The sequence below is a fragment of the Felis catus genome, chromosome C1 (assembly GCF_018350175.1).
Source record: "Felis catus isolate Fca126 chromosome C1, F.catus_Fca126_mat1.0, whole genome shotgun sequence".
NCBI classification, from domain to species: domain Eukaryota; kingdom Metazoa; phylum Chordata; class Mammalia; order Carnivora; family Felidae; genus Felis; species Felis catus.
Genome location: NC_058375.1, coordinates 193,963,631 through 194,035,719, shown reverse-complemented (window position 1 = coordinate 194,035,719; position 72,089 = coordinate 193,963,631). Strand labels below are relative to the sequence as shown.

The window sequence follows — 72,089 nt, the reverse complement described above, 5'->3', positions numbered from 1 at the left end:
AATGTGTTAATTAGAAGGTGGATCTGATGCTTATAAAGACAACATTTTTTTTTGAGCCAAGAGTAGGGAACAAAGTAGTTCATTATACTGGACAATACAGATTTGGGTAAACAGGAAGATATGGATAAAAAATAATAAAGAGCTTTCTGTGTGATTCAAGAGCTGATTCTAAAGGCAAGTCATAAATGATGTAATATGGTAACAAAGACACATATTGGAATAACGATATAGCTTTCTAAGGTGACTCTTTTAAAAGCATACATATCCAAATTTATGCATGCTATTATTTGCTATTGTTTTATAGAAGCAATAAAGCAACAAACACTCAGGACTTAGGATATTTATATATATACATAAACATATATACCTATACATAAAATGCACATATTTACATATATGTATTACTAAGATGCTATTTTAGTGGCTTTTACCAAAACAAAAGGATTATGAGGTTAAAATAAATAATATAAAGTGCTTACCAAAGGAGGTTTTATTTTTTAATTTTTAAATATTTTTATTTAAGTATAGTTGACAAACAACGTTATATTAGTTTCAGGTATACAACTTAGGGATTTGACAAGTTTATACATTATTCACCACAAGTAGACCCATCTGTCCCATTACATCACTATTAAAATATCATTGACTATATATTTCTTATATTCTGCTTCTTATTCCCCTGACTTACACATTCTGTAGCTGGAAACCAATATCTCCCTCTCCCTTTCACCCATTTTGCCCAAGGCCCCAAACACCCCTCCCCTTATGGTATCATCAGTTTGTTCTCTGTAAAATTGTTCTAGTTTTCCTTTTTATTTTTTTTTTTATTACTTTTAGGAGTGGAATCATATGGTATTTGTCTTTGTGACTTATTTCACTTAGCATAATACCCTCTAGGTCCATCCATGTTGTCTCAAATAGCATCATGTCATTTTTTATTGCTGCATAATATTCCATTGTGTATATATACCAATTTTCTTTTTTTTCAATATATGAAATTTATTGTCAAATTGGTTTCCATACAACACCAAGTGCTCATCCCAAAAGGTGCCTTCCTCAAGACCCATCACCCACCCTCCCCTCTCTCCCACCCCTCCATCAACCCTCAGTTTGTTCTTAGTTTTTAAGAGTCTCTTATGCTTTGGCTCTCTCCCACTCTAACCTCTTTTTTTTTTCCTTCCCCTCCCCCATAGGTTTCTGTTAAGTTTCTCAGGATCCACATAAGAGTGAAACCATATGGTATCTTTCTCTGCCTGACTTATTTCACTTAGCATAACACTCTCCACTTCCATCCACGTTGCTACAAAGGGCCATATTTCATTCTTTCTCATTGCCACGTAGTATTCTATTGTGTATATAAACCACAATTTCTTTATCCATTCATCAGTTGATGGACATTTAGGCTCTTTCCATCATTTGGCTATTGTTGAAAGTGCTGCTCTAAACATTGGGGTACAAGTGCCCCTGTGCATCAGCACTCCTGTATCCCTTGGGTCAATTCCTAGCAGTGCTATTGCTGGGTCATAGGGTAGATCTATTTTTAATTTTTTGAGGTACCTCCACACTGTTTTCCAGAGCGGCTGCACCAGTTTGCATTCCCACAGTTTGGGTTTGGGTTCCCGTTTCTCCACATCCTCTCCAGCATCTATAGTCTCCTGATTTGTTCATTTTAGCCACTCTGACTGGCGTGAGGTGATATCTGAATGTGGTTTTGATTTGTATTTCCCTGATGAGGAGCGATGTTGAGCATCTTTTCATGTGCCTGTTGGCCATCTGGATGTCTTCTTTAGAGAAGTGTCTATTCATGTTTTCTGCCGATTTCTTCACTGGATTGTTTTTGGGGTGTGGAGTTTGGTGAGCTCTTTATAGATTTTGGATACTAGCCCTTTGTCTGATATGTCATTTGTAAATATCTTTTCCCATTCCATTGCTTGCCTTTTAGTTTTGTTGGTTGTTTCCTTTGCAGTGCAGAAGATTTTTATCTTCATAAGGTCCCAGTAGTTCATTTTTGCTTTTAATTCCCTTGCCTTTGGGGATGTGTCAAGTAAGAAATTGCTACGGCTGAGGTCAGACAGGTCTTTTCCTGCTTTCTCCTCTAGGATTTTGATGGTTTCCTCTCTCACATTCAGGTCCTTTATCCATTTTGAGTTTATTTTTGTGAATGGTGTGAGAGAGTGGTCTAGTTTCAATCTTCTGCATGTTGCTGTCCAGTTCTCCCAGCACCATTTGTTAAAGAGACTGTCTTTTTTCCATTGGATATTCTTTCCTGCTTTGTCAAAGATTAGTTGGCCATACGTTTGTGGGTCTAGTTCTGGGGTTTCTATTCTATTTCATTGGTCTATGTGTCTGTTTTTGTGCCAATACCATGCTGTCTTGATGATTACAGCTTTGCAGTAGAGGCTAAAGTCTGGGATTGTGATGCCTCCTGCTTTGGTCTTCTTCTTCAAAATTACTTTGGCTATTCGGGGCCTTTTGTGGTTCCACATGAATTTTAGGATTGCTTGTTCTATCTTTGAGAAGAATGCTGGCACAATTTTGATTGGGATTGAATTGAATGTGTAGATAGCTTTGGGTAGTATTGACATTTTAACAATATTTATTCTTCCAACCCATGAAAACGGAATGTTTTTCCATTTCTTTATATCTTCTTCAATTTCCTTCATAAGCGTTCTATAGTTGTCAGCATACAGATCTTTTACATCTTTGGTTACATTTATTCCTAGGTATTTTATGCTTCTTGGTGCAATTGTGAATGGCATCAGTTTCTTTATTTGTCTTTCTGTTGCTTCATTATTAGTGTATAAGAATGAAACTGATTTTGTATCCTACAACTTTGCTAAATTCATGTATCAGTTCTAGCAGACTTTTGGTGGAGTCTATCGGATTTTCCATGTATAATATCATTATCATCTGCAAAAAGTGAAATCTTGACTTCATCATTGCCAATTTTGATGCCTTTGATTTCCTTTTGTTGTCTGATTGCTGATGCTAGAACTTCCAACACTATGTTAAACAACAGCAGTGAGAGTGGACATCCCTGTGTGTTCCTGATCTCAGGGAAAAAGCTCTCAGTTTTTCCCCATTGAGGATGATGTTACCTGTGGGTTTTTCATAAGTGGCTTTTATGATCCTTAGGTATGTTCCTTCTATCCCGACTTTCTGGAGGGTTTTGATTAAGAAATGTTGCTGAATTTTGTCAAATGCTTTTTCTGCATCGATTGACAGGATCATATGGTTCTTATCTTTTCTTTTATTAATGTGATGTATCACATTGATTGATTTGCAAATATTGAACCAGCCCTGCATCCCAGGAATGAATCCCACTTGATTATGGTGAATAATTCTTTTTATATGCTGTTGAATTCGATTTGCTACTATCTTATTGAGAATTTTTGCATCCATATTCATCAGGGATATTGGCCTGTAGTTCTCTTTTTTTACTGGGTCTCTGTCTGGTTTAGGAATCAAAGTAATACTGGCTTCATAGAATGAGTCTGGAAGTTTTCCTTCCCTTTCTATTTTTTGGAATAGCTTGAGAAGGATAGGCATTATTTCTGCTTTAAACGTCTGGTAGAACTCCCCTGGGAAGCCATCTGTTCCTGGACTCTTATTTGTTGGGAGATTTTTGATTACTGATCCAATTTATTTGCTGGTTATGGGTCTGTTCAAGCTTTCTATTTCCTCCTGATTGAGGTTTGAAGTGTGTGGGTGTTTAGGAATTTGTCCATTTCTTCCAGGTTGTCCAGTTTGTTGGCATATAATTTGTCATAGTATTCCCTGATAATTGCTTGTATCTCTGAGGGATTGGTTGTAATAATTCCATTTTCATTCATGATTATATCTATTTGGGTCATCTCCCTTTTCTTTTTGAGAAGCCTGGCTAGAGGTTTATCAATTTTTGTTTATTTTTTCAAAACACCAACTCTTGGTTTCGTTGATCTGCTCTACAGTTTTTTTAGACTCTATATTGTTTATTTCTGCTCTGATCTTTATTATTTCTCTTCTTCTGCTGGGTTTAGGCTGTCTTTGCTGTTCTGCTTCTATTTCCTTTAGGTGTGCTGTTAGATTTTGTATTTGGGATTTTTCTTGTTTCTTGAGATAGGCCTGGATTGCAATGTATTTTCCTCTCAGGAGTGCCTTCACTGCATCCCAAAGCGTTTCAATTGTTGTATTTTCGTTTTCGTTTGTTTCCATATATTTTTTAATTTCTTCTCTAATTGCCTGGTTGACCCATTCATTCTGTAGTAGGGTGTTCTTTAACCTCCATGCTTTTGGAGGTTTTCCAGACTTTTTCCTGTGGTTGATTTCAAGCTTCATAGCATTGTGGTCTGAAGGTATGCATGTTATGATTTCAATTCTTGTATACTTATGAAGGGCTGTTTTGTGACCCAGTATGTGATCTGTCTTGGAGAATGTTCCATGTGCACTTGAGAAGAAAGTATATTCTGTTGCTTTGGGATGCAGAGTTCTAAATACATCTGTCAAGTCCATCTGATCCAATGTATCATTCAGGGCCCTTGTTTCTATAAGGTTGCTTATGTTTGTGATTAATTGTTTTATATATTTGGGGGCTCCTGTATTCGGCGCATAGACATTTATAATTGTTAGCTCTTCCTGATGGATAGATCCTGTGATTATTATATAATGCCCTTCTTCATCTCTTGTTACAGCCTTTAATTTAAAGTCTAGTTTGTCTGATATAAGGATGGCTACTCCAGCTTTCTTTTGACTTCCAGTGGTATGACAAATAGTTCTCCATCCCCTCACTCTCAATCCGAAGGTGTCCTCAGGTCTAAAATGAGTCTCTTGTAGACAGCAAATAGATGGGTCTTGTTTTTTTATCCATTCTGATACCCTGTATCTTTTGGTTGGTGCATTTAGTCCATTTACATTCAGTATTATAGAAAGATATGGGTTTAAAGTCATTGTGATGTATGTAGGTTTCATGCTTGTAGCGATGTGTCTGGTACTTTGTCTCACAGGGTCCCCGTTAGGATATCTTGTAGGGCTGGTTTAGTGGTGACAAATTCCTTCAGTTTTTGTTTGTTTGGGATGACCTTTATCTCTCCTTCTATTCTAAATGACAGACTTGCTGGATAAAGGATTCTCGGCTGCATATTTTTTCTGTTCCTCACATTGAAGAGTTCCTGCCATTCCTTTCTGGCCTGCCAAGTTTCAGTAAAGAGATCAGTCATGAGTCTTATAGGTCTCCCTCTATATGTTAGAGCGTTTTTATCCCTAGCTGCTTTCAGAATTTTCTCTTTATCCTTGTATTTTGCCAGCTTCACTATGATATGTCGTGCAGAAGATCGATTCAAGTTACGTCTGAAGGGAGTTCTCTGTGCCTCTTGGATTTCAATGCATTTTTCCTTCCCCAGATCAGGGAAGTTCTCAGCTATTATTTCTTCAAGTACACCTTCAGCACCTTTCCCTCTCTCTTCCTCCTCTGGAATACCAATTATACATAGATTATTTCTCTTTGGTGCATCACTTAGTTCTCTAATTTTCCCCTCATACTCCTGTATTTTTTTAATCTCTCTTTTTCTCAGCTTCTTCTTTTCCATAATTTTATCTTCTAGTTCACCTATTCTCTCCTCTGCCTCTTCAGTCCAAGCAGTGGTCGTCTCTATTTTATTTTGCAGCTCATTAATAGCATATTTTAGCTCCTCGTGACTGTTCCTTATTCCCTTGATCTCTGTAGCAATAGATTCTCTGCTGTCCTTTATACTGTTTTCAAGCCCGGCGATTAATTTTATGACTATTATTCTCAATTCACTTTCTGTTATATTGTTTAAGTCGTTTTTTGATCAGTTCGTTAGCTGTCGTTATTTCCTGGAGGTTTTTTTGAGAGGAATTCTTCCATTTCGTCATTTTGGATAGTCCCTGGAGTGGTGCGGAACTGCAGGGCACCTCCCCTGTGCTGCCTTGAATAACTTGCATTGGTGGGCGGGGCCCCAGTCAGACCTGATATCTGCCCCCAGCCCACCACTGGGGCCACAGTCAGACTGGTGTGTGACTTCTCTTTCCCTCTTCTAGGGGCAGGATTCACTGTGGCCCATCTGGGCTACTTGCACACTGCCAGGCTTGTGGTGCTTGGGATCTGGTGTATTAGCTGGGGTGGATCGGCAAGGTGCACAGGGGCAGGAGGGGCAGGCTCAGCTCGCTTTCCCTTCAGAGATACCCTTCAGAAGGGGCCCTGTGGCACTGGGAGGGAGTCAGACCTGCCGGAGGGATGGATCCACAGAAGCACAGCGTTGGGTGTTTGCGCGGTGCAAGCAAGTTCCCTGGCAGGAACTGGTTCCCTTTGGGATTTTGGCTGGGGGATGGGCAAGGGAGATGGCGGTGGTGAGCGCCTTTGTTCCCTGCCAAGCTGCCACAGAAGCACAGCGTTGGGTGTTTGCGCGGTGCAAGCAAGTTCCCTGGCAGGAACTGGTTCCCTTTGGGATTTTGGCTGGGGGATGGGTGAGGGAGATGGCGGTGGTGAGCGCCTTTGTTCCCTGCCAAGCTGTGCTCTGTCGTCCGGCCCTCAACAACTCTCCCTTCCGTTGTCCTCCAGCCCTCCCATTCTCCGAGCACAGCTGTTAGCTTATAACCTTACAGATGTTAAGTCCCGCTTGCTGTCCAAACACACTCTGTCCAGCCCTTCTGCTTTTACAAGCCAGACTCGGGGTCTCTGCTTGGGTGGCAGGCTGCCCTTTCTGCCCCGGCTCCCTCACACCAGTCCGTGTAGCGCGCACTGTCTCTCTGCCCTTCCTACCCTCTTCCGTGGGCCTCTCATCTGTGCTTGGCTCCAGAGACTCCATTCTGCCAGTCTTCTGGTGATTTTCTGGGTTATTTAGGCAGGTGTGGGTGGAATCTAAGTGAACTGCAGGATGCAGTGAGCCCAGCGTCCTCCTACACCGCCATCTTCCCTAGGTCCCCCACATTTTCTTTATCCATCCATCTATTGATGGTTACTAGGTTACTTCTATGTCTTGGCTATTATAAATAATGATTCAATAAACATAGAGTTGCATTTATCTTTTTGAGTTAGTGTTTTCATTTTCTCTGGGTAAATACCCAATAATGGAATTATTGGATAATATGATATTTCTATTTTAAATTTTTTGGGGAAACTTTATACCATTTTCCACAGTGGCCACACCAACTTATTTTCCCACCAAGAGCACTTGAGGGTTTATTTTTCTCACATCCTCACAAGCACTTTTGTTTCTAGTCTTCTTCTTTTTTTTAATTTTTAATGTTTATTTTTAAGAGAGAGCACAGAGTGCAAGCAGAGGAGGGCAGGGAGAGAGCAGACACAGAATCTGAAGCAGGCTCCAAGCTCTGAGCTGTCAGCATGGAGCCCAATGTGGGGCTCAAATTCACAAACCATGAGATCACGACCTGAGCTGAAGTTGGATGCTTAACCAACTGAGCCACCCAGGCGCCCTTTGTTTCTAGTCTTCTTGACTTTAGACATTCTAACAGGTGTGAGGTGATTTGTCGTTGTGGTTTTGATTTCCATTTCCCTGATGACTAGTGGAGTTGAGCATCTTTTCATGTATCTGTTAGCCATCTATGTTTTTTTTTGGAAAAACTGTCTATTGAGGTCTTCTGCCCATTTTTAAATTGGAGCATTTGTATTTTTTCATGTTGAGTTGTATAAGTTCTTTATGTATTTTGGATTTTAACCCCTTATTGGATAAATCATTTGTACATTTCTTCTCCTATTCAGTAGGTTGTGTTTTTGTTTTGTTGATGGTTTACTTCACTGATCAAAAGTTTTTGTTTTTGTTTTTGTTTTCTTTTGATGTAGTCCCAATAGTTCATTTTTGCTTTTGTTTCCCTTGCCTCTGGAGACATACCTAGAAAAATGTCACTATGGCTGATGCCAGAGAAATCACAGCCTGTGCTCCCTTCTGGGATTCTTATGATCTCCGGTCTCATGTTTAGGTCTTTAATGCATTTTGAGTTTATTTTTATGTACAGTGTTAGAACGTAGTCCAGTGTCTTTCTTTTACATGTAGCCATCCAGTTTTCCCAACACCATTTTTTGAAAAGATTATCTTTTCCCTATTGTATATTCTTGCCTTCTTTGTCATAGATCAATTGACCATATAAATGTTGTTTTATTTCTAGGATATCTATTCTGTTCTATTGATCTATGTGTCTCTTTTTGTGCCAGTACCATAGTGTTGTTTTTTTTTTTTTACTATAGCATTGTAGTATATCTTGAAATCTGGATTATGATACCTCCAGCGTTAGTTTTCTTTCTCAGAATTGCTTTGGCTATTCAGGGTCTTCTGTGGTTCCATTCAAATTTTCGTTTTATGTGTTTTAGGTTTGTGGAAAATGCTGTTGATATTTTGTCAGGGATTGCATTGAATAAGTAGATTCCTTTGAGTAATATGGACATTTTGGCAACACTAATTCTTCTAATCCATGAGCATGGAATATCTTTCAATTTGTTGTGTCATCTTCATTTTCTTTCATCTATGTTTTATAGTCTTTGGAGTTCAAGTCTTTCACCTCTTTGGTTAAGTTTATTTGTAGGTATTTTTAAAATTTTTGATGCAGTTTTAAATGTTTTTTTTTTAATTTCTCTTTCTGCAATTTTGTTGTTAGTGTACAGAAATGCTACCTACTGATTTATGATTATTACTTCTGTATTCTGCCACTTTGTTGCATTTGTTTTTTACTTCTAATAGTTTTTGGTGGAGTCTTTAGGATTTTTTATGTATAGTATTATGTTATCTATAAATAGTAAGAGTTAAACTTCTTTATTACCAATATTGGTGCCTCTTATTTCTTTTTCTTGCCTGATTGCTGTGGCTAGGATTTCCAGTAGTAGGTTGAATTAAAGTGGTGAGACTGGACATCCTTGTCTTGTTCCTGATGTTAGAAGGAAAGCTCTCGGTTGTTCATCCTTGAGGAGGATTTTAGCTGTGTTATTTCATAAATGGCCTTTATTATGTTGAGGTATGTTCCCTCTCAGGTTACCTGAGTTACTCAGGTTACTGTAGTAATTGATTTGTGAATATTGAACCATCTTTGCATCCTGGAGCAAACCTGGTGATTGATCTTTTTAATATATTGTTGTATGAGGTTTGCTAATATTTTGTTGAGAATTTTTGCATCTATGTTCATCAGAGATATTGGCCTGAAGTTTTCTGTTTTGTGGTGTCTTTGTCTGGTTTTGTTATCAGGGTAATGCTGACCTTGTACAATGCATTTGGATGCTTTCCTTCCTCTTCTATTTTTTGAGAATACATATTAACTCTTCTTTAAATATCTGATAGAATTCACCTGTGAATCCATCTGGTCCTGGACTTTTATTTTTTGGCAGTTTTTGATTACAATTCAATTCACTTACCTGTAATCAGTCTGTTAATATTTTCTATTCCTTTCTGGTTCAGTTTTGGAATATTATATGTATCCAGGAATGTATCCATTTCTTCTAGGTTGTCCAGTTTGTTGGCATGTAATTTTTCAGAGCATTCATTTATAATCTTTCGTATTTCTCTGGTATCAGCTGTAACTTCTCCTCTCCCATTCATGGTTTTGTTTATTTGGGTCTTTTCTCTTTTTTTTTCTTGATGTCTGGCTAAGAATTTGCCCATTTTGTTTATCTTTTCAAAGAACTAAATTGGTTTCATTGGTATTTTCTATTTTTTGTTTTAGTCTCTACATCATTTATTTCTGCTCTGAATCCTATTATTTCCTTTCTTCTACTCACCTTGGGTTTTGTTTGTTCTTATTTAGGTGTAAGGATAGTTTGTTAATTTGAATTTTTTCTTATTTCTTGACATAGTCCCATATTTCTACATAATTTTCTCTTAGAACTGCTTTGACTATGTTTCAGAGATGTGGGGTTGTTGTGTTTTCATTTTCATTTCTCTCCATGTATTTTTTAATTTCTTTGATTGTTTCATTGTTCAGTGTCATGTTGTCTAGCCTGCCACGTTTATGTTTTTTCCAGTTTTTTTCTTGTGATTTATTTCTAGTTTTATACTGTTGTGGTTGGAAAAAAATCATGATACGATTTCAAGCTTCTTAAATGTATTGAGGTTTGTTTTATGACATAATATGTGATCTATTCTGGAGAATGTACCAAGTGTCCTTGAAAAGAATGGGTATTCTGTTGGTTTTGGATGGAATGTTTTGTATATATCTGCTATGTCCATCTGGTCCAATGTCTCATTCAAAAGCATTGTTTCTTTATTGATTTTCTGTCTGGGTGATCTATCCATTGATGTAAGTGGAGTGTTAACATTCCCTATTATTATTGTACTACCATCAATTTCTCTCTTTATATGCATTAATATCTGTTTTATGTATTAAAGTGCTCCAGTTTTGGGTGGATATTTACAATTGTTATATCCTCTTGTTGGTTTCATCCCTTTATCATTATGTAATGTCATTCTTTGTCTCTTATTACAGTTTTGGTTTTAAAGTTTATTTCATCTCATTAAGTATTGCTACCGCAGCTTTTTTCCCCTTCTTTTTGCATAGTGAATGTGTTTCCATCCCTTCCTTTTCAGTCTGTATGCCTCTTTAGGTCTAAGATGAGTCTTTTGTAGGCAGCATATAAATAGGTTTTGTTCTTTTATCCATTCTGCCACTCTATATCATTTGACTGGAGCATTTAGGCCATTTACATTTAAAGTAATTACTGATAGGGACATACTTATTGCCATTTTAAAATTTGTTTTCTGGTCATTTTCTTATTCTGCTTTGTTCCTTTCTTTTTCTCCTGCTTATTTTCTTTGTGATCAAGGAATATCTAAAGTGTTTTTGTTTGGCTTTCTTTCTGATTATTTTTTGTACATCTGTCATAGGTTTTGGATTTGTGGTAACCATTATGCTTATATATAATATCCTCAGTAAACAGTAGTTGATATTAATTTGATGGTCATTTAGGTTAATACACATTCTAAATTTTAAAAAGAAAAACAGAAAAAGAATAAATCTTTCTTTTTTTCTCCTTCTCTTCCCTTTTTACTCCTTTCTCAACATTTTATGTATACGTTATCATATTTTACATCTTTTCATTCATACTTTTCTTATGTCTAATTATGATCATTTTTTTTTCACTTAAAAAGAGTCCCTTTAACATTTCTTGTAAGACTGGCTTAGTGGTGATAAACTTCTTTATATTTTGTTTGTCTGGGAAACTATCTCTCCTTCAAATCTGAATGATAATTTTGCTGAGTAGAGTACTCTTGGTTGTAGCTTTTTTTTTCTTTTAGCATTTTGAATGTATCATGCCACTCCCTTCAGCTTGCAAAACTTCTGCTAAAAAATCAGCTTATAGCTTTATTGATTTTCCCTTGTAGGTAAATTTTAGTTTCCTTCTTTCTGCTTTTAAGATTCTGGTTTTATCTTTAATCTTTGACATGTTAATTATTATGTGCTGTGGTGTGGATCTCCTTGGGTTCATCTTGTTTGGAACTCTGTCTGCTTCTTGGACATGGATGTTTATTTCCTTCCTTAGATTAGCAAAGTTTTCAGTCATTATTTCTTCAGGTAAGTTTTCTACACCTTTCTCTTTTATTCTCTGGGACTTTTGTAATGCAAATATTTGTTTGCTTGATGTTATCCAAAGGATCTCTTAATCTATCCTCATATTTTAAAAATTTTTCTCTTTTTGCTGTTCAGCTTGTGTACATTCCATTACTCTTTCAGATCATTGATACTTTCTGCATCCTCTAATCTGTTATTTCTTCTAGTGCGTTTTTTTTTAATTTCAGTTATTGTATTCTTCTTGTATGGTATTGTGTTCTAATTGGTTCTTCTTAATATTTTCTATCTTTTTTGAAGGTCTCACTGAGTCTTCCACTTTTTTCTGAAGCTCAGTATCTTTGCAATCATATTTTAAATTCTTTACCAGGCCTCTTACTTATCTGTTTCACTTCTTTTTCTGAAATTTTTTTCTCTTTCTTTTGGAGCATATTCTCTGTCTCCTCCTTTTGTTTAGCTTTCTGTATTTGGTTCTATGAACTAGGCAAAATGGCAACTTATCCTACACTTGAAGGAGTGGTCTTGTGTATGATGTCCCCCATGCAGATTTTGTGTGCTTGGTGACTGTTGTTGGCTGGCTAGAGCTGTGGTTGTATATGCTAGTTTCTCTCTTAAACCGTGGCTTTTTACAGAAAGAATAAAAATAATATTAAAGAAAAAAGAAAGTAGTAAATATAAAAGGAAAAGAAAAAACTAAAAAAGAAAAATATAAGAAAGAAAAAGAGAATAAGAAAGAAAAGAACAAAACCCCAATCAATCAATAACAAAGCAAGACAAGATTAATTTTTTAAGTAGAAAATAAAACTATATTAGAAAGTAAAAATTTTTTAGAAAACCAACACAAAACTGAGGCTTGTTTTCTGTGTCTCAGCACAACAAGGCAGCTTATGTGGGCTTCAGGGCCTTGGACTTGCTGAGGTCACAAGGTCCCTGTGACGACTGGACCCACCAGTTTGGCATCTGGATCAACCCCTTACAGCATGGGGACCCTTTAATTATGGAGTCCAGCCCCACCCTTTCAGGTTCCAGACTCAGCTCTGGTCTGGGCTTTCAAGCAGGTGTGGAAGAGAACATTCCCACAGTTCCTAGGCTCTCTTAAACCACTGCATCCTAGTAATAGTAGGGCTGGTGTGGGCTTGCCTATCCTGGACTCACTGAGGTCACAAGCTGTCTGTGATGATCTGACCTGCCAGTTATGGCGTGGGGATCCACGAATTATGGCATCCAGACCCACCTCCAATCTGGGCTTTTAAAGTGGAGGGGGAAAAAGTGTTCCCACAGTTCCTCGGCCCTTTTAAATTTCTGCTTCTTTTTCTGTGTCCCAGTGCATCTAGGGCTTGTATGGGCTTATGGACCCTGGGTTTGCTGAAATCACAAGCCCACAGAGACAATCAGCCCACAGTGTCTGGACTCTGCTCCAGTACAGGCTTCCAAGGTGAGTTGGGATCATAAACCTTGTTGCTCTCCAGTCCCTCTGACCTGGAGAGCTTTCCTAGAGCTCATGCACCACTTGGCAGAATTTCTAGCATTGTCTCTTTTATATGCTAGTTGCTCTTTTAAGGCATGACACCTTTTCTGTGCCCTAGGACAGAAAGATCTGTTCCCAGTCCTTCAGTACTATCCCTCCCATGCCATTTGCAACATTGGGGGTGAGGTTTCCCTTTATTACCATGTCTCCTCTCTATTACTGTTCTCTTCCCATTCTATCTTTGGTGGTTCAGTAGCTGTCCAATCAGTCCTCAGCTCTTCAGGAGGAATCGTTCTATTAATAGGTATAATTTGGTGTGTTCCCGGAGAAGGGGCGTTCAGAGTCTTCCTACGTCACTCTCTTGAATCAGAACTCTATTTCTTTATAGTCATAAATTGTACATGTCATTTGTGCCATTATAGATTTGGGGGTTGTAAGATTAGATTTATTTTGATAAGAATGATAAAAATGGAAGATACATTTATATAAACTACCTACCTTACTAAGTGGCCAGGTGAATGCAAAAATAAAAGGAAGTAAGTTCGTAAGAGACTTTCAAAAATAACCACCTAATTAGGGAAAAAACTCGAGTTTAAAACCATCAACAAATCTAGAGCATTTGCACAAACAGGATAATGATTTATCTTTCAGGAAGTGATTTGACATCATTTATGGAAAATGTCATTACCTAAATTGGCAGGCAATTAGATGAGAGAAACCGATTTTAGTGGAAAGAAAATGGACATGGTTTGTTTAAATACGGTTGACCTAATGGGTTGCTAACAAATCCATATACCAAAGGTTTTCTACTAATTAAAATTTTAATAAAGTTAATCAAATAAAATGTATGACATTTGGAAGTCATCTTTCAAAATTGCTTCAAAAATGTTTAGTTACTAATAGAAACTTTCCTAATTGCACAAATATATGTGTCCCTTTGAGGGGAGGCATTAGAAGCATTTCCCTCTTCCATTAGCTCAAAAGGGTGGCTGTGAAAACATCTTGATTCTTTTAAGACAGTCTAGCTAATAGACTGTAGTAACAAATAGATTACTTAACTTGAGAGAGAATACATATATTCAAGGGCAAGAATAAGCAAAACATATCCTTTCAAAAGCAAAGATGAGATTCAAAATAATAAGGTGAGGATTTTTAATGGAATAGTTCAAATAATATTCTTTTCATCTTTGATGTTTACTTTAAATTTATCTCTATCCAAAACCTATAGTACTTCTGCATTAACATTCAGGAAGAATTTTTCTGCTGAATGTATTTGACATATAACATTGTATAAATTTTAGGTGTATAGCATGTTACATTTAGATATTGTAATATGATTGCCATTTTTAGCAACATCTTCCACATTACATAATTATAGTACAATATTATTTATATTCATTATACTGTGCATTGGATCATTATGGCTTATGTACTACTTGTTCTAAGTTTATACCCTTAAACCATTCTCAGGAAGAATTTAACTTAGTGTAATAACATGCCCAAATACTCGATATAATGTAAAATCTTTTTATAATTCAATCTTTTTAATATAATTGATATAATGTAAAAAATATTGTCTCTAATTCAATCTTTTTAATATAATTGAGAGAGACTTCACTGGATTACAATCTCTTTTTTACTTTCATATTTTAAAATTCATTTCTTGGGGCGCCTGGGTGGCGCAGTCGGTTAAGCGTCCGACTTCAGCCGGGTCACGATCTCGCGGTCCATGAGTTCGAGCCCCGCGTCGGGCTCTGGGCTGATGGCTCAGAGCCTGGAGCCTGTTTCCGATTCTGTGTCTCCCTCTCTTTCTGCCCCTCCCCCGTTCATGCTCTGTCTCTCTCTGTCCCAAAAATAAATAAACGTCGAAAAAAAATTTTTTTAAATTCATTTCTTAAGTTAGTGAAAAACAGTTGGTCTCAGTCACAACACTTCAGAAATTCAAATTATGTTTAAAAGAATGTATAGCAATGTATAAATGTATAAGAATGCCTAAGTCCTAAAAGGTAGCAAGATGACAATCTCTTTTTTTCTAATTCCCATTTAATTTGTCCTCTTGAGTTGATTTCACATAGGAGCTCAGGGATAAGGGTAATAGAAACACCACTTTATAGACTAAAGCATCACTATTCTTAATAGAAGCCAAGAATCCATTTACTTAGCACCAATAATTGGGCCTCTGGTACTCTTAAGTTCCTGGTTTAGAGCGTTTGACTTTCATAAACAGAATCAGCGTGTTACATGATGGCTTTAGTACTCTGTCAAAGTCTCTCTAATTGCAACTTGGTTCAGTAGACTTGAGCATCTTGACACAAAATTGAAAGGGAGAAAAGGATTTTTAAGGGGTGCTATAGACAAGGTAGAAATGAAAACACCCTTTGTCTTATCTATTTTCCCTGAGGTAAGGATATTTGTCTGGCCCAGATATTCCTTTCTCAAGCTGAATATGGCTGGGACACATGGGATGTCAATGGCATTCTTAGATTATGATGTGGATATTACAAGGGAATCTCAGAAGAGGTCCAGTTAGTTGTTGAAGCATTGTCTACATAGGCACACTTTGCTTCACAGAAACCCACTATTCCCACAGTTAGGGGGTGCCACTCCTACACACATACATTTGTCCATCAGAAACAGACCTTTTTATAAATAGTTCCATTTTCCCAAGGTAATTCCATCAGAAGTAGAAACTTGCCCCTCATTGGTTCACTCAAGTCCCTGTAAGTGGAAAATTATTATCACTACTATATAATCTTACTTGAAGGATCAAAACATTTGCCAACCAGATGTTCTTATTCATATTTGAATAAAATACACTTGATGTTTAAACTTGAAATATTCAATATTGGTTTTACTTCCATTTTTCCAAGGGTAGGTAATAATACCAATATTCTGTGGGGATTTCCCCATACTCACAGGCCACTACCTTCTTACCCTTTCTCTTCATCTCATCAAAATGAAGTCATCACAATAAGAATTTTTAAGATTTTTTTAATGGCACACATGTTCAGATATGGGAAATGTATTACAGTCAGAACTAACCATATTTCTTACCTGCTGCCAAAATGTTTCTTAAAACTCTTGACTGCTTTTTTTTGGAGTATTTTCCTTCAATTTTGTTTGTGAAACCCTAACAAAAATTGTGAATTATTAACAGATATAACAAGATCTCTATATATGGCACGTATCTGTGTGTGTATATGTGTGTGTGTGTGTGTGTGTGATATCTGTGTATTGTGTATAATTATATTTTATACACGTATATATTATATATAGACACACATACATATGTTTAATTTCCACCTGCCATGGCATGATTCTCCTACCTTCACTTCTCTGGAAAGAGCTGCTTCTTCTAATTCTTTAATTGAAGAAAACCTAAGTTAATCTCTTTATTGGCACAGCAGTAACTTTTTCATGTAGCCAATACCAGCATTTATTGAACACTCAATGCTTCTCAAGAATTATATAATGGTTTACTCTACCCCATGAGGTAAACTTTATTACATAAATGGACTTTATAGATGATAACTTTGAGAAAATTGTTCAGTTACACAATATTAAGAAATTCAAACTCCTATTTTTCTGACACCAAATGGATGCTTATAAAAACTATAAAATGTGACTGACTTCCAGTGGGTACCTCGGAGCTAATTTTACATGGTAAACCAGGCAGTCGCTTTCACAATATGATCATAGGTAATAGGTCCCCTGTGCTAAAATATCTCCCCTGTCTACAGTTGTACCTCAAATCCCACCATATGCAAATACCCCTTAGAAGCAATGTATTCAAGTACTTCTGTGAATGTACTCTCTGTTCTCACCTCTTTTTTATTATCTCAGATGAATAAATATTCCTTCTTCCTCCCTAGATGACACTCGCACCTGTACCTTTGCAACCATCATTTCCTGCTTCCTGTAAGACAGCAGTTCTCAGACTGTATTGTATGGAGCCTCTTGGCAGGGGTGGTGCAAAGAAGACAAAGCCCGGATGCAACCACTCCGCTTCACCCAGAGCAATTCTGTTTAATGTTTTCAAATTAGTATAATAAAAGAAAGATTTTGGATTGAGTCAGATTTCTTTCTTTCACAGTAGTAATGAGGGATTTTATTAGACCCTCTTTTATAAATCTTGGCTTAAACTCTTTCGATCTCTAGATATTTCTTAAAAATTCAATCTCTTAATTCTCATAAGTGTATAAGAAAGGATTGTGCTCCATGTTTTCAAAGAGTTTACAATATAATTAAAATATACATAGACAGTTTCCATTAATGTGATAGGAATTATAATGAATTTATTACAGAGAACGTAGATATTGAAGCTTCTGTCTGTGGAGCTGATCAGAGGAAACCTCACAAAGTGGATTTCACTAACATTCTCAACTGTAGACACTAAAAACAGCAATTATTAACAGAACTCCTACAAGTTCCCGCAATAAGGGAGTAAAAGAAGCAGACCAGACAGACAATATCACTGGTAGCATGCAGCCACTCAGCAGAGAACACACAGGTTCTTCTATTTCATACATACGGAGATAAACATAATGTAAGCATTTTCACTTTTATGTGCCTATCCGCATAAAACACCCATAAGTTGATGGATCATTTCTATGTCAAAGGTGCTGATAACTCTGACATAGTCTGTTGCCTTTACAAATAAGTACTGATGTTTATCTCCGCTGAATCCCTTAAGAGAAAGAACTAGAGATTATATTAAAACCATGATGAGATACTGCTTCATACCTGTCGGAATGGCTAAAATTAACGATACAGAAGACAGGTGTTGGCGAGGATTCGAAAAAGGGGAACCCTCTTACACTGTTGATGGAAATGCAAAGCGGTGCAGCCACTCTGGAGAACAGTATGGAGGTTCCTCAAAAAGTTAAAAATAGAACTACCCTACGACCCACCAATTGCAGTGCTAGGTATTTATCCAAAGGATACAAAAATACATTCAAAGGGGTACATGCACCCCAGTGTTTAAACCAGCATTATCAACAATAAATTATGGAAAGAGCCCAAGTGTCCATTAACTGATGAATGGATAAAGAAGATGTGGTATATAAAGATTCACAATGGAATGTTACTCAGCTTTCAAAAGGAATGAAATCTTGCCATTTACAACTAAGTGGACGGAGCTAGAGTGTATCATGCTAAGCGAAATAAGTCAGGCAGAGAAGGACAAATATATGATTTCACTCACACGTGAAATTTCAGAAACAAAACAGGTGAACATATGGGAAGTGGGTTAAGGAGAGAAAGGGAAGCAAACCATAAGGGACTCTTAAGGATAAAGAACAGTGTTGACGGAGGGATGTGGGTGGGGAATGGGCTAATAGGGTGATGGGTATTAAGGAGGGCACTTGTGATGAGCACTGTAAGAGATGAACCACTGAAACCTGAAAATGCACTCTAAGTTAACTAACTAGAATTTAAATGAAACTTTGAAGAGAAAAAAATAAAAAAATTAATAAAACAAAGTCGAATATCCAACTTTCTACTGAGAAAAGTCTAGTCTGTCAGAAAGAATCTGTGCTTTACCTTTTAACTCTGTGTACTGTCTTGCATTCAGAAACGTTTTTGATGCAACTTTAACCTAGTACACACGGTGAAGCACATGCCTCTCTTGGGATTGTCTGTTTTCTGCTTTGATCTGCATCTGGATCTAGAAGAAAAAATAAAGCAGAAATCCTATCGTTTTCATCACACACATGACCTTAGAGGAAGACTCAGGGGCTTCTTGTCTCTAATAGTGCGGGCAGGCATGCTCTGGACTAATAGTAAGCCTATGGGTTTTGTATTTGTCAGGGTTCTCCAGAGAAACATCCCACTGGTTCTGTTTCTCAAAGAGAAAGAGAGAGACACACAGAGAGATTTATAATAAGGAATTGACAGACACGGGTATGGAGGCTGAGAAGTTCCAGGTCTGCAATTCACAAGCTGGAGAACCAGGAGAGCTAAGAGGATAGTTCCAGTCCAAGTTTGAGTCTGAACGCAGCAGAAAACCAGTGTCCCAGCTTGAAGATGCAGAGAAAGCAAATTCTCCCTTACTCAGCCTCTTATTCTATTCAGACCCTTAAAGTACAGGATGAAGCCCCCCCCCCACCCCAAATTGGGGAGGACAGTCTCTAGTCTAACAATTCAAATGTTAATCTCATTCGGAAACATCCTTACAGACACATTCAGAATAATGTTTAACCAAATATCTGGGTGACCCATGGCCCGGTCAAGTTGACATAACATCAACCCTCACAGGTTTATCGTCATTTAGTTTTTGCTGGGAGGCAATGTGGCCGAGTGGTTATGAGCATATTCTCTGAATTCAGTCTGGGCCAAAAACCCATGTCCCTGATCCATCTACCTTATGAGGTTATTATAAGTATTAAATTAGTAAATATATAAACAACACAGGATAGTTTGCCATTATTATTGAATTATTGCAGTAGATTTTGCAAGAGTTTTGGGGGCATCTCATCTCAATTCCCTACTTTCCAAATTCTTTGTTTTCTTACAGGGATACAAGTATACATTTGGGAGAGAAATAGAGTAGGCAGAAGGTAGTGCAGAACCTTATTATAATTTTGAAGCTAATTAAACTTCAGTGGAAGCCTCAGCCTGTGAGTCACACTTGACTGTAAATATTATCAGACTCCTACAACATGGAAGGCATCTCCAGATGCTGTTGTTCCGATGGCCACTGTAGTGTTAACCTCTGTTAAACTGGTACTTTATGGGCGATGATTCCAGGATAGTCACAGTCTGTTTGAAAGTTGATTGTGAATTAGCCTGAGGGGGACTTTGGCAGTCTTAACTGCTTCATGAAATTTCATAAACACCACCACCTATGCGAAAAAGTAGATGATGGGACTTATATGTAATATAGCCAAATTCTAAAACTGAATTTCTTCCCTAAATTCCTTGACATAATCCAGCATTGTGACCCTCTGTGAATTCTTGATACTGTTTACGGAAAATTTTCACCACCCACCTCTCTGTTTATTTGAGCCATTTTTCAAAACAGGGAGAGTGCGATGTCTCAATTAAGGAGAGCTAAAGCCAAGACAATCAATTATGGGGAGAGGGGGTGGTTCTGCGATTGTCCTCTACGTGTGGACAGGAGAGAAATCCAAGTACTCAAAATTTAAAGTAAACTAAGAATTTCAGTTTTTGCTGGTTAGGCTTTCCAACTGATCAGAGCCAACGTGCCAGACGCTATCGTTATTTTTTGCTCATTTTCTCAGTTGGACTTTGAACTCTAAAAATGGGTAAGATTGAGCTCTGCAGCCTGATGTGTTGGGTTTGTAGAGTTCTTTATAGTCTTCAGAGACTTCTGCGCTCTTATTCATTAGGTCATTATCTTCTTACATTTACTGCGTGAGGTGTGTGGGACACGCGTTATTTTCCAGCTAAAAGAGAAAGAGAGAAGCTGAGTGGCTTGTCCCTGAATCACAGCTTAGTGCAGAAGAAGAGAAGCTCCAAAAAGGACAGGCGATTTTGTCTGCTTTGTTCACTCATGTATCCCCAGTGCCTGGAACAACGCGCGGCACCTACTAGGTGTTAATAACATTTTGTAGGATTAACCAACGAATCTGATTAGGAAAACGGGGAACAGAATTCATTTCTTCAGTTCTACAAACTTTTCTATTGCACCTTTTATACTGGCGAGAGATGTTTTCTGGATTCAACTGTTGTCAGGTTTGTGGAGGCAAGTCCAATGGGCCTTCTCCATGGGTTGGGGGGAGGACGGGAACCCTCGCCTCACAGTGACAGAGAAAGGAGAGGCGGGCATTTATGGGGAACCCCCATTTCCCTAAGGAGTCAGAGAAGAAGGTCTCTCGGGTGCCTCTGTTCCGAGGGCGCTGGTCTCCCTTTGGCGGCGGAGCGGGAATTCTCTGGAATTCGGGGCTTGGCAGGCTCTAGGTGGCTGCCACTCTCGCGGTCCCCGCTGGGCGGCGGGCTAGCTGCGGCAGGAGGCGGGGCTGCCGCGTTCCCCCTTCCCCGACACTGAGGCGGGGGCACCACCCTCCCGCCCCCGGGCGGCCGCCGCAAGGTGAGGAGGGGCCGGGGCGGGGCGGTCGGATGGGGAGGCGGGGCCGGCGCGGGGGCGGGGGCGCGGGGAGGCAGGGCCTAGGCGGGGCCACCGAGTGGGGAGGCGGGGCCGGGCCGGGGCCGGGGCGGGGCGGGTGAGCAGGAAGGCGGGGCCCGGGCAGCTAGGCCGGTCGCTCTGGAGGCGCGGGCTGCTACGCTGGCAACCACGGCAGCATCCTCCTTCTCCCTTCCGTTTCTTTCTCTTCTACCCCTCTTGCTCCTCATCCATTACCGGCCTCACACTTTTTTTTTTTCTTTCCCTTAGAGCACTCTTTCTCCAGGTCCAGCAGTAGTCTCAGCGAGCACCGCAGCAATCTCCCGATATGCGCCCAGGTGAAAGATCTGTCACCACTCTCGTGCTGTCTAGGGCGTTCTGCACTCCCTCGCCCGGTTTCTCACCGGCAGAGGGAGCCTCCGCGGGGCAAAGGCGGGAGAAGGGTCTCCGTGCTACCGCCGGCCTAGGTGAGCTGAGCTGTCCTGAAGTGTCAGTCCCGGCTTCTCCGCGTGTCCCCCTGGAGCCGGTCGCTGGCTCTGGGCTCCGGAGGAAAGGGGGGTGCGACTTTGTAGATCACCTTCGAAGCTCCAGGATTAATGCTACTTTAGATTAGGATGTGCAGCCATGCAAAGATGATAGGAGTGGGATTTCGAGGTGAAGCAAACTTAAGCCGTGAACTGCTTGTTGCGGAGTGAGGGGCACTTGTTCACTGGCAAATAATATTCCCTGTAAGTGCTCCACAAACAACTTGAAAGATAAGATAAATATTCAGAGTTTTGAAATACAGGAAAAATAAAGGTTGATGGGAGTGGAGTGTGGGGCATGAGGAAATGAGAAGGGATGAATTTTGCCTTTTTATGAGTTTTAGTCTTTACTCTTATATTTTTTTTTACCCCCTTTTTAAAATGATGAAAAGGAACATCCATGATTTACCTAATCCTTTTCTCTTTCTTCTTTTTAAAGGTTGTTTCAGGGCTGCTCTGCTGGCTGTCTTCTTTCTCTTTGTCTTCTATTTGGAGATATAAATTTCAAAAATGTGTGGGAAAGAGGGCAGGAGTGTGGAAGGGTGTGATTGGGGAAAGGAAGGAGTGAAGTGACTCAAATTAGAAAGGACATTTTGAATTGGAACGTTGGTGTTATTCTCCCTGGTTCCACCAGGCTCTGGGATTAGGTCAGCAAATGCAAAACTTTCAGTAGCAAGAAGCACATTTCTCAAGATTGTTGTTTGCCACTAGCTGTGAGCTCTTATTACAGTGCTTCTAGGACATTGACCCCAACAGTGAAGCATACATCCTTGTGTGCACACATAAATATGTAATGTTACAAACAGCAATGCATTTTCTAAAGACAAATCATTTGAGGGCTTGGGGATTGAACTATGCATGACATTTGTAAAGAAAATAAAAGATATTATCTGGAGGTATGGGGCAAAGAGATCAAAGGCTGTTGGTAAGGATGTGTGACATTAAATTCAAATGTACACTAGATTTTTAAAAAATCAGCTACGGGCACCTGGGTGGCTCGGTCGGTTAAGTATTCGACTTCAGCTCAGGTCATGATCTCAAGGTCCGTGAGTTTGAGCCCTGCATCGGGCTCTGTGCTGACAGCTCAGAGCCTGGAGCCTGCTTCAGATTCTGTGTCTCTTTCTCTCTCTCTCTGCCCCTCCCCTGTTCATGCTCTGTCTCAAAAATAAACATTAAAAAATGTTTTAAATAAAAAATAAAAAGCTAGAATTGAAAATGACTGCAAACCCAACTGTCTAGTTTAAGTTAAGTGATATTACAAGGAGATGATTATATTTGAGAAAAAGAAATCAAGTTTCTGACAGATGAATCTCTTCTATTAAAAATACCAATTTAAATTTATTTCAAAATTTAATTTAGATCTCTTTATATATATATGCTTTTAATTTTAGAGAAAGAGAGAGAGTGTGGGGGAGAGGGGCAGAGGGAGAGAGAGAGAGGAAGAGAGAGAGAATCTCAAGCAGGCTTCATGCTCAGCACAGAGCCTAATACGGGGCTCCATCCCACGACCCTGGGATCATGACCTGAGTCAAAATCAAAAGTCGGACACTCAACCGACTGAGCCACCCAGGTGCCCCCAGATCTCTTTTTTAACACACTTGATGACTTTGTCTCTTGTCCAACAAATATAAATTGTTATATACAGTGGTTCCCCTTGAAATCCATGCAGGATCTTGAAAAATGCAATATGTGATAGACATGGGTGTAATAAGCAGGCAGTTCATCAATTCACTGCTCTTGACTCTTCTGGAAGCCGAAGAGTGAGGTTCTGATACAATGTCTTTTCTGCGTTCCAGTTCCTCCACGATTTCCAAATCTCACGCAGGTACAGACTGCAGACTAGGTAAGCCAGACCATAGCTGAGTCATAGCTGAGTGTCCTGTGACCTTATCTAGGGTCTTGCAAAGACCACTCTATCCAGAATTTATCGCATACACAAAATGGGTAAAAGCAGCATCAGCATGAGAAATCTAGAGCACAACGGAACTGAAAGGGAGCTGCTAGGGAATTAGATCAGGCAAAGAATGAGTACTGATATAAACAGTCAGTTCCAGGAAATCTAGGCACCAGAAAGATTTATGTGAGAACGACAACGAACTCACATGTCAGAAAGTCTAACAATGGAATGGGAAAGAGGTGCATACATATTATGTATGAACAGTTCATTGTGTCTTGTTTCCCATACATGTGAAATGGGGAGGATGATGATGAAGATGATGGTAATACAAATAATAATAACAGTAACATCTAATTGTTACTGATCATTTTCTACATGGCAGGCATTTTTCTCAGTGTCTTACTTGTATTGAATGTGTATATCACATTTGTTCATTATGGGTTCTGTCCTCAGGATTGTGAGACTTTCAGATTACCTGTTCTCTACCCACTGAGTGTCACTGCATGTCCCTGTCCTGGAATAACCCCAGTCTCACACTCTTCTGTCAACCTAGGGTTGAAAACCAACAACGGAGGAAGGGAACGTCTTCCTCTTGATAAACGGAACCGTGTTAGCTCAACGCCACTAACGGACCAGACTCACACTGTATGTCAAATAACAATGTGTTTGCGACAGTTTGGTTTGGATTTTTAATAATTCTTTATAAGATGTGAGATAGATAGATAGATAGACAGATATCTCTAAATATGTGTATATTTTCTCTAACCAAAGGAGTTCTCACTGATGTAATTGCTTTCCTCAAAGGATTTTATTCCCAAAGCTCCTCCCCTATCCAATGTGCATACCACCTCCCAGAGAGTATTATGCAAATACTGAAAATAACAGCGTATCTCCAGCTTACCTATAGATTTGGGTTTGGGGATTTATACATTTTTATGCTGATAGCGTGTCATTGTCTTGTTGATAAAACATTAAGAAGGTATCCAGAGTTCTTAGGAAATCGCTACTGAATCTGAGGTATAAAATTCCATTTGTGATGTCAGCTTCCCCTGTCCTATACTGTATTGAACTGGAATTTGATTCCGGGAAGTTTCTCTTTACCCCATCCTTTGCCCTGAAAAATTACAGCATTGTAAAAAACAAATTAATAAATTACTTTTATGAAGTGTACATGGTGTTTGCCTATGATTGTATAGCAGTGTTTGAATTGGAGCAAGGTTCGCGTGGTGAGACACTGCTCCCGCACATAATTACAGCTTCACAAGTCATCAGGTAATACTTCTAGCAACTTGAGGAGGCGGAGTTGGTATAGTTTAAGCCTCCTTCACAAAATATCTACCCCCAAATTTTAATGCTCCAAAAGGCTGTCAAAAATAGTTGAAGACACTTAGGTTACATTAGTATATTTTTAAAAATTGTCTCTTAATGTTTATTCATTTTTGACAGAGAGAGAGAGAGAGAGAGAGAGAGAGCATGAGCAGGGGAGGGGCAAAAAGAGAGGGAGACACAGAATCCGAAGCAGGCTCCAGGCTCCGAGCTGTCAGCACAGAGCACAATGCAGGGCTTGAACCCACAAACCATGAGATCATGACTGAGCCGAAGTCGGACGCTCAACCGACTGAATCGCTGAGGCACCCCTTAAGGGGTATATAAGAGAAATCTGAGCTCATGAAGAAAAATGCAAAATTCCCTATTTCGCTAAGGAAAACTATGTTCATGTATTTTAAAATACATGACCACTGTGTTGGTCCTATCTCAGATTTGTAAGAAAACCTCTATATTTATAAGAAAGCAGAACTGAAATCTTTTCAAAGTAAACATCTAATGAACAAAAATGTAAACATTAAAGTGTGGTTGATTCGTTTTTCAAAATTGCTTCACAGTTTATCAGTTATCTATTACAAACAAACCACTCCAGGTTTAGTAGCATAAAACAATACTTGCATTCTTTGTGTTAGAGCTAAGAATAGCATACTGCGAGAACTAATTGTCTCTGGAGCCTTAGCTGGGAAGACTCAAAAGCCGAGTTCACCTGACAGATGGTGACTGGAAGGAAATGGTGGTGTTTTCACTCACATGTGAGGCTGTTAGCGCCAACTGTATCTTGGATCTCAGGTGAGCTTTCAAATAGAACATTTACCAGTGACCTTCTTCTGTGGTCTCTCTAAATGGCTACTTTGGACTCCCTCACAGTATGCAAATGGTTACTGAGAGCAAGCCTTCTCCAAAAGCAAACTTGGATGCATGACATTTTATGATTGACTCCAGAGATCACATAGCGTTATCTTTCCCCTCTGCTATTGACCAAGGAAGTCACAAAAGTCCAGGAGATTTCAGGTGGTGCCGCATAGACCCAGCCTTTTTATAGGAGGAGGAGCGTCACAATCTCATTGCAAAAATAGCATCTTGGGTAGGGTGTAGACTGGTGTGGCCATCTTTTGAAAATGCAATATATTGTAGTCTTCCCATAGGCTTACAATTCACCTGTCCCTTGCATGAAGATACACTTATATTTTCCTATGACGTCCTCAAGACTCATCCAATTGTGAGAATGAGAAGCAGCTTTATTTTCATACCCTGTAAGTGCTGGCTCCTTTAACTTACTCTTTTAGCTCATCTCTCTTCTCTCTCATTTTCTAAGTTAGCGGCTGATAACCAAATACATTTTCAACACTGCTTGCTAATCTAGCCAGGTCACCATATTCCTCAGGTATATTTTCTATTAGCCGTTATTGCAGAAAATAGTTTTGCTGAAATTTTGCCTGTGCATAACAAGTGTCCTCTTTTGTCCAACTTGGACTAACAATCTCCTGAAAGTTTTCCCAACTTCTTCCCAGTCCCAAAGCCAGTGCTGCATATTTTAGGTTTTTATCAGCTTAGCACTCCGCTCTTAATACTAAAACCAATACTACTGCTGCTATCATGATAAACCACCCCAACACTTAGTCATCTAAAACAGCTATCTTCAAGCACAAGGATTCTGTGGGTGAGGAAGTTGGGTAGGGCACAGTAAGGATGATTTGTCTGTACCCCGTGGTGTCTGGCTCTTCAGGGATGGAAGTCGAAATGACCCCACTTATCATCCTTCCCAAAGACCTGTGTCTATTGTCCCCACAGTGCTGGGCTCCAGGGTTAGATATTCTGGTTCCTAAAGGATGAACCCTTATATCAAGGTTTGGAACATGGGTTTTATTAAACTCTCAGCTAAGGTTGTTGCCTGAGTCCATGTGTCCATGGACAAGCAGGCAGGAAGTATAGTCCTGGCCTTCCCAGGAGGAAGCAGGATGCGGCTACGTAATGCAGACTCAAGGAATGTATTTGGTGTCCAGGTGACCCTCTCTGTCACCTCTTGGTACTCTCTTGTTCAATTCTGACAGTAAATAGCCAAGTGCAGCATTTGGGGCTGAAAAGACCGTATCGCCCAGGGGCTCAGATGCTGTTGAATGAAAAATCTATCTTACAATATTTTACATTCCCATTGTCTTTATATTCTTTCTAGTGAAGTCACTTTCTTTATGAATCTTAATATTACAAAATATAACATCTTAACTTATTTTTTTACTTTTATATTACGTTAAGACTTACTAACAATGATCATTTAACTTCAGGTCAGATAGATGAGCTATAGCCCTTCCTGGTAGAGGAAAAAAATTAAGATAAGAGCAAGATGCCACTTGCAAAACATTTCAGAAATTAAATATTTGCTCTGCAGTCACATGAGAGGGAAATATTTTTTAAGAGCAAAATTTTGATCATGACTGCTGATTAACCAACTGTATTGATCGTTAAGTGTAGACAATTTAATTGTCATGACACTAAGACAATAACAGGCTTTTGAAGTAATTTTCTTTATTTTTTTTTATTTTTTTTTTAATTTTTTTTTCAACATTTATTTATTTTTGGGACAGAGAGAGACAGAGCATGAACGGGGGAGGGGCAGAGAGAGAGGGAGACACAGAATCGGAAACAGGCTCCAGGCTCTGAGCCATCAGCCCAGAGCCTGACGCGGGGCTCGAACTCACGGACCGCGAGATCGTGACCTGGCTGAAGTCGGACGCTTAACCGACTGCACCACCCAGGCGCCCCGAAGTAATTTTCTTTAAAGAATAATAGTACTTTGTTACATAAATCTATCTCAGAGTGCCCAGTAGATGATTATCTGTTAAAACTAGATGTAATCTAAAAAATACAAGCCACCAAATGAAGTTGATTTTTGAAACCATATTTTCTACAAAAAAAAAAAAAAAGATTCATAAAGCCATTTGGAATGTTTGTTTTTGAATTTTTGTTTACCTTGTTGTAAAGTAAAATAGTAGTGTTAAGATTTGAAAAGATTTTGAAATCATTTGGTTTAACTCCCTCCCTTTGTAGAGAAAGAAACTAGAAAGTTTATTTGAGTCACCTAAGATCATGCTGCTAATTACTGCCAGAACTTCCAACTAACGTGTCAAAATCTAGTATAAAATGCTCTCTGTCACAATGTCCTTGGAATAATAAGTGTTTATTTTTTCCATCTTGATGACAAATTTCCTGCTTTTTTTGTTTGCTTGTTATTTTCACTAAGTAAGCTTCAGCCTGCAGTCTGCATTTCTATTTCTTTTCCTGAAAACAAATAAAAGTTTTGGAGAGGATTGCTTTGTATGCACCCGTCTAGTATTAAAATATGAAAAAGAAACCTCTTCACCCAATATATACTTTTGTCTATTGCATAGGATGTTTAAAATTGCTTCCCCATTTCTCTCACATAAGGAAGCTGTTCCAAAGGATACCAGCCACATCAGTAGAACAAAGAAGGAAAGTAGGAATATAAGTAGACTCCCACTGAAATTTCTAGTTTGCTTAGATTTTGATATCTCATAGGTCTTGGATAACTGCTGCTGGATATAAGCATTTTTTTCCTGGTTTTGTTTTTAATTCTTAGTTGAACTGTAACTAAGTCACTGGAATTTGTTAATGGCTAGAAAACTTAATAACCCAAGACTGCCAATTTTTCTCCCTGGGTTTTGTTTGTGTTTTCTTCTTTTTCTTTGGAATTACATGAAATGTAACAGTTTAGATTTATTACAGTTTCATATCTTTAAAAATAATTTAGTAACTGCAAACAGAATAACTTTCTGTTAATTTAATTTTGGGTTATTTTCTTCTCGCCCCTTTCCTGTCAGAATTCCTCTCCATCATACTTTCCTTACAGATGTAATCCATGCTTTGAAAAATATATTTGTGATACAGTGCTTGCATGTGACATCTCTTTTGCAGTGCTTTGCAACTGAGTTACATGTGTGTTACCTTTCTCAGCATGCTGACACTGACGCAAATGGCATTGTATGTACCTGTTGCTTATTGGATAGTATGCATTTCATATTTTTTTGCAAATGGAAACAGAAAGCGAATTGTCTTTATATGATTTACTGCTATTAATATGGATGCTACAAACATCAAAAGTAAATACGGTTCCATTCATATTTATATTTGCAAATGATTTCTATGGCCTTTATGCGAGAGGTTTCCATGGGGATAATAAAAGACATGCCCTCTGCTGCAGCTTGCATAACATGCTGATAATCACACTCTATTTATTGGGAACTTCACTGCTTTCCTGTGATTGGTGTCAGGGAGCTACAGTTGCCTCTACTGCAGAGCATCTCGATTACTGAATTGTATGTGATCTTGTGTAGGACATATGTCTGATCCTCAGAGTGCTTGAAGAACACTACAGTAAGAAATATACTCACTAGAAAACGTGTTGTTTGATTCTTGGGTGTAAACAGCTTCACTGTTAATCAGATACATTAAAATAATAAACAGTACCTGCTGCTTATTCCTTAAAGGGTTAAGTTTGCCACATTCGTTGAGAAACACGCTAAAAAGCTTTCGCTGAAAGTAGTTTGAGGGCACATTGTTCCTTTTCTCTACCAAGTTCCTCAGGACAGTTTTGAACTTTTTGCAAGTCTCTGTGTACATCATTTTACAACATTTTCTTCTTAAAATACCCCCCAACTCCATCAAAAACTTGATTATCAAAAGGGACTTGGGGAGAGGGGGGCAAAAGTAGATTTTACGCCTGCTAAATTCTTACGCTGTCTTTAGAGGTCAACCGGGAAATAAAAGGATTTCATCAAGATTTTCCGACTTCATGAAAAAAATATGTACTGTTTATGTTGACTCCTGGAAGCCTCTACTTAGAAACGAATCTATTAGGCAAAAAGCTTTGCCTATTGTAAGCTTGATGTCATGTTCAGAAGTGAAAAGTATCGCAGATGACTAAATAATTTGGGGTGACAAAAAAATAAAAGGTCTAAGCACGTCCTCAGATATCACTAAAAGAGTCATTTGAAAACATTGAAACTAGAGCCTAAACTGAAGTCATTGTCAATATCCGACCGGCCATCTGTGAAAGCCCCTGTGCAGCACGTTCTTTCCCCCAGCCCCGCAGAATCCCTGGCCATGGGGCTCTGCATCCTGAGCTGGGATCTGGCTGCCAGGTTCTCCCATGGGGACGCCCAATCAGTCTTGCTTTTTTGAGAAGTGTGACATGAGCCAGACATTTTCCAGTTTCTGTGCTCCAGAAGCCCTCGTCGGCTTAATTTTCTAAATAACAGTCTTTCCATTTGGAAATAGCATACCAACCATGTAAACATGTTTACCCTGATATGCTTTATAAATGATAATTTCTCTCCATATTGTGGTTCCTTGGTAATACATTCACATTTAAAAGGAAGGAGTGTCTGCACAATACATTAACCTAATGGTTTCCGAATTTTTCTTTTAACAAAATATTATTTCTAGCCACTTTCAAAGAAAATCATATGTTTTCTCTGTTCTGTTCGACAGGTAAAAGTTATTCTAGAGAGTAGAGGGTGTTGGCAACTCCTTTCAGTTGCTTTTTGGGATGGCATGGAGGCACTTTGGAGAAGCCCCAGGGAGCCACAGGAAACAGCCTTCAAACCATTTCCTTAGTCTAATGCATTAACTAAGAAAATTAGGAATTTCTTTTCTAATTAGAAACAGATTTAGGACAGCCTCTTTTTAAGTATACATTGAGCATATGCTATGACTATAAAGTTGAATAAAGTGAACATATATGTAAAGATTTCAAGAAGAGTCTGGGCCTAAATACTTGCACACAAATATTTTTCTAGAATGATTCCACTGTTGAAATCCTCAAAAGGATATCAAATTAGAGAATTCATTGGATTACAATTTCGTTAAATTGCGGTAATAGAGTGTGATTCTTCTATCTTGGAATTTTACAACACGCCTTCTTATTTTTTCTCTTTCTACACCTCTTCCCGTCGTCTATTGAATGGGTAAAAATCTTACCATGAAGAACTGATTAATAAATTGAACACAACTTAATTTTGTTTAACATACAGTTTATCACTTTGAGTTTCAAAGAACATCAAAGTACAAAAGGCGAGAGAAGGCAAAACAGAATCAAAGTATTCGTAGGACCTCTGAACTCTACAGGTATTTTGGTTTTTGCTTTTGATGCCTGCAGCTGAATGCCATCCTTGAATTAACACAGTTGCCGGCTCTTTTGCAGAAGGGGAGAGAGGAGCAGGACACATTAGAGATGCCTAGGTGTTGCATTAAAGTTAACTTTCAATTTTCCCCTCAGGAAGATGCACGTTTTTTATGGCATAGGAGGAACAAAAAACCAAAACAACAACAACAACAACAAAAACACTTTTCCTGTACGAAGTTTTTCCAGCTCTACCCAGTATTATGTCCTGGGGATTTATGTCCTGTCTCATTCTGAAAGGGCTAGAGATGGCTTAGAAAATAAAATATAGTGTGAAAAAAAATTTTTAAGGCTAAAGCCAAACAGAGCCCAAAGAAATGAATCAAAATGTATGCAGGAGGATGAGATTTAAAGTATTTGGTAGGAAGTTTGCCTCCAAGCTTTCTGATAGTTACTACAAATAAGAGAAATGTAATGGACTATAGAGCCTTTATTTTAATTCAAAAATAGGAGACACATTCATATCTAGAGATGGGCTTTTTTAGTGGCAATCTCAAACAAGAATTTAATCCCTTGTTTACAAAGGAAGAACACTGAACTATGGATGAATAGCCTGTGAACAGGAGAGGAGAAAGCGTTAAGCAAGTAAATAAACCCTATGCAGTGATTTAAAATACTAAAACAGAGGGGCGCCTGGGTGGCGCAGTCGGTTAAGCGTCCGACTTCAGCCAGGTCAGGATCTCGCGGTCCGGGAGTTCGAGCCCCGCGTCGGGCTCTGGGCTGATGGCTCAGAGCCTGGAGCCTGTTTCTGATTCTGTGTCTCCCTCTCTCTCTGCCCCTCCCCCGTTCATGCTCTGCCTCTCTCTGTCCCAAAAATAAATAAAAAACGTTGAAAAAAAATTAAAATACTAAAACAGAAATTTGATCCCAATGCAAAAGAATATGCCTATATATTTTAATTGCATTGATAAGACATAAAGCCTTGGGATTTTTTTTAAGTTTATTTATTTTGAGAGAGAGAGAGAGAGCGAGCACGCCTGTGGTCCAAGAGTGTGCACTTGCATAAGTGGGGAGGGGGTGCTGAGAGAGGGGGAGCAAAAGAGAATCCCAAGCACTATTAGTGCAGAGTCTGATGGGGGGCTCCAACTCACAAATCTGGAGATCATGACCTGAGCCGAAATTGGATGCTTAACCAACTGAGCAACCCAGGCGCTCCAGAATTTTTTTACAATGGTTAATCCAACAAGTTTTTCACTAGTCACTAAAGCTGATCACTTTGTCTTATTCTTTATTCTCCAATTGGTTCTTAAGTTTGATTATTTAATCGTGAGGTTGATAAGATCTTCATTACTAATGAATGGAGGTGCAGAACAAGGACCGGTCATGGTTAGCTGAGGGCAAAGCTAGATTTTCTTGTGTGCAGTGTAGAACTTGGTCTCTTAGCAACACCTCCTTTCTGAGTGGTGGTTCAAATATCCAGTTCCTTTACCGGGAATGAGATCACTTCTAGAAGCACAGTCTTTGCTACAAATTAGGTTTTGTCAGGTGGTGGTTTTACAAGATCTCCTTACCAGATGCAAAACAAATTGTTAAAAATTTGTTTTGACGTTCCTTGACATAGATAATTAACATCTTTTCTCCCTACTCGCACCCTATTAAAAACATGGAATTGTAGAGCCCAAAGAAATATTCATCAGGAATGGAAACCAACTAAATATGTAAGAGAGAATTAGAGAGTGAGCGAGGAAAACTAATCAATTAGGACCACAGACCCAGCAGCTCTGGAGGATTTGAAACTGATATAACAGTTGAAAAAAAGAGAAACTCATTTACAAGAGTAAATTTATAATAGTATTTTGCAACTGTATAAGACTATCTATATATTTATTTTAATATTTGATTGCATGTAAATATTTATGAACACAAATATTCACGAAATAGTAATTTATTGAATTGTTTTTGATATAAAATATTTAATAATATTAGAAATATATCTTACCCATGAGAATCCTGCTCTGATCTAAGATTGAAATTATTGATCCTTTTCTCTATATTTGGTACTTTATTCATTAGCTCAGTGTGAGATAGTCTCTCTTGCTTCAAACTAGACTTAAGTTATGAAAAAAACTTACAGGATATTGAGGCTTCTTTATTTTTAGCATCAGAAAAATATTGTATAGTTTCCTTATTGTTATGCTAGTTGTTTATAGTTTGTTACTTTTGATTTACCCCCAGCCCCAAATAGAATGTACGTTCCATGAGAGAGAGATTTTACTTTGTTATTGTTCACGGGTCTAACCGGTGTTTTAAAGAATATCTGGCAAGAAGAAAAACCTCAGCGAATACTGATTAAATCAATTAATGAATCACGATAGGAATAAAGCGACAAAGGCTTTGTGTGACATCAAATCACTTATGCTGTCACACAAAGGGGAGTGAAAAGGTGACAGCTCACAAAGTCCAAATGCGTGCCCTGCAGATACTGGGGATGGCTTGACACTGGTCATTTGACAAGGACAGTTGTCTTTTGACTGTAGTACAGTGTTTCATGTAGGCTTACCTAGGAACCAAAGTGTTTTTGCCTTGAAAATCCTACTCATGACTCCTTTGGTGTTCGTCATCCATTTCAAAATCATGACACAAACCAGATAAAACGGGATGCGATGATTATCAGTTCCGCCGCCCACTCGGAGGATAATCCATGCCCTTTCTAGCTTCACTGAATTCTGATTGAATTTTCCAATGGAAAGTGAGAACAGTTCTCTTTTCCAGCCTGGTGACCCCATACAAAGCAGCCTATTTCCCTTCGTGAAATAACTTTCCTTTTCTTTCTGACTCTTCTGATTAGTTTGCTTATTTGAGTTTTATTGATCTTGAGGGCAAAGTCTCCTCTGATTATCACTTCTATGAAATTTCAGTTGTATTTTTTGACTGACTTTCATTCATCTCTCCCTTCTAGAGACAACAACTTAACATTTCTCATTGTTTCCTCATTTAAAAGAAAACACAATATTGCAAAATAATAAAATGCTATAGCTGTTCATATTGTCACCATCCCTTCACCATCATGGTTTCACCTATTACCTCCTACCTGGACACTTAATTTTTCATTGATCCAATCATAGGTACATACTGTATTTATGTCATTATGTTCTTATAACCTCATATTATAAACACATTTCCATATACTTCCATGTATAAACTTTAGTAGTGCCATGATATTTTACCATGTTAATATGACATGGAGTATAACACAAACTTTCTAATGCTGGACCCTCTGCTTTTTATCCAAACTTTCACCAGCATAGCATGCCTGATTTTTATTGAACGGCTACTGAACTCACAACTTACCTATTGCTGTATGATTTCTATATGACTTCATGTTATATCTTCGTAATTCTCAACTCTGGTAGACCCAATGTCTTCTTTAATAACAGAATATGGTAACACTTTCTTTACTGTATTCTGAAATAAAAATAGATAACATAACTGCATACACAAAAACCGCAGAGTTAGAGGGACACGGAGGCAATTCTCCCCCATGTGCCAGTCTGCCACGTGGTCAGCAGCGTGCACGCTTCTTTTGGTTGGTTTTCCTGGCATCTCCCAGGATCCCAGAAATAATCCCAGAGCTGAAGTATCCCATTCTGTAACTGTATTCACAATCACCTCATCTCTCTCACAGCCAAAGAACTGATGATAAGGCAAGTTTCATGCCTGACTGTCTCACTCCTTAAGAAAGAAGAAAAAAAAAAAAGCTTTTTTTCCTAGAAAAACTTTGGTGAATTTGTAGTAGCTGGCTCGGTGTTCTGCCCAGTCATACTTAAATCGCTGTGGAGAACATGGCTTGGCTGTATTATCTCCGGTGCCACAAATGAAGTGGAAAGATAATGATAGCTGTCAAATAATGCCAGCCTCCTCTTTCATTTGTATGGAAAGTCAGAGTCACAGTGTATTCCCTCTCTTTAGTTTTATTCATTATCGGTGGTGCTATTTATCTCTTATTTTGTGAGTAGCTACTCCGGATTTTTTCTTTTTCTTTTTTCTTTTTTTGGTCTGGAAAGAGAACCAGTTCTAACTACCGTGTCCTATTACATTGATCTTACAGCAGCCTTCCTCGCGGATAAAGTCAAAGGCATGATGTCTTTATTATTTACATTCTTTTTATATTTTTATTTTTACTCTGAGCTCACAAACTTATAATAACAATGCAAGAAATGATTTTGAAAAACCATAACTCGCCCTTACCAGAGATGCCTAAGGCCGTCCCACTCATCCTTAGTAAAAAACAATATATTATGGAAACCTCCACAAAAACATAGAACATCAATTTTTTTAAATGTTATTTATTTTTGAGACAGGGAGAGACAGAGCATGAACAGGGGAGGGTCCAAGAGAGGGAGACACAGAATCTGAAACAGGCTCCAGGCTCTGAGCTGTCAGCACAGAGCCCCACACAGGGCTTGAACTCACGGACCACGAGATCATGACCTGAGCCGAAGTTGGCCGCTTAACCGACTGAGCCACCCAGGCGCCCGAGAACATCAATTTTTAAAAGATGACATTTTTCACAATAATCACATGATGGTTGCTTTCTTGAAAATGGATGCAATTTGTAACAAATAAATCACAAATACTCTATAAAAAAGATACAATTTTAAAATTCATCTTTGCTTATAGAATATAGTTTATGTTTCATTGCCTAAATAACAATGGGGAATACTAGACAACAGACACCAGTGTAGAACACAGCTCGTATAAATTATGAAAAGACCTTGTAGACTTGAGGTATCTAAATTGCTATGGCTTCTTTAAGAAACTTCATTAGAGTTTTAATGGATTTTCTTTTTGCTCACTTCCTCTAATTTAAAGTGGATTGTTATGAGAACAGTGGCAAAGTCAAGTCTTTAAAATACCCAGAACGTAGGCATCTGGATGGCTCAGACAGTTAAGTGTCTGCTCTGGACTTTGGCTCAGGTCATGATCTCACAGTTCATGAGTTAGAGTCCCACATCCAGTGGGAGCTTGCTTGGGATTCTCTCTCTCTCTCCTTCTCTCTCTGCCTCCCCTCTGCTTGTGTTCTCTGTCTCTCTGTCTCTCTCTCTCTGCCTCAAAATAAATAAACTTTAAATAAATAAATAAATAAATAAATAAATAAATAAATAAATAAATAAATAATCAAATCCCCAGAAAGTTTAAAATGATACCTTAGTTTCTTTAACAGAAAGTGGAGTTCATTAAAATCATCCCAGTAGACTTTCCTTTAAAAATCCATCAAAGCATCCGAATAATTGAGAACATAAGTAGGTAGTTTCATTGTAAGTATTTGCAGAGTACAACAAACTTCACCTTCTTTATTGCCTTTTTCTCTTCCCTCTTTCTCAACCATATAGACTCGTTTTATGGGAAAGGTTTGAGACAATCACGTTCTTTTTTCCTGGGTGATGGGGCAGATGCTTGTTCAATGATTTTAAAGCCACATGCTGCAGGACAGTCTCACCTGGCATCTCTCTGCTCCTCCAACTGCCTTCTTGGGTCCCACTTCAGCCTGCAAATGCAAGGTCCTGCTCCAGAAATTGTCCACAGGGGGTCACAATCATAAGCTGTGACATATTAAGCATCATTTTCGATTGCTAAAAGGGCAGAAAAGTGAAAACAAACTCATTAAAATGTTTTAATTAATTGGATTTCTTCTCATCTAAGGAAAAAATATAACACATATTTATAAATATTCACATTAACCTAAGCCAATGGCTTCACACTGGATTGCTAGTTACCATGGGTAAAATGAGAGAAACTGACAAGTCTGTTCCACACTTAACCTCTAGCCAATTCAGTACAGCACAAATTGTGTCGATAATGGGAACATTTTTAGCAATTTAATTTAACATAAGGAGAAATGTACATTTTCCCCTAAAATAATTATAAGATTTATGAATAGGTTAAAGGGGAAAGGACAAAAAAATCATATTGCGGTTTTGTCTTGGCAAAATATTCCTAACAAAATTGTACTTCTAGAATCCATAAACAAAACTGCAGGGGCACCAAGGCATGTTCAGCATGAAGATAATGAAACTAATGAATTGTTCATGTAGCCATAGGTTCCTGTAAAACTTATTTAAAATGCTATTCCTTATATGCCATTGGTTAAGACCTTTTGCTGAGGGGTTGAAATTATCAAAGGCTTTCTGACATGTGGCCAAAGGGAAAGCAGATTTGCGTTTACATTTAGTTCTGATTAGATGGGGTACATGTATGTGTGCCTCCCGTGTGATCGTGAAGTTACTGCTGGCAGTCCCAAAGCAGGGAAGGCTTCTAGAAACATGCCAATGTCAGCTGTGCCTACTTACCTGGGGACATGAGGGTGCAGAGACACAGGTCATTGTGCTATTGGAGCATGTCCTATGGCACCCAGCCCTGGAAATAGGCATGTGAGCCATGGAGAAGAAACCAGGTTGGAAATGAACGAGTCAGGATCGCCACATTAAAGGTGGGGTTCTCTTCTCTTTCTCCACTGGAAAATACTAATATGAAATCATTGACATATTAAGAAAATGTAAAAAATATGCAATCAAAAGATTAAGAAAAAAGATATAAAAGATTGAGTTAGGCAGTTAATAAGAATATTATATTTTTCTGGATTTTATATTTATGGTATGTGTCGTCTTACTAAAATATCTGGTTTAATACAAGTTATACCTCAATAAAAATAATTATAATAATCTAGTTTATAGTGATTTATTTCTTCACTATAAATAAGAATTCATTTTGTATCTGATGCTGTACTTGTGATTTTAGATTTTTTTTCTTTAAAAAAATTTTTTTTAAAGTTTATTTATTTTTGAGAGACAGAGAGTGACACAGAGCATGAGTGGGGGAGACACAGAGAGATAGAGGGGTGACACAGAATCCGAAGCAAGCTCCAGGCTCTGAGCTGTCAGCACAGAGCCCAACCTGGGGCTCGAACTCACAGACTGCAAGATCATGACCTGAGCCGAAGTTGGATGCTTTACTGACTGAGCCACCCAGGTGACCCTAGATTCTTTTTCTTAAAGAAGTTTCCCCAGTGTGTATAATCTTCTATATCCACAAAACCTGGATCTATACCTTAATTCTTTGCATTAATTGTCTCTTTTGTGGCCCTATATTATCAGTTGATATTAGGTAGGATGTGTGAGGCAGAGAACCAATCTTGGGTTTTACAACCTACTGTTTCCTGATACCAAGTATTGCAATTCTGGTATTGCAAGATATATCTTGGGCACATCAGCACCACCTTCCCACAGACATCCTGGTGTTACTAAGGCATTTCATAAGCAAACTTCTCTCTTTCCAGGTGGTAGATTCTTAACTTCTTCAGGATCTCTGGGGTAGTTAGAAATTTTTTGTGGGATTGTGATGCCTCCAGCTTTGGTTTTCACAATTCCGGACTTCAAGCTGTATTACAAAGCTGTAATCATCAAAACAGTATGGTACTGGCACAAAAACAGACACAGAGATCAATGGAATAGAACAGAGAACCCAGAAATGGACCCACAAACTATGGCTAACTAATCTTTCACAAAGCAAGAGAGAATTTCCAATGGAAAAATAAAAAGAAGGTCTCTTTAGCAAACTGGACAGTGACATACAGAAAAATGAACCTGGACCACTTTCTTACACCATACACAAAAATAAACTCAAAATGGATGAAAGACCTAAATGTAAGGCAGGAAGCCATCAAAACCCTCAAGGAGAAAGCAGGCAAAAACCTCTCTGACCACAGCAACTTCTTACTTGACATGTCTCCAGAGGCAAGGGAAACAAAAGCAAAAATGAACTATTGGGACCTTATCAAGATAAAGAAACTTCTGCATAGTGAAGGAAGCAATCTGCAAAACTAAAAGGGAACTGATGGAATGGGAGAAGATATTTGCAAGTTAAATATCAGATAAGGAGTTACTATCCAGAATCTGTAAAGAACTTATCAAATTCAACACCCAAAAAGCAAATAATCCAGTGAAGAAATGGACAAAAGACATCCATAGACACTTTTCCAAAGAGGACATCCAGATAGCTAACAACACATGAAAAAATGCTCAATATCACTCATCATAAGGGAAATATAAATCAAAACCACAATGAGATACCCCCTCATACCTGTGAAAATGGCTAAAATGAACAACTCAGGCAACAACAGATGTTGGTGAGGATGTGGAGAAAGAGGAAGCCTTTTGCACTGCTGGTGGGAATGCAAACTGGTGCAGGAACTCTGGAAAACAGTATAGAAGTTCCTTAAAAAATTAAAAATAGAACTACCCTACAACCCAGCAATTGCACTTCTAAGTATTTATCCAAAGGACACAGGAGTGCTGTTTCGAAGGGGCACTTTCACCCTAATGTTTATAGCAGCACTATCGACAATAGCCAAAGTATGGAAAGAGCCCAAATGCCCATCAACTGATGAATGGATAAAGAAGATGTGGTATATATATATATATATATATATATATATATATATATATATATATGATGAAATATTACTTGGTGCTCAAAAAGAATGAAATCTTGCCATTTTCAATAACGTGGAAGGAACTAGAGTGTATTATGTTAAGCAAAATTAGTCAGAGAAAGATAAATATCATATGACTTCACTCATATGTGGAATTTAAGATACAAAGCAGATGAACATAAAGGAGAGGAAGCAAAATTAATATAAAAACAGAGAGGGAAACAAAGAATAAGAGATTCTTAAACACAGAGAGCAAACTGAGGGTTGCTGGAAGGGTTTTGGGTGGTAGGATGGGCTAAATGGGCAAGGGACATTAAGGAGGATACTTGTTGGGATGAGCACTGGGTATTATATGTAAGTGATGAATCACTAAATTCTATTCCTGGAAAAAAAAAAAGAATTTGTTGTGGGAAAACAATACATTCTCAGTCAAGCATGAAAGAATGATACTTTGGGGATTTTCCATAAAGTATTGAATTACTAAAAACGATATATCTAATTTGCCACACGCTACTGTACTGTTTTCCTCTCTTTACATCAGCCTTTTGGGATAATGTTGACCTTTATTTAAAAGTGAGCAAAATTCTCACATAATTAACAGCACACTCTTCCTTAACTTGGAAGGCTCCCTGAACACTGAGGTCACAACACCCAAACCTGAACAGATTGTCTACCATTTTCTATATTCATTTCAAAATTTTAGCATATCAGGAGAATAAATCTAGTAGGTGGCCTCTGTTGAAACACTTAAGGAAAATGCACAGTGAACATATCTTTACATAGATGTTATGCATAGTTTCACAGACACATCAGAGTAAATTAACATGAATTGGTCTCATAAGAGATAATTTCTGAAAGGTATTCTGAAACCTGAGAAGAGTTAGTTCATTTGAAATGGTTTATTATTTCCTCATAGGAGAATCAAATACATTTATTAATAGTTGGTCTGAATTTTGGGGTGGCCAATTTCTTGCTTATAAACTAAGGGCAAACATTTGCTAAAATCAAGTTTGTTAGAATTTATTTTGACTCTCATTTGATAGAAGGAGTATCTTTATTTGATCTTCCTTTTAAAAAAAATAATAGCAGTCACCAATTAGTGAGAAAGAATAGCTTATGTGTCCATCACCACACCATCCTGAGTATTGAAATATTGAATGTAGACAGCATCTGATTGTGTCAGAGTTCTCATGCATGGTTGTCTTTCCAGTTGATGGAAGGTTTCATTCCCTAATAAGCTGTCTCTACCATTAATCTGGTTTTCTGAAAATTAAAGGGGACAAAATAAAGAAATCCTTTATGAGTTCAGCTGAACACTTCCATTTTCTATTTTATCTTTTCTACTATATGATCTCCCTCTCCACGTTTGAATATCCTCCTGTAGTTATTGGAAATTTAGATACTGACTGGGTCCTTTCATGCCAGTACCATGCAAGCAGTGTATCGAATGAAGTGACAGAGAAAACAAGGAGGAATAAACCTCGCTTTTTGTCAGTGCAGGTGAGTGAAACTTACAACTATTCTGGGTTAGCACTCCACGGGATATCAGAGTACTACGGGAAAAATCCATATGCTGTAGCAGTCATGGAGTTATTTAGAAATTTGGAGACTTTCCTTTGCCTTAGCATTATACGTAGGGGATAATTTTATTGTTCATGATATGATATAATATAACTTTTTGGGAAAATGCCAGTGAAAGACTCCATGCTTTTGCTATCTATTTGAAAAGCTTAAATTTTAGATGCATTAGAATCCCTGACCTACCACAAACAAACAAGTAAACAACCAAACTGACAAATTTTGAAAGGATTTCAGCCTTAAATCCTCAAAAGGTCAGTTTCATTTCAGCCTCAGTTTTATTTTTATGACATCAAATTTATTTAATTTTATCAGTTATGCTAGATTTCTCTTTAAAACAATATTAATATTAGAGTAGAACATTAAAATAGTATAGAACACATAGCCACACATTGAAAGAGTAACATTTGCATACAAATTTCCAGGATATTGAAATCGAATTTGACTTTGAGGTTAGCTATGCACACATAGTTTACTTAAACAAGGTATTTCTCCATGTGTTTATTTTCCCTTAACATATATTACTTTTCTTGGAACACTGATTAGGGGTCAGAATTTTGCAAGGAATGAGTCTGGTGATGAATTTTTGTTACTGCATACTGTATCACACCATGCTGAATTGATTATCATAATCAGAGATTTTATAGGATGACTATGATGTAATAGAAGAAGCACAGTGTTTAAAAATCATACAAACCATTATACAGTAAGATCTTTCACTAAGTGTGGCTCTACTAGGGATATGACCTCCTTTTTTGTCAGAAATGGGGCTGAATAGACCATGCTGTGAGACGGATTTCTTTTTATTTAACTTGAGGACAGTCTGTATTCTTCTACCCACCCAGGTAGCTTCATTATCTGAAAGGTCAGTAAACATCTCTGTAAAATTCCCTTTCGGATTCCTGAAAAGTGCTTTTAGTTCCACCACGTTTAAAAGCAATTTTGGATAATCAGAAAATGTCATTCTCCCTGGTTAGCTGAAAGTCAGAGAGGAAGAGTTTGTGAAAGGTAAAACGAAAGAGGAATGTGGGTTTGACGGTTGATACGTACAACTTTTCCAGATGGCTCCTAACCCAGCCCGGCCAAAATGGCGACTTTGTTAGGGGGACTTCATTTGCTGTTTGAGCAAATGTACTTAATAGGCCACAGTGCAAATCCCTCTGGTGACTTCTTTTAGAATCATGAGATTTTGTGCCAGAAGATCTTATCATCCTTGATAGCCCATCTTCTCTCTTCGTCTTCATCATCACCCCTCTCTTTCACCAGACCCACTCAGCATTGCACATGTGTAATGGAGCCACACGTCAGGCAGTTCAACTGATGGACAAGAAAAATAGCATGAAGTGAGAAGCGAATGAAATCCATGCTTTGAGTTTGTGAAAATACAACTCAAATTATAATTCAGTCCAATTTTTTTTCAAATCAAGTAGTTCAAAATAAAGGTGAAGCTGTCACCAGCAGAAGGCCTGTTAGACTGGTCACATTGCAGCTAGTGCAGATGCCTCAAAAAGGCAGAAGCATCAAAAGCATGCAAAGACAGACAGCTAACATCATATTCAGTGGTGAAAAATGGAAAGGTTTTTCCCTAAGATCAGGAATAAGACAAGGATGTCCACTCTCACCACTTTTATTCAACATAGTACTGAAAGTCCTAGCCACAGAAATCAGACAAGAAATGAAATGCATCCCTACTGGTAAGAAAAACTCACTATTTGCAGAGGACATGAAACCATATATAGAAAATCCTGAAGATTCCGCCAAAAAAACCTACCCCAAACTTCTTCAAAACAGCCCCTACAAGTTCTTCAGAACAACACAACTGACCCCTGACCTGACACACACCTGGCTCATTCAGCTTTATCTAGAATGTCCTCTAACTAGTTATATATACACATCTTTGCATGTTTCATGGACCAGAGCTCCTCCACGAAGGAAAAATTACAGGAATCAGGCCCAAGGATCAGAATCAAAGCACAGAATTGATAAATGAATTCAGTAACGTCACAGGACACAAAATCAATATAGAGAATCTGTTGCATTATACGCTAATAATGAAGCAGCAGAGAGCGAAATTAAGAAAACAATCCCATTTACAATTGCATCAAAAAATAATAAAATTCTGAGAAATCAAGTTAACCAAAGGGTGAAAGACCCATACTCTTAAAAGTACAAAACACTGATGAAAGACACTGAAAATGACACAAACAAAAGGAAAGATATTCCATGGTCAGGGATTGGAAAAACAAATATTGTTAACATGTCCATACTATCCAATGATATCTGCAGATTTAATACAAGCCCTATCAAAATACTAACAGCATGTTTCACAGAACTAGAACAAATAATCCTAAAATTTGTATGAAACCACATGAGACCCAGCATAGCCAAAGCAATCTTGAGAAAGAAAAAACCAACCTGGAGGTATTAGAACCTCAGATTTAAAGATATACTACAAAGTTGTAGTAATCAAAAGAGTATTGTACTGGCACAAAAATAGAACAGAGTAGAGAGTCCAGAAATAAACCCTCATTAATATGGTCAATTAGTCTACAACAAAGGAGGCAAGTATATGCAGTGGGAAAAAGTCTGTTCAACAAATGGTGTTGGGAGAACTGGACAGCTACATGCAAGAGAATGAAACCAGACCATTTTCTAACACCATACACAAAAATAACTCAAATTGGATTAAAGACATAAATGTGAGGCCTGAAACCATAAAAATCTTAGAAGAGAGCACAGGCAGGAATTTCTCTAATATTGGTTGTAGCAACATCCTTTTAGATATGTCTCCTAAGGCAAGAGAAACAAATGCAAAAATGAGCTATTGAGACTACATCAAAATAAAAAGCTTCTGCACAGCAAAACAAAAACAAAAACAAAACAACCAACAAAACTAAAAGACAACCTATGGAATGGAAGAAGATATTTACAAATGGCATATCTAATAAAGACTTAGTATCCAAAATATGTAGGAAACTTCTATAACTCAACACCAAAACAGCAAATGATCCAATTAAAAAATGGACAGAAGACATGAATAGACATTTCTCCTTCATCTTTTCATCATCAGGGAAATCAAACCACCGTAAGATATCACCTCACACCTATCAGAGTGGCTAAAATAAAAAACTCAAGAAACAAATGTTGGTGAGGATGTAGAGAAAAACTAATCCTCTTGCACTGTTAGTGGGAATGCAAACTGGTGTAGCCACTGTGGAAAACAGTATGGAGTTTCCTCAAAACATTAGAAATAGATCTACCCTGTGACCCAGTAATTCCACTACTGGATATTTACCTAGGGAAAATGAAAACACTAATTTAAAAAGATGTATGCACCCATTTGTTTACTGCAGCATTATTTATAATAGCCAAAATATGAAAGCAGCCCAAGTGTCCATCAATTGATGAATGGATAAAAAAGAAGTCATATTTATATACAATGGAATATTAGTCAGCCATTAAAAGGAATAAAATCTTGCCATTTGCAACAACATGGATGGATATAGAGGGTATAATGTTAAATGAACTAAGTTAATCGGAGAGATAAATATCATATTATTTCACTCATCTGTAGAATTTAAGAAACAAAACAAATGAACAACAACAAAAAACAGACAAACCAAAAAAACAGACTCAACTATACAGGGGAAACCAGTGGTTACCAGAGGGAAGGGGTGGGGGTGGGGGTGAATGAAATAGCTTAAGGGGATTAAGACTACATTTATCATGATGAACACTGAGTAATGTATGGAATTGCTGAATCACTATATTGTATACCTAAAACTAATATAACACTATATGTTAACTCTACTAAAATTAAAAATTTTTTTAAATGTAAAGACAGAGCTTCAAGTCCTCTCTGTGGAAGCGTGTTCTCACAGCCACTCCGCCCACCAATTCCTGAGCCTGTTGGGCTGCACTGAGCACCTGAGACATCAACCCCTCCTAAGTCTCTACGGGCTTCTTATTCACGAAGGGCAACAAGACACAGTACAGCTGGCTGACACCAAGTGACTCAGCTTAGGGCATTGCAATGGAGCAGTGAGTGTCTTGACATTTCCCACTGTACTTGTGAATTAAGGAGACCACGGAGATACTATTAGAGGTTGGTCTTCTCAGGCCAAGGAAGCCTGGCGAATGCAGCTCACGCCAGAGCTGAGGGACCACTAGGATCCTGGCCACCTTGGTGTTGAGAGAATGGGTATGGACAAATAGAAGATGAGCTTGATTTTTCAATTTTCATAGTGTCCTTGTCTATGAAGCTGGTAAACCTCACAGAATAAGCTGGCGAGTGTTTTAATTATCTGTTGCTGAAAGACAAAAAGCAGAAAAAGCCCGAAGTTTCCTTCTTTAAAACAATTGTAAGAGGATTTCCCTTTCCAGGAATATAAAGTAGACATCCTATTCCCTATTCCTCCCATACTGCTCCCATAAATTACAAAAAGGAATAACATGATGGGGAGTTCATCAGGTTTTGGTTTTCTCCTCATATATCCCATACTGGGAGCTGAAGAAGCCAGCAGCCTGGAAACAACCAGAAAGTCCAGACAAAAGTGCCCTAGCAAAGACTACTTTCTCTAACCAAAGAGGCTAGAAAGAGGAAGAAAACCCCTAGCAAAACTACTAAGGAAAAGAGAGAAGACACAAATCCCTATACCAGGAATGAAAGAAAGAATATCACTACAGACCCTGCAGACATAAAAATAATAATAAGGGAATTCTACAAACAACTATATACACATATTTTTACAACTTAGACAAAATGGATCACTTCTTTGGGGGGCTCCTGGGTGTTTCAGTCGGTTAAATGTCCGACTTCGGCTCAGGTCATGATCTCACAGTTCATGAGTTTGAGCCCTGCTTTGGGGCCTGTGCTGACAGCTCAGAGCCTGGAACCTGCTTCAGATTCTGTCTCTCCCTCTCTCTGCCCCTCCCCTTCTCATGCTCTGTCTCTCTCTCTCTCTCTCAAAAATAAGTAAACACTAAAAAAGCTTTTTTTAAATGGATTAATTCTTTAGAAACAAAATTACTATACTCACTGTATGTAAAATAATTTCAATATGCAATAACTACTGAGTCAATAATTATTGAGATAATTCAATTTTTAATTTTATTTTTTTATGTTTACTTATTTATTTTGAAAGAGAGGGGGTGGGAGGGAGGGACAGAGAAAAGAGTGAGAGAATCCAAAGCAGGCTCCAGCACAGAGCCTGATGCAGGGCTCTATCCCACAAACCATGAGAACATGACCTGAGCTGGAATATAGTCAGACACCTAACCTACTGAGACACCCAGGCATCCTCAATTTATAATTTTAAAAGACTCTCCCCGAAATGAAATTTTCAGATCCAAATGATTTCAGTAGAAAATTCTACCACACATGTAAAGAATTAACACCAGTTCTACAAAATATATTCCAGAAAATATGAGGATAGAACTCATTTCATTTTATGAAGCTGACACCAAAACCAGACAAAAAACAGTACAACAAATAAAACTGCAAACTAATATTCCTCATAAATATAAATGCAAAAATCCTTAAATATATTAGCAAATAGAATTTGGAAAATATATTAAAAATTATACGTAATTACCTGATAGGGTTCATAGAAAAGATGCAACATTCAGAAACCAATCAATGTAATCCACCATACTGAAAAAAGAACATGATTGTATCAGTTAACACACACACACACAAGAAAATATTTGACAAATTTAACACATTCATGATAAAAAAAACTTTTGAAGGAATAAAAATAAAGAAGAACTTCCTCAACTTGATAAATAGCATCTACAAAAAGCCTATAGATAACATAATACATAATGGAAAAGGACTGAATGCTTTCTCCCTACGATTGGGAAAATGTCACATGTTTACTCTCACCAGGCTTACTCAGCATAGTGCAAGATATTCTTGCCAGTGCAATAAGGTAAGAAAAGGAAATAAATGGCATATGTGTTGGAAAGGAAAAAATTAAACTGTCTCTATTTGTAGAGTTTGTATTTCTTCACCACTGTTTTCTCTGTTCTTCTTCTCTAATTCCTTTGGATCTTAGAGTTTCTAAATCTCTTTTAACTATTTGAAAATAATAGACATTTTATCTCACTGTTTATCTGGATGCATTCTAATCAGTTCCTCAATTCTTTTTCCCAAATTATTCTTTCTTTTTTCATGAAAACTGAAGTTTATCTTGTTCATGCCTCTTTATTTCACTGACTAAATTTTTCATTGCCAACCTTTCTCTTTGATTATTTTTATATTTATTAATACTTATTCCATTTCAGTTCACTCTTTTCTTTCTGTATTTATTTTTTTATTTTTAAATTTCTGGCATACAGTGGTGAAGAACCCAGTTTCTGGAGTCAGATTACATGGGATCAAAGTTGAGCCCCACCACACCTGGGTGGCTCAGTCGGTTGGGTGTCCAACTTCGGCTCAGGTCATGATTTCACGGTTCGTGGGTTCAAGCCCTGCATCAGGCTCTGTGCTGACAGCTCAGAGCCTGGAGCCTGCTGCAGATTCTGTATGTCCCTCTGCCTCTGCCCTCCCCCTGTTCATGCTGTCTCTCTTTCTCAGGAGTAGATAAACATTTTAAAAAATAAAAAAAAAAAAAAAGTTGATCCCCACCACTTACTGTGTTAGACTGGGCAAATCACTTAAACTTCCCACATCTCAGTTTCTCCATTTGCAAAATGGGAATTTTTTTCTTAGGGTTGTTGTAAAAATTATTAAGCTGTTACACATAAAACTCATAGAATATGTCTGGCACGTAATGTTTTTGATATAAATGTTAATAATATTATCATTCTTTTTTATTATTGTCATTTTTTAATTTGTCTCTTCTAGAATCTAAAGTACATTTAATTTTTCAGACATCTCTCATATTTCAGCCAGACAAAAATATATCCTATACATAAATCTCTCTCTTCTTTTTTTGGTATCACAGCCTTTTTTCATTTATATGTTTTAGAATTTCCATTTGAAATCATACTTTGAGTAAGAAGTCTCCTTGTATCCTTTTTCTTCTTCTTCCTTCCATTCCTGACATTTCCTGCTCATTACTATCTTGAAATTAGGTTCTATTTCAGAGCTTCTTGTTCGGTATTATAAATAGCTTACCAAAAAAAAAGTTGAGTGACAATTTGATTTAACTTTGTTTCCTCATTCCCCAGCTTAGCTACATATTTCAAGTTGAAAAAAAAATCATTTTTACTGATCATGTTTTCTTCCACAGCCAACCCTTGCCTTTCCATTCCCAGAGCCAAACATGTTTATTTTCTAGATGAAAAATCTTGGTTATTGGTTTAGCTGTGAATTCCATTATTCTGTGCTTCATTCTGAGGCTTAGAAAGAAATTTCGTAGGTTCTGTTCTGTCATTTGGTTCTTGAAAGAACACTTGAAGAGGTTTCTGTGCCCCTAATTATGTCAGAAATGTGGGAGGAGAACTACATTCAGCGGAGCTCCCATCAGAGGCAGAGAAGGTGGCATCCTATCCTTCTCTCCTTATACCGCAGCAAAAAACCTCCCTAAACATGTCAGAACCCAGGTAGAAAACTAAAGACACAAAAATGAGGACGAGAAAACAGGGTAAGAAGAAAACACTTTTTTCCTTCTTTAAAGTTTCTCTGTGGAAGTTGAGCCATGGTAAGAGAATTATTTACTATATCAATAAGTTACAACTTTCATTATCATGTTACTGTGGTATTGTTCTCAACTCGTTTAAAACTCCATGGATTATGTCCCTGGTAGGTAATATAGCACATTATTGCTCAGTAATGAAAGCCACACACTCTGAATTTTGGTCCACTTAATATTGGCATTGAGGCAATATTTTCCTTATGAAACTAAGCAAAATATTTCTTAATCATGTTGCAAATACATATTGTAATCATGGTTAAAATATGCATCATTAAAAAGGAAATTATCTTAACTGATTTTTGCCTTGTGTATATAAATCTAGAACCATCTGCCTTGCATTAGTGTAAGATTTTTAATTGTAATTAAAAAGACCAAAAATTAATTTTATTATCATAGTCACTAAAAAGTAAACAATCTTGTATTAAGACCCAGGCGCAGCTTGAGCAATGTTCTTTATGTCTAATTCTCAACAGCTCTGAACATCAGTTTTATAACATACTTGACTTTCAGTGTTTCTGGGCAGGCAAGCTCTATTAAATGAAATCTGAAAGTGCTCAATTTACAGATCACTAGGAAAGTATTGTGGTCTTGCTGCTTTCTCCTGGACACCAGCCACAGGGGCTCCCTTCCTCTGGAGTCACTGCTTTGCCTGGAGACTAGCTAAGGTGGGAATACTGGGATAAAGAGGCTGGCTTCAGAGCTATGCTTCCTGCAAATATGGGAAGCTGTGCTTTATTCACTATTCAGCAAAGTATTCATATAATATATTCTGAGCATCCTATAAACGTCATATCTAAGGCTCCAATATTCACACTAATGTTTTCCTCAAGAGAAATAGCTTGAGACAGGGAGGGATAACGACCTGTTATTGGTGCTGGGAAATGATAAAATTTACAATCCTTATTGATTTCTGCTGAAAAGGAACATGATATACTTATTCCTCAGTCACCCTGTAAGATTAAAAATCTCACTCTACCCTTAATCCTAACTCCATCCCCAATTCCAAGCCCAAGCCCAACCCTAACCCTAGCCCTAGTTTGAAATCAGAGGAGGTGATTTTTTCCAAAGACCTAAATGTGACTTTTATGGACTTGACTTTGTGGTCTTTTTCCACGGATACACCAGAAGTAGGAATTGGGACACTGGCAGTTTTCTTTGTGCAATTCAGTCACCTTACAGGCATCTCCCACACCTCATCCACGTGAGCAAGGTAAAGAACGGGGATGAGACAAACCCACTCTTAATTTTCTTACACCAGAAATCACACATTTCTTCCAACTCATATTTCACATTGAGAATGAATTTTGAGAACCCGCTTACATTCAGGTTGACAACTCTCTATGGATTTAGCACATGGATACACTGTGACTACTAACGTAATTTGACATTCTCATGGGCTCTTTTTGTTTACTTGTTTGTTCTTGTTTACATTTTCCTCACCAGATGGAGGTAAAAGAGAAAAGCCTTGCAAATGTTTACACCTCACCACTCACCTGAAGCAATCATACACCTGTGGCGCCAGCCACGCGATCACTTTGCTTAGGTAGGTGGTGCAGCCACTGGCAGGGAAGAATATTCTTTTTGTTCCCTCATCCTTTCTTGATTTCTTGCTCTTCATGCAAAACAGATATCATTGGGGAGGGGGGATGGATGGCCTAAAATAAAATGGCCCGCTTTTAGTTCTTAAAGTAAATTTAGAATGTTGGTGTAGCTTTTCTGGTCTTCTCTTTCCCTTCCGCTCTGTTCCTCTTTGCTTCCATCTTATATAAATCATTCTCATAATCTATGGATCTAGTTTTGCTGTGTACGTGTTCCCTATGGCCCAAGTGATCTTGTTCAACAGAGCCACCAGTGGAGTAAGAATAGGAAGTGGCAAACAAAAGAAAGCCAAATTCTGAAAAATATGTTATCTCCTTGTGAAAAAGTCATGCTGTAGAAAAGAGAACTCCTGCTGAGGAAGAAGGAAAGTCTCTGTTCTGTGTCTTTTTTCTTTGGAACAGCTTAACTCCACCCTTCTCTTTTCATTTCCAACATTTCTCTACATTCCTTTTCCCTTTTATCTCTTCTACTTTTCCATATATATGAAAATTTATCAAGAAAGTATGTTTCCTCAAGAGGTAAGGAAAGAGTGAAAATCAAATAGGAAGTATAAGATTTTGGTAAAATTGGAAAGACTGAAAAGAATATCATTGACAACCAATATATGTAGCTCCAATGACCCATTTTCAAAGCTATGCCGCACATTTTCCATGTATCCATTTTTAAATTCTATGGCCCAGAACCGAATGCTCTCACACTGAAGTACATCTTAGTACTCAGAAGTAATTAAAAAAACAACCCATCACTGATTTCAAACTTGTGTCTACTGATGTTCACTAATGGGAGTCCAATAAATAAATAATAGGAATGCTTGCAAACATCCCCATTTCCTCTGCACCCCAATTCTCTTATAGTTGTACAGCCACACTCAGGAGCTCAGCAGATCCCCCTCTCTTCCCCCACACTCTCTTTGCTTAAAGCCCATCAAAATCACCAGTTCAGGAGCACCTGGGTAGCCCGGTCTGTTGAGCGCCCAACTTTTGATTTTGGCTCAGGTCATGGTCTCATGGTTTGTGGGATCAAGCCCTGCATTGGGCTGTGTATTGACAGCACAGAGCCTGTTTGGGATTCTCTCTCTCTATGTCTCTCTCCTTCTCTCTCTCTCTCTCTCTCTGCCCCTCCCCCAGTCTCTTTCTCTGTCTCAAAGTAAATAAACATTTGAAAAATAAAAATAAAAATACCAGTTCACTGCCATTCACATTTTCCTTCCACCTTCTAGCTTTACCTTTTTTATATCCTTCTCTTGGTGCAAACAATCCTTACCATGATGTCTAGGACTGTATGGAAAAGAGGATAGAATATGGGTAAGGGAGAGAAGGTTGAGAAGGCAAAGGCAAAACTGTCTCCACATGGGCAGAGAAACTAGGGCACACACAACAGCTCTGTCACTAGAACGTGAGCTCCACGAAAGCAGAACATATTTTCGGTTTGTTTTCTGCTGAATCTCCATTTGCCATCGCAATGCTTGGTACAAAGTAAGCATTCAATAAATATTTGCTGAGTAAATGAATAAATCTGTCCATCCACTCATGCTTTTATTCATTTAATTAATCTCTTTGATCTTGACAACTATTTAGTAATTAGGTTATCATTTTGATCTCCTAGATGAATTGCTTTTAGGAATGCCTTCCTCTGGATGGCTGAGAAAGCATATCCTTCAAAGTTAGCTTATTTAATAATATTTGAAGGTAGAGCGATTCCAGGATGGAAGGGTGGGGGAAAAGGAAGAATGAGACAGAAAAAGTGAATATGAGGGCAATCTTACTGAGCCGGTTACATCGTCATGAATGCATTTGGTTTCTCAATGTCAAGAGAAGTCCTCCTAACACGTACTCATGGAGAGTAATCCAGGGGCTTTGGAGAAAAGAGAGGAGAATTTGTGCACTGACTTCCTCCTATCCCCTGTCTCTCATTAGTCCAAGTTAAATCTTTCACACTCCCTGGTTGTGTTACCTGACTTCTCCAAGGAGCTGTCTGAGAAGCAACAGTCCCAAAGATCTGTCAGTGCACAGGGATGCACAGAGTCAGAACTCTCGGCCAGTGGGCACTGCATGGGGTGCAGCAGGATCACCCTGGCTCCAGATCTTAGCCAAACACAAGCCATTTCTAGAACTTCTCCATCTGAAAAACCGGGCAAGTACGCATGTCTAGAATGAGCATAACCTGAGTTTGTTATCATTGGTAATCCAAATCTTGAAGAGTCCAAGGGTCCTGCAAAGTGTGAATGACTAAACTGAAACCTGGACCTTAGGTGTTTTGATGACATATCTATTTTGTTACACATGAAGTTTTCTTTTCATCTTTCTAGCTTAGGTGTATAAATTTAAGTCGAGAGGAATGGTACAGAAGAGAGAGAGAGACAGAAAGAGAGTAGAATTGAAGTCTTTTTAAACACATACACACATACACACACACACACACACACACACACACATAGAGAGAGAGAGAGAGAGAGAGAGAGAGAGAGCAGTGTTTTCTGAGTTCTGCTTTTTCTCAGAAGTTCCCAGATTCATTAATCAGTAATATATTTTCGGGAAAACAACTAAAATTTAATCAGTGGAGGGGCGCCTGGGTGGCTCAGTCAGTTAAGCATCGGACTTCCGCTCAGGTCATGATCTCAAGGTTTGTGGGTTCAAGCCGCGTGTAGGGCTTTGTGTTGACAGCTCAGAGCCTGGAGCCTGCTTCGGATCCTGTGTCTCCCTCTCTCTCTGCCCCTCCACCACTCATGCTCTGTCTCTCTCCCTCTCTCTCAAAAATAAACATAAAATAAAATTAAAATAAAATAAAATAAAATAAAATAAAATAAAATAAAATAAAATAAAATTTAATCTGTGGAATCATGTCCATTTGCTTTTATTTGTTTAATATATTACCATTCTTTCTTTTTAAACATATTTCACTGCTAAAAAATGTTTGGGGGGAAAAATAGAAGTAAAGACACCATCAATATTAAGTCTGTTATTTACTAACTGAAATTGTCCTTGTGGATAATTGGCACTTTAGAATTAATATAAAACTTCTCTGTTCATTAAACTATAGGGGGTTCTGAGGAATCAGAAGACACATAGGGTTTATAGTTAATTTACTCTCCTTCGACTTCAGATTATACTATTTACATAGCAATAGGATCCAATTTGGGTATGAATCATAATGCACCTGGGGACAGTTGTGGAAATATTTAGAACTCTCTGCTACCAGTGGACGAGATGGATGATAGTTATTACCGGAACCCCAGGACAATGCTGAACAATCGCATGGTAGTTTTAGTCTAGTTGTTTTCACTGGAAGCACAGAGTACTATTTTTCTTTTTCCTTTAATCAGGTTTACTAAATTTCTGCTTTTTTATGGAGATGGAGGTCTCACTCGTACCTTTTCTCTTTCCATTACTATTTTCAACGTGACCCCACTCTTCTTTCATTTTAACCCTACTTTATAGTAAAATAGCAAGAAATATCTCAGAATTGTTCAGTATCAGTTAATAATGGTCAAAGAGAACAATCATAAAAAAGAAGCTAAATGTTAAAACTAGAATTTTTCACATTGTCCATTCTTCATTAAATAAAATTGAGAAGTTTTAGTTTCTTTTTTTAAAAGCTGTTGAAATGTATTTCTTGCGAGTATACAAAATTAAATAGAATCAAGAAAAAAAGTTTAGAGTTAGCATAAATACCTTTGGAATTTAAAGGACCTTTACAAATTAGGCATTAACAGTCAAGAGTTGGCTCAGAGCCATTAATTTCTAATATAGAGATCTAAGTCTGTAAAGAAAAAAGAATTCATGAATTTCATTTTGAAAAAAAAGCAAGTATTATTGGGGCATCTGGGTGGCTCAGTGCGTTCACCTTCTGACTACAGCTCAGGTCATCATCTCACAGTTCGTGGGTTCAAGCCCCGCATTGGGCTCTGTGCAGACAGCTCAGAGCCTGGAGCCTGCTTTGGATTCTGTGTCTGCCTCTCTGCCCCTTCCCAACTCACACTCTGTCTCTCTCAAAAATAAATAAACATTAAAATTTTTTTTAGAAAAAAAAACAAGTATTATAGAATATATCTAATAACCTGGCAAATAGGTCCAACTCTACTACTAATGCTTGATTGCAAAAAAAAAAAAAAATGCAAAAATACTGGTATTTTTTGTTCAGTGACATACTAACGTGACTTCCCATTTCCAGAACTGAAAACACAAATTACTTAAGTGTTTAGAAAGACACACAGAAATAGTTGAGTTTACTAAGTAAAGCAGACCTATTGAAGTCATAGACATTCATTCATACATTTCCTAGCTTGTCTTCTGCATTGCTATGAACTGAACAAAAGTTTGAATGCCTGAAATAAATATATAAATACATAAATAAATACATAAATAAATAAATAAATAAATAACACTGCAGTTGACACTGTATAGCATTGTATTACTTATGTGCATGTTTTACATATGTTTCTTTTTCTGTATTTCAGGTCAAATTTCTGCCCAATGGTACAAAATTCACTTGGGGATGAGTCTCATCTCCCAGACATCACTGCCCTTTATTGCGTGGTGTCTATTGTCTTAAAAACTATTGCTTCATATATTTTGCCTAGTTTTGTGGTTGTTTCAGGCAGGAGAGTAAATGGTCCGTTACACCATCTTGGCTAAACGCGGAAGTCTGTGCAATAAGGGTTTGTTTCTCAAGTGAAATAATGGAATAACAATACACTGACTAAAAGCAATTTGGTGAGATGTTTTGTTGTGCAGCAGTTTCTGAGAACTTTTAGTTTCTCAATAATAAAAAACAAAACTTGTCCCATTGTGAAAAGACATTGATTGGCAATTGCTCACCCAAAATACCAGTAAGGAGAAAATCCACAGCTTCAGAACTCAGAGAAATGGCATATCCAACAGTGTACATGATGGAGAAATATTCAGTGAGCTCCTGCTGGAGAGAAAGAATTAGAAGTTAGAAAGTCTGCCTTTGTGCTAATTTCTCCCTGTTATGCTGGGGAAAGAAAGAAGTCAAAAGCATAGGCTACATTTGCAATATCCCTTTTTTTTTCTTGAACAATGATTTTTTACACATTGTTGTGAATTCTTTAAAAATAAAACCTCTCTATAGACATAATGTGTAAGATACAAAGAAAAAAGTACAGTAACTTCCCAAATTCACACCAACAACAAAAAACTGTCAACATTTTATTTCCTTTCACGTTTTTCTATGAATAATTTATTTTGGTTTCAGTTTGGTTTACAAATTATATTCAAGTGTGTATGCTGCTTTTTTTTCTAGCTAACTGTATAACAAGAACAAAGTTCACATCCATTAGAAACTCTTCAGACTCATAATTTTTATAATTTCTTTTAATGTTGATTTATTTTTGAGAGAGAGACACACACAGTGCAAGCAGGGAGAGGGGCAGAGAGAGAGGGAGACACAGGATCTGAAGCAGGCTCCAGGCTCTGAGCTGTCAGCATAGGGCCTGATGTGGGGCTCGAACCCATGAATCGTGAGATCATGACCTGAGCTGAAGTCGAACACTCAACTGACTGAGCCACCCAGGCGCCCCTAGCCTCATAATTTTTAATGGCCACATCCCATGGTACTACCTTATTTTCCATTTATTTTCTTAGAAATTAAATCTCTTTATGCAGTTTCCCCCTTTTCCCCTTTCTTTTAAATGCCTCATATTTTCAATATTTCCTTAGGCTAGATTACTAGAAGTTAAATTACAGTGTCAAAAGATCTAAGTCCTTTGAAGGTTTTTGACATATTTTGTCAAAATGCGTTCCAAAGGAACCTATTCTTTGGATAGAAAATATATTGTATTGTAAGGTGTGGCATTGCCTTCTGATTATATTATCATTACACAAGTAATTTTGATCATCTTGTGGTCTAGCTTAAAAATATTTTGCTTCTTTTCAAAAATGGCTGCATCATAGTTCAGACCATAATGTAGTAAGTATTCCAAATTTCCCAATCATCTTTCTCCAATGAAGAAACTCATTTTATGGTGTGTGTGTGTGTGTGTGTGTGTGTATATATGTGTGTGTGTGTATATATATATATATATATATATATATATATATACACATATACACATATATATGTATATATATGTATATATATGTGTGTGTATATATATATACATACACACACACACGATAAAATGAGTTTATATATATATATATATATATATATATATGTATATATATATATATACACACACACACACACATTGTTTTCCTCTGACCTTGTTTTGTAAGATTTTTATAAAACAATTATAAACTATAATAAAATAGCTAAACTGTTTTAGTTAAGTAATATCATTTTGCCATAGAGAATATGAATATCTCTACAGAGACATAATTTATATTACTTAAGTTTTCTTGAATTTCTGTAAGCAAGAGAAACCACTCTTTAAATTGTTAAGAAAACAAAATTATTTATATTGAAACAGTTGGACTTCAAATGTTTATTTTTTTTTCACTTTTTAAGGAAATGCTTTAGGCCTTACACTAATAACATTTATTTATTGTGCTTCTTGTCATACACAGCAATAAAGAAGTAAAACTTAGAAGTCTAATTGAGTATTCCAATTTATCAAAACCATAATTTCATAATAATTTAAAGCTGAGTTTGTCATCATTTAAAATACAGACACCTTTTGGGGCGCCTGGGTGGCGCGGTCGGTTAAGCGTCCGACTTCAGCCAGGTCACGATCTCGCGGTCCGGGAGTTCGAGCCCCGCGTCAAGCTCTGGGCTGATGGCTCGGAGCCTGGAGCCTGTTTCCGATTCTGTGTCTCCCTCTCTCTGCCCCTCCCCCGTTCATGCTCTGTCTCTCTCTGTCCCAAAAATAAATAAACGTTGAAAAAAAATTTTTTTTAAATAAATAAATAAAATACAGACACCTTTCTTCACGTAATACAGTAAATATTCAATAAATGTTTATTTCTGATAATGGAAGTGTAATTCCCTTTGAAACATTTTATATGAACTCAGTGTGGGGTTTAGCTCTATTGTAGCTCATCTAAAATTCTCCAGAGATTGATTAATATTCTTCCCAAGGAATCTGATGATCAATTATATACAAAAGTGAATATCTTTTATCATCTTACTAATTAAACCAATTAAATTGCTAGTTATTTGTTTAAGAAAGGATGACATCAGAGCACCTGGGTGGCTCAGTTGGTCAAGCATCTGACTCTTGGTTTCGGCTCAGGTCATAATATCATGGTTTGTGGGATGGAGCTCCACGTTGGACAGAGCAGAGCCCGACTGGGATTCTCTCTCTCCTCTCACTGCCCCTACCCTGCTCTCTCTCTCTCTCTCAAAATAAATAAATAAACTTTAAAAAAATAGAAAAGGATGACATCAAGAAATCAAATTCTATTTATGAATGCTAAAGTGCATTTTCTACCAGTCTACTCCCACTCCTCATAAAAGCAACAGTGACCACACAGAAAAGTGTGTGTCCTAAGACAACGTTGCCTATTCTCAAGTCATAAGGTTATTCTATTTTATTTTTTCTGAAAGATTTATGGTTTTACTTTTCAGTCTCTGGTCCATCCCAAATTAATTTTTGTGTATGTGTGAGATAGAGGATGAAGATAGTTTTTTTTTTCCATATGGTTATTCAGTTGGTCCAGCAACACAGTTTTCCTTTTCACACTATATCACACTGGTTCCTTTGTCAAGAATCAACTGACAGCATAATAGCATTTTTATAATATCCCAGCAGAAATACTCTTCCCAGGGTGAAAAAATTTACCATGAACAGAAATGTCCCATACTGTGCTATTTCCTTAGTATAAATTCACCCATCATCCATTAATACCTGTATACATATACAGAAGTATAATTTATCTGTATTGATGATGATAATACACCATGGCTTGTAAAAACAAAAACAAAAACAAAACAAAACACTATTTTTCTCTATTTTTTCACTATTTTTCACTATTTCACTATTTTTCACTATTTTTCTCCTGAAGAATCTTACTTAGAAGGACATGTTCATAGGGTTCCTGGGTGGCTCAGTTGGTTAAGTGCCAGACTTTGGCTCAGGTCATGATCTCACATTTGTGAGTTCAAGCCCCGCGTTGGGCTCTGTGCTGACAACTCGGAGCCTGCTTTGCATTCTTTTGCATTCTCTCTCTCTCTCTGTCCCTCCCCTACTCACACTCTGTCTCTCAAAAATAAATTAAAAAAAAATTAAAGGACACACTCATCTTCTCAATGAAGCTGTCCTTAATGCTGACATGTCCACCACAAGATGTCTCTTCTCTTCACTTGAATTTCCCTCACCCAATATAGACAGAAAGTATCATATTTATATTTTTATTTTTGAAATATACATGACATCTCAAAGATTTTTGTACTGGAGCATATATTATTCGGCATTGACATCATGGTCTATCTGTCTTTCTTTCCTACTTGGCTTTGGGCTTCCTTACATAATCATTTTACCTTTTAGACCTTGCTACTTATTTCTTCTCCTGGGTCACAGTGTTAGATATACAGGAGTTTAATTTTAAAACTTCAGACATAACTACTTAGGCTTACCTTTAGTACCACAGTTATCAGAAGAAAATTCTACCAGTGAAATGTCTCACATTCAGTAGAAAACATTTGAAACGAAAACACTTGAATAATGTCTCAAAGTGTGCTGTTGTAACAGGATAATATGGGGTCACCTGGTAAAACCAGGCTGTAGCCTAGACCTGGTGGTCAGAGTTTCTGGAGGTAGAAATTGTCAATGCAAAATTCAGGAGACATAAGCTAGACTCAAATAAATCTGAGGCTAGTCAACAGGCACATTTCAATTCACAACTTCCACCATATTCACTTGAACATAGTCATTTTTATTTCTTTTAGTGAAGATGTAGCCATTTCACTGCAACAAATCTTTCAGGGCCGAAAGCATACTAACAACTGTGGTTTTAAATATATTTTTTCCTAAAGAATGTGGATAGTTAATCACGAGGAAGTTTGATTTGGCTGTGATCATTATAACTGATTCATTCATCTTTCAACATCTCAAATAAGAGAAATGTATTTTATATTGTACAAATATTGTAAAATGACATTAAAATGATAGTTTCTTAAAACAGGTCATTGATCAGCAGTTACATCCAAATAAAATCTCTCTCTCTCTCTTTCTTTCTGACACACACACACACACACACACACACACACACACACACAGAAAGATTGTGGCTATAGTGCTGACAGAGTACATGGAAACAGCGAACAGATTTGACCAAGTCAGGATAGGTAGATTCTCTTAACTTTAGCACCACTTTAGATCTGGCACAAAGGAAGCAGACAGAAGAATCAAGATGATGCATTGTGAGAATCTGCCTAAGCAGATTCCAAGTCTGAGCTCCCACCAGAATGAGTACATGTCCTCAGGAAACAATTGTGATTATCAGCTCAATTTGAAAGGATTCTCCACTGTCTGGAATTTAGTTCATCGAGTCCTCATTGCTTCTATTTTATTCTTAGGCCTTTAAAAATATTTTTATAATTCACCCAGCTTCTTTTAGTTGTTGCAGTGGGAACTTTGGCCTGTCACAACCTATTCTATCCTACCTGGAACCGTAAGATCTGCCCTGTTTTTAAGTTCAAAATAAACTAAGCAACACAAGTTTCTATTTTTCCTTGTATTTTTTTCATATACTGCTTGGCTGTAATTCCTAGAATTCTTATGATCTACTGATAGTGAGGAGAATGTTGTAAAAGCTACAGAAGCACAACACTAATGAGAATAATACCTCATTTGCTGCATGGTGTTGCATACACAGCTGTGCCTGCTTCATTAGAAAAGGGACAACGTAAAACTGCCATCCTTCTGTCAGCCATTTTTCTTCTCTTCTATTTTAGCCACATGTTAGTTTACTGGGAGAGTATTGCTAGACGGGTTGATTCCTACATAGAAACAAATCATGTTTTTTTTTTTAAATATACTTTTTAAAGTTTATTTTTTGAGAGAGAGAGAGAGAGAGAGAGAGCGCACACACAAGTAGGAGAGGGCAGAGAGAGAATGGGGAGAGAGAATCCAAGCAGGCTCCACACTGTCAGCACAGAGTCTGGAAACAAATCATGGTTAAACAAAAGCTGAATCATGGAGATTTCATGAAAGTTGATCATTGTAATGAATACAACTTTGAGGTGAAATCAGAAACCAAGTTTTATTTATTTTTTTTTAATTTTTTTTCAACGTTTTTTATTTATTTTGGGGACAGAGAGAGACAGAGCATGAACGGGGGAGGGGCAGAGAGAGAGGGAGACACAGAATCTGAAACAGGCTCCAGGCTCCGAGCCATCAGCCCAGAGCCTGACGCAGGGCTCGAACTCACAGACCGCGAGATCACGACCTGGCTGAAGTCGGACGCTTAACTGACTGCGCCACCCAGGCACCCCAGAAACCAAGTTTTAAAACTTAGACACAATAGGGGCGCCTGGGTGGCTCAGTTGGTTAAGCTTCCGACTTCGGCTCAGGTCATGATCTCCCGGTCGTGGGTTCCAGCCCCGCGACGGGCTCTGTGCTGACAGCTCGGAGCCTGGAGCCTGTTTCAGATTCTGTGTCTCCCTCTTTCTCTGACCCTCCCCTGTTCATGCTCTCTCTCTGTCTCAAAAATAAATAAATGTTAAAAAAATTAAAAAAAAAACTTAGACATGATAACTAACACACATCATATCCTATTTTGATATTATTTGATATTCTATGTTAATACTTTTACAAAGTGAAGAATTTAAGAATTTCTATAAGATAGTTTCCATAATGTATAGGCTTTTATAAATAAGATGAGAAATTCTCATTATATTCCAAAAGCTAAATAACCAAATATAATTCGGCATTTAAAACATCCCAGTTATCATTCTACCTATGAAGCAAAGCTTCATTAGTCATCAAAAGTAGTTAATAATCTTAATAATTTACTAGTAAATTTTGTGTATCTTTCTGCAAAGTAATTTAATTATCATGCAAAAAACAGAATGCAAAAGTTAAACACATGAAAAAATTAACCAAGGCGTGGGAAAAACATTTGTAGAATAATAAACTTATTTAATAAGTACACCTGAATCATGTTTAAATACTCAGCTTCAAGAATTTATTTCAGCACTGGTGTAAACATGGAAACACAGAGTTTCCTTGTTTTGAATTAGGTCCCTGAAATTGTAAGTGTCATCAAGCAGTGAGATGCTGGGACAATCTCCACTCCCCGACCCACAAAACACATTTTCAGCTTGGTTCTTGACCTGATGTGAGAGCATTTGGATAAAGATTGCAAATTTTCTTCTCATTTGTACTTTTGAACATCTCTTCTTTATGGCATAGTTGGAAAACATTTGCTGTGGACCGAGTTGTGCCCCTCTCCACCCCCAATTCGTATGTTGAAACCCTAATCCCAATGTGGTGGTATTTGGAGATGGAGCCTTTGGGAGATAATTAGGTTTAGATGAGGTCTTGAGAGTAAGGGCCTTATTAGATGGGATTAGTGACCTTATAAGAATAAATACCAGAGAGCTTGTACTCTCTGCTCTGTGAGGACACAATGAGAAGACAGCCATCTACAAGCCAGGAAGAGAGCTCTTCACCCAAACCCGATCATTCTACCACCCTGATCTCACACTTCCAGCCTCCAGAACTGTGAGAAAATAAATTTCTGTTGCTTAAAACACTCAGTCCATGGTGTTTTGTTATGGCAGCCTGAGCTAAGACAACTGTGAAACGAAGTATTTACGCCATGATAGGTGAGTAGGTTGAGTAGAAAATATTGGCTGACTTGCTCTCTCAGGCACCTTCTGCTCTCCATCTTAGAACCCAACCATTCTGCCTATGCCCTTGTTCTCTATACTTTTTCCTCTCTGGCCTGCTTGTGACATTATCAGACAGTACTGAATTTTCCCTACTGTCTACTTCCTCTTTTTTTATCAAACTTTTGATGGTCTCTGAATGTGTCAAAATTGCAGCCAATGACAGGTGTTATTGTTCCCTTTATGCTAAAAAGCCATCTGCCCAAATCACTCAGTAGGTAAAACAGATGACCAATAGGACTAGGGATGACTATGAGGAATGAATAACCTAAAGAGAGAGAGAGAGAGAGAGAGAGAGAGAGAGAGAGAGAACCTGGAGAAGAAGAAGAAAGAAAAGAAAAGAAAAGAAAAGAAAAGAAAAGAAAAGAAAAGAAAAGAAAAGAAAAGAAAAGAAGAAGGAGGAGGAGGAGGAAGTAGAGAAGAAAGCTGGCAGGAATATAAAATGTTTTCCATTTTCTTAATTCCAGGAGCAAAAGAAACCAAGAATTTATTTTATCCTAGAGAGGGCTGAATGTCTAAATCAAAGTGACCTTTTACACTCTCTACTCCCAGTTAACCTCCTTGAGGAATGAGTTTATATATAGAAAAATTACATGCACAGGAAATATGCACTGATTAGAGAAAGGGCTACATGTGGTATCGATACTCAAGCCTGCGGAAACATCTGAAGAAATTAGGGAGATATTTGTTCCACATGCAAAATGACATTATAAAGAGAAACATTATGACTAATGGATATAAATGATAACTTGACTTTGGTGCTTAAGAGAACTTTGTGTCTTCTTCCATAGACTTTTTTTGGAGTCAGCGTTGTTCAAGTCAGGTAATTCTAGAACCTCCTTGTTTCACCTGATCTTCTCTAGCATCATAACTGGGCAGAAAGCCCTAAAAAGTAGAATCTCTAGATAAGCAAGAAACAAAAATTCTCTCTCTCCTAGTGCCCTGGGTAAGGATGCATAGTCACCCAGGCCATCTTCTGCTTGCATTGCCTTCCTTGCCTGGATTATTGGACCCACTCTGGGTTCAGGAAGAAGCACAGAGGAAAAAGTGCATAATTTCTAAGTATGCAAACACTTTAGTATGGAATGCATCAAAGGTTTGGGGGGGAAGTACTTCAATTTCTCAGTGTAACACTGTTTTCCTATTTTATCAATCATCGATTCTCAGTGAGTATAAGAATTTAGGTGAAATCAAACTTCCAAACTGTTTACTTCCGGCAATCTTATGTGCTGCTGAATAAAGAAAATTTGTTGTATCTGTTCTATACATAGATAACATTGCACATGCATGATATCTCTTTAAAAAAATGCTGTAAATACATTACTACATTATTTCAGATATGTTTTTATTACCCAGACATTCTAGGATTCATTTATTATTCCATTCCTCTCATTAATATTCTTCCTTCCCTGAAAGAACTGAGTTGCAGTCTAGTTTGTTCTTCTACTTTGTTACTTTAAAGTTTCTGTCACCTGTAAACTGAGGTTATTCAAAAACATTATTTGGAAGCACTAAGCACTTTATTTAACTATAACCACCAAGCTTCAATCTGTGAGATGTTAAGGACAAGGTCATTTCTAGCAACAGCTACAGCAACACGGGGCGATCACTGAGAATACACTAATACCTGCCTAGATTACTCATAGTTCGATAACCATTCAGCCACCTTGACCCATACCTTTCTACCTTTTTGGGGTTTTTGCTTTAGCAATTTCTTCATACTAATTTGGGGTTCCATTCAACCTTACTGACTCATGAAAAAATATGGTATGGCAACTATCACAAAGCACAAAATTCCAAGTAAGTCTTATAGTTATTTATTTATTATTTCATTCCTCATTTCATTGTCAACTTTCACATGGACACCATTACTGGCTGATTCAACTTCAAAGTGTTCTCCCAAGCTTTCCTGTCTGAGAATGATATGCACATGGGAGACCTGAAGTTATGGTTCATCTACCTACACTATTAAAGTCCGATAAAAAAAAAAGAGAGAGATTAGAGAGGGAGGGAGCCAAAACATAAGAGACTCTTAAAAACTGAGAACAAACTGAGGGTTGATGGGGGTGGGAGGGAGGGGAGGGTGGGTGATGGGTATTGAGGAGGGCACCTGTTGGAATGAGCACTGGGTGTTGTATGGAAACCAATTTGAAAATAAATTTCATATTTAAAAAAAATTAAAAAATAAGTTTAAAAAAATTAAATAAATAAATAAATAAATAAATAAATAAATAAATAAATAAAAATAAAGTCCGATAGTTCACAGTCCAAAAGCAGCTAATCAAACACTGCTTTCTGCCTAAACTCTGTGCATACGCATATGAAACCAAAACATGTTTTAATCATCACATAGCCAGTTGTCTCACTTCTCGCCCCTTTGCTGGTATTTTTAATTGGAATTCATATGTGTGTTTTCCCCTCCATGTAACACACCTGAATTTCTAATATCTTAAATGCAAACTGGATGAAACTAATAAAGTGCCAAAATAAGAATCAGGATGCAAAATTTTTCGTGAATTTCAAATTTCCCAAAAGGCTATTACTCAGCCCTCATATGCAGAGAGGACTAATTTATTTAATCATAGGTTGGTAGAACCCTGCTATAGAAATAGTTGCTTGGAAACATGAGTGCTATGATGGGCCATTTTGAAGCACGTTATTGAACTACTGCTAAACTATAACCACTGAGCTTTAAATTGCTATGCTGGTCAGAAAAAGGCAATTTCCATCAGCGGCTACAGTAGCCGGGGTGATCACTGAAAACACATTAATATCTGCCTAAATTATTCTTTATTGTCACTTTGAGATGGCAGCATTCTATGTGCTAATCAAGAGCTGTTTGGCCACCTGGACCCATGCATCTCTACCTTTTTTTTCCCCCTGCTGTTTGTTCCTTTTCTGAATATTTTTTCTGCATAACATTTACTCAAGATACAGAGGAGCATGTGTTGCAGAACAAAGGCAACAGCTGTCTAAGTGCTCATGCCTAAACTATCGATGCCCTCTAGGAGTCCTCTGAATGTCACTCAGGGGCCATCCTCTGATCCAAAAGCTACTACAGGTGCTGTTGGGAACTGGTGTCTCATTATGTTAATATTTACACTAGAACAGCAGTTGTAATTTTTATTTTTGGCTTAAGTACATAATTTACATATAAATTTACAAATTAAAGGAGCCATCTTGAACTAACACATCTAAAGATAGACTGTGTCAACCAGCAGCAGTTGGTCAGAATGCTGGTAATTTTCAGAATGGTCAGTTTCAGTCAAAAAAGTATCAAACACATCCCCAGAGCTTCCTTCATTAGTAGTGTTAGCAAGTGTCAATGTGTGCTCTGGAAGAGTCTTTGTGTGTTTTCTATCTTCTTTTCCAAATGGAGATTTCACACACTTAACCTATTACCACCAACATGTTGGGAGCAGAGTATGAAGAGTTTATTTTTCAACTTAAGGTTGAAAGGTTCTAAACAGCAATAACTACAAAGTGCTTCCATTCAACATTATGCAACCATCCCACATACAAATGCAAATTGTTTACTATCTCCCAAAGAGGGGAGACCTAAATTCCTAACAATTTCTGCCTTTATTTCCAAGTGATTGTCATGCTTCTTGTAATTTAGTAATGATTACATACTGATAATGAGAAATGTACAAAGTTATAAAGATAACCAGTACTGACATCAGCTGAAGAGTATATAAAATGTTAGAGGAAAGAAAGACATTAAATAAATTGGTATATATATAGATATATATATATCTATATATATATGTATAAACCTAAGAATAAAGAAGAAATTATAGATAATTATAAATCCTAGCTACATTGTGCTGTATGCATTGATTTCCTGTCACTATTCTTTAACCTTTATGATGGTTGAGACAGTACTAGGAGATGCCCAAGGGGATCTCTTTGATGTGATATGAATTTCCCTCCAATCTCATTTGTGGCAGCCATATTTCCCTACAATTTTCAGGACCAAACAGTCCAGCCAACACAGTAACCCTTTGCTCTTTTTTTTTTTTTTGGACTTATAGTTCAATGCCATGAAAAATTCAAAAATTACCAGCTATTCTCAATTGCCAATTCAAGAGAAATATTATTGTATCTCCTTGTGCAAGCAGTGTCCCTTGGGCACTAAGACCACATCAATCAGCATAGCCCAAAGTTCTCGATTTAGGAACAGAAAGAAATTCTGTTAGAGGTTATTAAATGCAACTGTGAAATGCATGAGTCCTGCTGCTCTTTTTTCCAGACTTGTTATGTTTGCAAGAACACAAGGCTAAAACATAGCAGAGCCAGAGAAAAACCCATGGAAAATGCCTTCTCATTCCATAGCTTTGGGTAATCATGAATACCAAAGGTTTTTGGATGAGCTTTTAAAGACATAAAGTGCAAAACATGTATTCTAAAGATGCATTCTAAGATATAGTCTAAACTCTCTTTTGTGTTCTTTCAAGGATTTTGTTTTATATAAAATGTTATTATTAATGGGGTAAGTGACGGAAATCATTTTTATTTCTCCATGTGAACAAAGATTTTGAAATGAACAAAAAGGATGTAGTTAAGGATTTTGATTTAAAATAGAATAATTAGGGATAGAGCTGGAATAAGTAATGGGAGCCAAATCAGAATCTTTCATCATTGTTACATGTTCATTGAAGTAAAAAAATTTTTCTGGGCGCCTGGGTGGCTCAGTCAGTTAAGCATCTGATTTCTGCTCAGGTCATGATCTCACTACTCCTGAGTTTGAGCCCCATGTGGGCTCCTGCTGACAGCTCAGAGCCTGGAGCCTGCTTCGGATTCTGTGTCTCCCTCTCTCTCTGCCCCTCCCCTGCTCTCTTGTTCTCTCTCTCTCAAAAATAAATAACCATTAAAAAATGTTTTAATTATTTCTGACACATTCAATTCTTCTTTATGAAAGTTACTTTTTTTCATTTTGGAAATTTCATTTGTTCTTGTTGGTATTATTTTTTCTTGACTGAGTAAATCAAGAGAGACAGGAAAAGAAGACACAAACAACCATCGCTAGAAATCCACAAGTTCAATGAGCCATCTCTGGCATGAAATTTTTGTTTTAGTTCTATGGACATTCAGTTATTAGACACCTTTCAGAGACAGTGGCAAGTATCTATTTGTATATTACAAATTGGGTACAAAGCACCATAATCATTAAGAATAATAGGAGAAAATACTTTCTGAGGATTAGAAAATAGCTTTCTAAGTTAAATCCTTGGGCTAACAGATTCAGGGAATTTTCCAAACATTTGAAAATTAAGCAACCCACTTCTACATAATTAGATCAACAAAGCAATCATAATGGAATTTAGAATATATTTAAAACTAAGTGATGATAAATAGATGGTATTATCATAAAATGCAGTTAAAACAGCATTGAGAGATTTTTTAGATTTTTTGGTATTTTAGTTCTTAATGTACGTGTGAAAAAGAAGAAAAGTTGAAAAATCAATGATTTAAGCTTCTATCTCATCAGCTAGAAAAAGCAGAGCAAATTAAATGCAAAGTATATAAAGGGAAAGAGATATTTTAAAAACTGAACAGAGACCAATAAGATAGAAAGCATATATGCAATAGAAAAAAATCTAGATATACAATAAAAAAGATATACTCAATAAAAATGTGGTTCTTTGAAAAATTTAACGAAATACGCAAGTGCTAGCAAACCAAAGGAGAAAAATGAGAGAAAATACAAATTACCAATATCAGAAATATAAAAGGCATCATCATTACTGATCCAACAGACATGAAAAAGTCTTTAAAAGGAGTGAATAAAACGTTATTTATCAACAAATTCAACTATTTATATGAAAGAAAAATTACCTTGAAAAATAAATTTCTAAAACTGCCAAAAAAGATACCAAACATCTAAATATTCTTAATCTACTAAAGATTTTGAGTTTGTAATTTCAAAACTTTTCCACAAAGTAAACTTCAGCTCCAGACAGTTTCTCATTCACAGAGGAATCTCTTCAAATATATAAAAAAGAAATAATTTCACACAGTCCTACGCAAATTCTTCCGGAAAATCGAAAAAAGGAAAATACTTCCCCATTTGTTTTATGAGACCACATAACTCTCACACACCCAACTTGGAAGTCTTCAGATGGACCTGTGAGGTAAAGAGCAGTGAGTTACGTGGATATGTATAACTAAGTAGAGGCCTTAATAGCCTATATTTTACCAGGATTGAGAATCATTTGCTAGGGGAAGGCAGCATGTGGCTAGAATTTGGAACTTGCTTTCTGCCTGTTGGTTTCCCTTACTGTTTGAAAAGCTTCAAGGATAAAAGAAAAGAAGAATTCAATGTAATATTGTTTAGTGTAGGACAGTACTCAAAGAGCTAAACATTGCCCTGTGAATTGATAAGATTTACCTATTTTGAATGTTGAATCTGTAATTATAGCTTTTTGACATTAATCAGAATCAATTTTCATAAACATGTTGTAAATATTGCATCCAATTTTAGGGTTGTACCTAGTTAATCTGATTTATTCTATAGCTTTATTTTGCTGATTACAATAACTTAATAGAATCTGTCATTTTAAACTCATTAGCAAAGCCTCAATATTTTTTATGATCTATCATGATCTACTTTTTTATCATTTCATTTCCATCTGCTTTCACATTTTAAGATATGTTAATTTCTAATAATTAATTAACATAAAATTACATACTGTCCCTGGAAAATGGTTTCATGGCTTAAATAATTATAATTTGATTGGAGAGTTGGTAGGATTTAAGGAAATCTTGGTGAAAAGTTGTAGTTATAAACAGGAATTTACTTTTCTGAAAATAGCGTTCCCATTAATTTTGTGAATGGCATTGGAGAAAAAAGGTTGAAGCACTGACCAATGATTCATTTCTTTCTTGAATACTGAGGGGATTTCTTGAGAAAAAAAGATGGCAGATGGCCTAGTGTAGTTTCTTTATAAACATGCTGATAATTGACATCATAGCAGTTAGACTAATTATGTTAACATTATTAGCATAACCAGAGGAACAATTAAAAGAGCCTGATAAAATATATCTTAGTTGCAGGTCCCAACTTTAGGATCATTTATGATAAACAAAACTAAGATGTGTGGATTTATGGGCATGACACCTTAGAAAATGTCATAAAAGCTAGCTGACTAGGGTATAAAATAGGTAAGTTTCAAACACTAAATGTTCCCAATATATGAGATAATAAATTTTACCTTACATTGAGACACCAGCACCAGTGAGTGGGTGTCTAATCAAGGAAGATAAGATCTGGAGAGCTGCTCTTGAATTCTCTGCCAATGCCTTTTGATTGTATCCCTGAAATTATTAGTAAACCTTAATGCTAGGTAAGATCTGACTTGAGTGAATCAAATCTGACAGTTAGTATTGTGTTGGATATGACTCCCTCAAAAATCAATTTAAGAAAATAAATTCACTATTACAAACATTCCATTGTGAAAAGAAAGCTAAATTGGATAAGACATCACACAGCATGGTGAGGTTGGTGTTAAAAAAAGTATATAGGCAAATAAGTGTATATATACATACACAATAGGAGATGGAAATTCTCATCCAAAGTAATACTCAAATAAATTTTTAACCACTAAGTTTTATTTTTTCCATCTTTAAGTATTTTTTTTCTAGAACAAAAATTGTAGATAAGGATAAAAATAATGATCTAGATATCAGTTCTAGGCACGGGGGACACTTCTGGTTTAATGCTAGTTTGTTGTGTTATTGCTATAGTGATAACCAAGTGTGGGACTAGAGACTGATGAGTGTCTTCTCTGTTACTGACGTGATAAAACTGCCATGAGTATTATGATTTTTGTTTGGCATATTTATACAGATGGTGATTTGTGCATGGTACCTCTATTAAATCCCACTTTGCCTATAAAAAATATCAATGATCACTATTACATAATCTACAGGAAGATGATAGAAATTAAATTTAACAAAGGTAAAAACTATAACTTATTAATTCTATACCTGTGCAACTCAAAACTCTCCATATTAATATATATACAAATGCTCAAAATTTTTCTATATAATACATACACTATTAGTCAAACTATGGCTTGTTAAGCCACATGTAATGTTTTATTTCATTTCTTTTAATTAAACTCCAGACTGTATTCAAATTTTATTAGTGTTTCCCCTAATGTCCTAGTTCCATTCTAGAAGCCCATTAGGATAACACATTATTATAGGTATCATGTCTCTTCAGTTTCTTCTGGCCTACTATAGTTTCTCAGTTCTCCTTGTTCTTCATGATCTTGAGAGTTTTGAGGAGTACTGGTTGGGTATTCTGTTGAATCACCTTCAACTTGGGCTTATCTGATTTTTTATGGTTACAGTAGGGTTATAGGTTTTTTAAACAGATACCACAGAGGTGAGGCAACCTTCTTATCACATTATACGAAGATACTATCAACATGACTTATGACTGATGATGTTAACCTTTATCTCTTGACCAAAGCAATGTTTGTTGGGTTTTTCTACTGTAAAATTACTTTTTTTCCTCTTTACACATTCTAGGTTTTTTGAAGGAAGTCACAGATTCCAGCTTGCACTCAAGAGGGTTGAGAAAAATTAGGGTATCTAAATAAATTATTTGGAATACTTCTGTAAGGAAGATTTATCCATTCTCCCGTATCTATTTATATAGTGATTTATGTATTTATACCAACATAGATTCATATATATTTATTTCATACTTTGAGATATAACTCAGTACTATATTATTTATTTTTTGCTCAAATTATTCCAGCTTGGCTATTGATAGTTCTTTCAGGTGGTCCCTTTGTCCCTTTGACATAGCCCTATCTTTTTGTTTTATGAGAGCTTCGTTATTTTATGGCACCATTTATTTTGCTGTTTAAGTGCCTCTTTCATTTGTAATTAGTTATTACAGGAAATCAAAGTCTATGAAAGAACCTTTCATTAGAGTCTTATTTTCACATGGTAGGGACAAAGTATAATCTTAACAATACTCCCGCTTATCTCTCTTATAAGTACAATAAGTCCAGTGTTCATAAATCAATAAACATTTGAAAACTTCTTAGTAAGAAGGTGATTAACTATTTATATAGATCTTTGGATGAGAAACGGCGATTGAGTGTCTATAGAATAGTTTACAAATGGAACAGTGACACCTAAAGGTCCCACTTGACATTAACTGAAAGATCTTGAATGTTCACATTAACTGAAGTCACATCTTTTTCAGCCCAGATTCCCTGATGAGGAAGGAGCAAAAAAGACAGAAATCCTACCTCATTACGACCTTGAAGACATTAATCTCATACTTATTGGCAAGTGTAAAATTGTGAAGAGTTGGCATTCTTCACAAAAACAGTAAATTATGAAAAAAAGCAAAGACAAGTTGCTTTAGAGTGATCAAAAGATAACATTATATTGACTGAAATATACTGTGAGACACTAGTAAGTGATATCTATCTCCCAAAGAACAAATTTAGAGTGTGCACATTATCTCATCTCTTTAAAAACAAGGACATGTCAGACTATCTAATTGTACTTAAAGATACTGAAGTAGAAGACGTTCAAGATATAAATGGCTTGGAAATCAAAAAATCACTGAAGCAATTATACTTCTACCAATGTTCAGATAGTTTAAAGATCTTTCCTAAACAATTAGCAGCTGTGACAAGAGGAAATCATCAGCCCACAGCATTAACAGGAAAAAAAAAAAAACATGGTTTTTTTTATCTATTGGATAAGTAGGCACAAAGGCAATGAAAATTTCATTAAAAGAAGTGCAATCCGTGGAGATCTAACTCATGGAGACAACAAAATCTTTAAAAGAACACACATGCTTTTATAGCTCTAAGAAACTGTGCACTTTAGTGAAGGTTGATTTGCATAATCTAATTTAACAAAAACTTATCAGTTGTTTGATGTGTTCACTTCATGTTTATAAGGTGCCATTATAAACTACTAGCTAGAGAAGATAGAAATATTCTTATTTCAAATTGCTTTGTTCTTTTAAAATAGGATACCAAAGCACCACTCAAGGCTATGATAAAGTGGCCATA

At 37.2% G+C, this 72,089-nt stretch overlaps 2 long non-coding RNA genes across 2 annotated transcripts; both read right to left on the bottom strand.

Annotated features, from left to right (window-relative positions):
* Positions 1-34,265: 34,265 nt before the first annotated feature.
* On the bottom strand, positions 34,266-37,451 carry LOC123379413. Its single transcript, XR_006583793.1, has 3 exons — positions 37,287-37,451; positions 36,437-36,569; positions 34,266-34,401 (listed from the first exon to the last, which is right to left on the bottom strand). It is a non-coding gene; the product is annotated as an uncharacterized LOC123379413 (long non-coding RNA).
* Positions 37,452-41,586: 4,135 nt separating this feature from the next.
* On the bottom strand, positions 41,587-50,267 carry LOC109502837. Its single transcript, XR_002161704.3, has 3 exons — positions 50,139-50,267; positions 46,600-46,658; positions 41,587-42,322 (listed from the first exon to the last, which is right to left on the bottom strand). It is a non-coding gene; the product is annotated as an uncharacterized LOC109502837 (long non-coding RNA).
* Positions 50,268-72,089: the final 21,822 nt, after the last annotated feature.